This window comes from Cryptomeria japonica, chromosome 10, assembly GCF_030272615.1.
Source record: "Cryptomeria japonica chromosome 10, Sugi_1.0, whole genome shotgun sequence".
NCBI lineage: Eukaryota > Viridiplantae > Streptophyta > Pinopsida > Cupressales > Cupressaceae > Cryptomeria > Cryptomeria japonica.
Window position 1 is genome coordinate 78,818,557 of NC_081414.1, and position 72,089 is coordinate 78,890,645.

The following is a 72,089-nucleotide window of genomic DNA, read 5'->3' on the forward strand; positions in this document are numbered from 1 at the left end:
CACCATGTTATGAGGTTGATGATCATAGTTCACTTGTGCAATTGAATTATGATGACTATTTTTAGGTGAAAGTGTTGTAGGCATATCCACTTGTGAATCCATTGCAGACAACAATGCTTGTGCAACATCTTCCATTTGAACAACAACTCTTGATAGAATAAGTATGCTCCACACTACTGAAGCATCCTCACTTACGTTGAATTAAATTAGTTGATGAGCACATTGACATTGATGGGTCATATCACGATCCTTCTAAATCTTGTTATGATATTAGAAATCACCATTTATTTGATCAACAATTTGCTGCCTAGCTGTGCAACTTCTTCCTTCCTAATTTCTTTGTTGGGAAACCTTACTAGCTATGATGCATATTCAAATTTGAAGTAAGTTTTGAATGGAGAAAACACATTCATATATAGGGGATACAATTTATGTGAGGTGTGTGTTGACAAAGTTTGTAAATCAATACCTAGCATCCTTGCCTCTTAGATGGTTGTGAGTGTGACATGGCTACTATGGCAATAAAAAATTAGTAACTATCTATTGGTGGGTGATATGCCTCTTGAAATTGATCATGCAAAATGGTGCAACCAATTCATAAAGAGTTCCTCTATCATCGATGCATATGATTGGGATGACATGCAAGTGCTTGGTTTGTACTGGGTAATGTAATTGTTTTACTATTTCTTACCCTTAAACAAGTAGGAGCCTATAATTCTCTACCTAGAAGTATTAACACAACATAGAGTGGTAATCCATTCTCAAATCTTAGGAATGATGTAAGAGAAACTCCTACTTCCTCTTCTAGCCAACACCCTCATCACCCCATTTTTGCCTGCTTGGATACTAGTTTCATCAGAATTCTATATGCGATGAGTACTATGTAGATTTTTAGTATATGCTTTGAACAATGTCTCATAGAAAGAAAACATAATTGTTGGTCTAAGGTTAACTATATTGTCTTTGTCAAGGCCTTAACCTATTTGCAATGTGATTTTTACATGTTAGGCCTTAAAACCCATCCACCAAGACTTCGAGGAAACCTATTCTTGAAAGGGTTGGGTCTAATTTTACAAATTTGAGCAACCTTTGCCTTCAAGTTGACAATCTCAAGTCCATGATCAATCACTGCTATTTCACTGCACCATTGAACAATTAGAGCTTCTTTATCTTCATTGAGGATAGTTAAGGGACCTTTCTTAGAGGTGGTCATCAGTCCACCTAACAATTTGGATATTGTGACTATTGGGATGCTTTATTTTTTTGATGCAACCCTTATTGAAATTTCATTGTCCTCAACATATTAGAATACCTATTTCATGTCATTTATTGACCATTAATTTTGTTGCATTATTCTTTTTGGTAGTCCCTTAGGTGTACTAACCTCCAGTATTGGTGCTACAAGACATGGATTGTTGTCAAGCTGAGGTGGGGTTTCAAGTTCTTGGGGGAACATGACTCCTCTTTTACGTGCATGCAACCTTGTGGATGCCATTTTCTTTGAAATACAATTGTCATCTGATCTCCCTTACTCATCTTCAAACAATAAGTAGAATCAAAACTCTAACCAATGAACACAACAAAGTAAATTTTTTAATAGCTTCTTATGACAGTAAGTATTAACCATTTTCATATTCAATGACACTATATTTTGTGAAAGATGACAATGATGCTTGAACAAAAGAAGTATACCTTCCTTCACATAATAATTTTTTTATGGTGATGCTTGGACATGTTATTTTTTAACTTGATGGTTGACCATTTTATTTTTTACAGTGTTTCTTGAATATAAGCAAATGATGATTGTTAACCTATGAGTCTAACTGTGATTGTGAAGCAGTCACCGATGAGGATGGACCTCAAAGAGATCAATCGGGACTGGTCAACAAGAGTAAACACAACAAAAACACAAAGATATGATGGAGGCAATGCATAATAGATTGTTTTATTCCATGAAAATTGATTACAACCAACCGGTAACAACTGGGTTACAACATACCGGCTCACAGGCCTAGTAGAACATACACAATAGGTCACAATCGAGGCCTTGAATCTTAAGATCTATCTTCTACGCATAGTCTAGCTACCTGATTCTCTGATTGATTACCTTCTAATGCGCAATTACAATTGTATATTGATCCAAAGGATCCAGTCGGCCCAAAAGGGATCAAAACCCGAAGTTTAAGACCTAACGTGTAGAATAAACAAGGTCAGCCTCTGCCAAGAGATTCCTTTGGAAAATACAAAGGATGAAATGCAGATCAGGGAAAAGGTCAGCCACACACCAATGAACATTGGAATCAACACCCAAGGCTCCGCAAGCTTTAGAAGGGGTTCCGTTAGATCACCAAAATAGGTCTAGGCAATCGGTAACAAGAAACTATCAAGGAAACCGATAGCGATATCTTGCTGGAAAATGATCCAAATGCGACATGGTCTGGAAACAAGAAAGATGCTAAAGTCTTCAAGTAGAATCCAACTTCATAGGATCCAGTGAGCCAAAACTAGGACGCACAGAAAGGAAAACTGAAACTACAAACAAAAACAAAACATAAAGAAAATGTTTTTGGTTGATGCAAGATTGCTATGAACCGGGGATGCTCCTGCATCAGACATCTGGGATTATTGAAAAAGTGAGCCTCTCACTTTGTTGGGGTCAGAGGATAACCAAGGCAGTCTACCTCTTCCTGAGAAATCCAAGATGAATCTTCAACTGGTCTATCCTTCCACTTCACAAGATAGTCATTATACTGACTACTTCGGGTGCTACGCCCAATCCTATTGTCCAAAATATCTTCAATCTGATCCAGTTCCTTCCGGGGCAACTGTTCCTCCAAGTTTGTAATACTATCCTTACTGAATTTTGGTTCATGATACTCATGAAGATGTACAATGTTAAACACAGGTGAAATACTTAGACTATCCGGTAACTCCACTTCATATGCATTTTTAGAATCAAACTTCCTCAAAATCCTGCAAGGTCCAAACTTCTTCATCTGCAACTTGTTATAAGTTACAACCGGGAATCTCTCTTTTCTTAGATATACCATCACCTCATCGCCAACTTCAAATTCCTTATGTCTCCACTTCTCATCTTCCCTCTCCTTATACTTGTTCTTCATGTCTTCCAAATGCTGCTTAACCTAAATATGCAAGGCTGCCATGTGATCTAGAAAACATTCTGCTTCTGAACTTCTCAGGTCTTCACTGCTAATGTTTCTCAATTCTGATATACCTCTAGGATGTACTCTGGTAACAATCTCAAAAGGTGTTCTTTTGGTACTTCTATTCACTGAATTATTGTAGGCAAACTTTGCTTGTGCAAGGATCAAATCCCAACTTCCAGTTTTATCTCCTACTAAACATCTCAACAAATTTCCCAAACTCTGGTTAACTACTTCTGTCTGTCCATCAGTCTATGGATGAAAAGTAGAAATGAACTTCAAAACTGTCTTCATCTTCTTCCAAAGTGTTCTCCAAAAATAGCCAACAAACTTAGTGTCTCTGTCTAAAACTATGCTCTTAGGTAATCCATGCAATCTCACCACTTCCTTGAAAAATAGGTCTGCTACATAAAATGCATATGGTGTCTTCTTACAGGTATGAAATGAGACATCTTTGAGAATCTATCCACTATCACAAATATAGAATCTTTCTCTCTCGGTGTCTTATATCCTCCCAAGGTCTTACCGGTATTGTCAAAGGTTTGTACAATCCCACATTCTGACTACTACCCTTTGCAACTTGACAAACTCTACAACTCTGCACATATCTCTTAACATCCTTATGAATTTGGGGCCAAAAGTACTTCTCACTCATCAATGCTATTATTTTGCCAATACCAAAATGTCCATCTAAACCTCCACTATGTTTCTCCTTTATCAGAGTCTCCCTCATAGAACTCTTAGGTATGCACAACTAAACTCCTCTGAATAACATCCCATCCCGAATGAAGTAAACCAACCACTTGCTTCTATCAAGAACAACAGGTTCTCTACATGCTTTCCAAGGTTCTACAAAATCTAGGTCATCATCATACAAGGTCTTCAAATCTTCAAATCCTAATACCGTCATTTGCATCTCTGTCAGAAAATTCCTTCTCCTACTCAATGAATCAATAACTTTGTTAGATTTCCCACTTCTATGCTTCAACACAAAGGTGTAAATCAAAAAGAATTCTACCCATCTCATATGTCTTTGATTCAACTTACTCTGACTATTCAAATACTGCAAAGCTTGATGATCTGTATACAACATAAACTCCTTAGGCAACAAGTAATGTCTCCACTTCTTTGAGATTTGAACTATGGCATAAAACTCTTGATCATACACTGAATATATCCTTCAGGTATCATTCAATTTCTTATTGAAATAGGCTACTGCTCTCCCTTCCTGACTCAAGACTGCTCCTATTGCTATTCCACTTGCATCACACTCCACTTGAAATACTTTATTGAAATCCAGTAATTCCAACACAAGTTGCTTAGTCACTTTCGGCTTCAACAGTTCAAAATTTTTGTTTTCTTCGATGGTCCACTTGAATTCCTTCCGATCTCCTCTCATGGTCTAAGTCATAGGGTTACAAACTGAACTAAAATTTCTTATAAACTTCCGGTAAAAAATAGCCAATCCATGAAATGATGGTACCTCTCCAATGCTTTCTGGTGTAGGCCATTCAATAATTGCTTTCACTTTCTCAGGATCCATCTTCAAACCATCCTCAAATATCACAAATCCCAAATAGACTAACTCATCCTTCATGAAAGTATACTTCTTAATATTTATCAGCAACTTTTCTTCTCTCAATCTTTGCAAAACTTGTCTTAACTACAACAAATGCTCCTCTTTTGTCTTTGTTGGCATATGCACACTCCAGTGAGACATTGTAGGTGATTGAAGGTTTTGTCATTGATGGAAAACTTACAATCCTATGACACTGGCAAGACATTCCACTGGCACTAGCAAGATCAGACTCTACACCGACACTCAGACCACCGACACCGACAGTGAAAGGAAGCATATCGACACAAAAGCCAACAAGAATTTTATTGTTAATATATTTTGTTTATTATTGAAAAATCATTGTAAGCCGACTTGGCAATTTGTAAAATGACTCTTATATAAGAGAGATCATTGTAGAATACTTAGAAAAGGATAGAGAAATGTAATTAGGCAAAATAAGGCAGACCTATTATGCAAAATATAGGTTAAGGGTTTATGTAAGAAGCAAAGAAGAAATCGGTACTGGATCTAGCATTATAGATGCTATTTTGAAGCAATACAAGACATTGGATTTATATAATCCATTTTGTAAGTCAGTGAGACTTCCCATTTTGTAATAGAGCAGTGAGCTCTAGGCACTTGGCCTTCCTGCATGTGCAGGCCCCTCTTGTAGCAGTAATATTCTCTTATTGGCCAGTAAGCAAATATTGTGGGTCGCAAATCCCACCGAGGTTTTTCCCACACTGGGTTTCCTCGTTAAAACATTGTGTTATGGTGTGTTTTTCATGTGGTTGCTTTTGTCTCTGTTTATTGCATTACTTTTTGTTTACCGGTACACAATATTAATATGCTCTACATGTTTCAAGTTAAGAAAATCTTACAACCGGTTAGATACTGATTCACCCCCCCCTCTTAGTATCTGTGGGAATCCTAACAATTGGTATCAGAGCCCGGTCCTCTATTTTCAAAAGCCTAACAGCTTGAGGAAGATCTTGACACCAGTAGAGATGGAAAACTTGATGAAGCAACTTGAAGGAGCTCTCTCAGACTATGATGCAGAAAAATTGAAAATTATCAAACTTGAAGATGATCTAAAGGCTACTCAGGATATCATTCAAGCACTTCAAGAAAATCTTACTATTTCAAGAAACAAGAGAAGAGAACTTTGTGAAAAGATGCGAAATGAAAATGATGAAAAGAAACTCTTAATGATATGATAAACAAGCTGAAGCAAGAGAACATAACAACAAAGAATGAGATGCAGGATATGACTATGAGATTCTGTAAAGAAAATTGAAGATAGAAAGAAGAATGAAGAAGATTTGACTAGAAGACTAAGTGATGCTGCAAATGAGAACACAAGACTTAGCTATGAAAATGATTTGTTGAAGACAAATTTGATGCACACATAGAATGTCTCAAATGAACTGATGAGGCAGAAAGAATTCTTAGAAAGAGAACTAGATACTGCAAATCAACATAAAGAGAAATTCAAGAAAAGCTCAGAAGAACTTGGTAACTTGCTGAAGAATAAAAAACCTAAAGGTGACACTTGTGGAATTGGCTTTGAAGTTGGTGAAAGCTCCGGTACTGCAAACACACAGGATCATAGCAAACCAGTAAGACAACCTACTGCTTATAAATTCAATGGAAAATTCTTTAACTGTAACAAGTATGGTCATAGAGAAAATCAATGTAGATCTACAAATTATCAGAATACCAATGCACCCATTGATCAATGTTCAAAATGCAACAAAGCTGGTCATAACTCTGAGAATTGTAGAATGAATGTGAGATGTTATGTTTGTGGAAGATTTGGACACTTATCTAATCAATGTAGAACATAAACCAGCATAGGTTATGGAAAGGCTATTTAGAAAAATAATGTGACTTGTTATGCTTGTAACAAGATTGGACATATTGCAAAATTCTGCAGAAGCAAGGCACCACTGGTAGACAACAAAGGTTCTAGTTTGAAAGGAAAAGAAAAGGTTGAAGAAGTTAAGCGAGAATTATCAAAATAATGGATCAGGAAATCAGAATTGAATAATGTTGGGAATACTCCTCCACCGGTAGAACCAAGCAACACTCCACCAACAGAACAGAGTAGCACTCCACAGGCAGGAGTCTCTTCATCAAATTGAAGAAATTTATTTGAGGGTTTGGCAATCAATGAGACATATGCTATTATTCCCTCGGTTGATGGTAAGAAGTTGAAATTACTTCTATACCGACAGATATGTTAAGTGATTACTTAACCGGCATGCATTAAATGTGGTAGTTGGCAAATTGACATTATAAATGTGTTTTTTGCTCCATTTCACTTCACCGAGCATTCAAACATTCAAAGAACACAAAATTTGTAGAGCTAAGGCATTTCGAGCAAGAAATTTCAGCAAACAATCTTTCCAAAGGCAGAAAAAAGGTATTTATAATCATGGCATCCTCCTCTGTACCTGAATTCATAGCAAACCCTACTATAGTCGAGGTAATCAAATGCCCTAGGCCCGTATTTCAGCTAGTTCTCGAGATAGCTAAAAAGGATGATAATGTTGGTGCATTTTCCCAAATCCCAAAAGGAGTTGTTTTTGCAAAAGACCCTAGAATTTATATCCATTGCCATATAGAAGAATTAGGAGATGAAGAAATCAAAAACATGTACAAGACTGTCATATGTGATGACTCCAGAAATGTAAAACCTAAACACAAATTGTTGAAACCCTAGGATTCACTGAGATCCTCTGCATTCCAGACTTTCCTAAGGAAGTTATTAGGATAGTATTGAGCAGGGTACATGGTGCATTCTTTTGGCTAGATTCGGTTCATAAAATTACAAAGGAAGCTGTGAAAGCTATAACAAGGTTACCTTCCACCGGTAACAGACCAGACAAGACAAAGAAGGTCTCAAATGACCTAGTAACAAATCTAACAGGTGCAACATCCGACAAAAGGTCCTTGAGGGTTAATGATGTAACCGACATAAATGTAAGATTCATTAGCATGATTCTAGGTTACAAAGTAACTCATACAAACAGACTTAATTCAATCTCCAGTTTATGCATAAAAAGTGCACATGATATGGTAAATGAGAATGTGAAAATTGATGTATGTGAATGGTTAAAGGATGAATTGATTGATAATTTAGGGAAGATCAAGAATGATAAGAAAGGAACTTTTAGATTTGGCAACTTACTTGTATGCTTAATGCTACACATAACCAAACAGGTGTCCGGTATAGGTATCAAGAACCTTGGATTTGACATACCAGTAGGGAAATAGTTATCAGACTTGTTCAACAACATGGGTGAAAGCAAACAAAAGAATATTGATGAGTATTTTCAAGCACTAAAGGCCAGAATGAACAAAAGAGTCAGATTGTCATAGGAAATTGTTAACAAATACAAAGATGATATATGTTTTGTGATTAAAAAGGATGAGATCTGGATGGAAGCAGTTATCCCAAGAACAATTTGGGTTACTGAGATGGGTTATGAGACCGATGATCACATCATTGAAACATATGCAAAAGCCCTTTTGGAAGCACCCAAGGAGCCTAAGGAAGAGGTATTTGGTAGTGCTGAGACCATTGAAAGCCAAATTCAATCTAAGAAGAGAGTAAAGAAAGTTGAAGTAGCTGTGAGAAGAGGTTCAAGGAAGGCTAAGGCTATCAAAGAAGATGTACTAAAACAAACTGGTATCACTGAAGATGAGTTACAGGCACAACAACCAGAAACTCACCTTTCACCGATAGCAACTTCTTCAGAAAGTGAAATGCCAGCTGAATTTAAAAGAGTTGTGAGGAAAAGACAACCTTCACCGGTATCCACACCTTCACCTAGAAGAACCACGCAAAAAGAACAGGCAGTGAGGCCCCCGGTCAAGAAATCTACTCCTAAGAAGAAAAAGTTGACACCAAAGAAAAGGACTCAACAAAATATTTCTCCGATTGACAGACTGTTGGATGAAATCACAGAAGAAGGAAAAATTAAAAACATCAACAAACTATATGACTCACTATCAGTTGATGATAAAGAAAAGGTTGAAAACAGTGTTATTTTACACTTGGATATCTACAAAAAGTTCTTGATGCAAGTTGTAGATGAACTACCTGATGAACTATTCAAGAGACTGGAAGCAAGAAGGCAAGCTATTGTAGAGCTTGACAAGAAAATTAAATTTGAAAAATTACTTGTTGTTTACCCAGTTAACTCACCGAAGGAGATAGATGATCTAATTGCAGAAGCTATCGGTCAGTATTCTCTACTGCACACCGACATATTGCACTAATGGTTGGAAGAGTAAATGAGGTTGCAGAAGAAACTGAAAATGCATGGGATATATTCCTTGTTGAGAAGGAAAAACAGGAAGAATACAGAAACCCTAAACCAATAAAAGTATATCAGAAAGACAAGGACAAAGGTAAAGGAAAGGTTGGTGGACCTCCTAGTATCAAAATAAGAGATAACTTATCCCCACTGCCTTTGATTACTCCACCGGTAACAACAAATGAAGATCAACTAGCAGATGAGAGTATGGATATAGAGGATACAAATCCTAATCCTGAGGTCTTATACATAGTTGATGTTGATACTCAAAAGGTCAACATTATGATAGACAAGGACACAACCGATAACACAGATATGGCTAGAGAGCCACTGATAGCTGACAACATTGATAACACTGAAGGCAAACTGGGAGATGGGAAAACAGAGACTCCAACATATCAACAAACAGAGAGACAAGCAGAGGAACAGGCTCCGGAACAATAATAGGTTCATGTGGAAATAGTGCCATCGGCAACAGGAGAACAACAAAAACCTTTGCTTAAGGAAATGGAAACACAGACTGACCTACCAGAGGTCAGTGCAAGCAAGGATATTTCTCCCACCGATGAAATTTAGAATGTTAGCTCTTCAACTGAAGGATTTAAATCAACAAATGTAACTGAAGTTCTTTTGGACTCCATTAAGAAAATAACAGATTGCAGTTCACAGACATATAAAGCTATAGATGACACAATTCCAGTTTTGAAGATGATAGCTCCAAAATGCAATGTAGATAATAAGGATTCATTGAGCCAACTCGACACTTTGTCTAAGTACATTACTGACAACACAGTGACATTTGAACAAATAAAGGAGGAAGCATTCAAAGAGAGGTTAGAAAAGGAAAAACAAAAATTATTTGAGGAACAAATAAAGAAGTGTACAAGACAGTTTGACACACTTCTACTGGAATTGTGTAGCACACTCAAGGAGTTCAAAACTTTGTACAAAGACACTTGTAAGACAAACTTTTTGACAGTTGACATAGATAAGAAAATGAGCAAGGTACAAGAAGAAATAAATAAACTTGTTGATAATTTTATTAATTCATCTGATTCATTATCAATTTTTGAGCAAAAGATAACTAGTTTTGAGGAAGAATTACTGAAGCTAGAGAGAGAAAAGGAGAGAATAATAAACAAGGCTAAGAATCTGAGATTAAGACTAAGTCCAAGACTGGACTATCTAGCATCCCTGAAGAAGGAAATATCTGAGGCACTAGTACAAGGACAAAAAACACCGACAGAGCATATGCAGCACCTCACCGGTACAATTCAAAGAACAGAGGCAGCAATAAAAGACAGTAAGCAGTTTTTGGAAAGCATAAATTTGGTTTTGGCGAATCTTTTTCAAATTGTAACCACCCAGTTACAAGGTTGAGACAGAAAACTACAACTCTATTGACACTTTGACAACCTTTGTCATTGATGCCAAAGGGGGAGTAGTAGTATGAGAAAATAATCAGCAAAAGACTTATCTGCTTAGGGGGAGCTCACATATTTTTGGTACACAATTTTTGGATTACAAGTTTTGGATACACTTTTTGAATTTTCTCATGAGTGTTGCCATCAATGCCAAAGGGGGAGATTGTTGGCATATGCACACTCCAATGAGACATTGTAGGTGATTGAAGGTTTTGTCATTGATGGAAAACTTACAATCCTATGACACCGGCAAGGAATTCCACCGACACTAGCAAGATCAGACTCTACACCGACACTCAGACCACCGGCACCGACAGTGAAAGGAAGCATACCGACACAAAAGATGACAAGAATTTTATTGTTAATATATTTTGTTTATTATTGAAAAATAATTGTAAGCCGACTTGGCAGTTTGTAAAATGACTCTTATATAAGAGAGATCATTGTAGAATAATTAGAAAAGGATAGAGGAATATAATTAGGCGAAATAAGGAAGACCTATTATGCGAAATATAGGTTAAGGGTTTATGTAAGAAGCAGAGCAGAAACCGGTACTGGATCTGGCATTATAGATGCTATTTTGAAGCAGTACAAGACACTGGATTTATATAATCCATTTTGTAAGTTAGTGAGACTTCCCATTTTGTAATTGAGAAGTGAGCTCTAGGCACTTGGCCTTCTTGCATGTGCAGGCCCCTCTTGTAGTAGTAATATTCTCTTATTGGCCAGTAAGCAAATATTGTGGGTCACAAATCCCATTGAGGTTTTTCCCACACCAGGTTTCCTCGTTAAAATATTGTGTTATGGTGTGTTTTTCATGTGGTTGCTTTTGTCTCTGTTTATTGCATTACTTTCTGTTTACCAGTACACAGTATTAATATGCTCTACATGTTTTAAGTTAAGAAAATCTTACAACCGGTTAGATACTGATTCACCCCCCCCTCTCAGTATCTGTGGGAATCCTAACAGTCTTACTAAAAATCAAAATGTCATGCAAATACACAATAACAAACTTACCCAAGAATTTCTTCAATACCTCGTTCATCAGCCTCTTGAAAGCACTCAGAGCATTAGTCAATCCAAAAGGCATCACCAACCATTCATACAGTCCTTCATTTGTCTTAAATGTTGTCTTCTACTCATCTCCTTCTCTGATCCTGATTTGATGATATCCACTCTTCAAATCTATCTTTCTAAAGTATTTTGCTCCACTTAAAAAGTCCATTATTTCATCCATTGTAACGACGTAAAACATTCTAAATTCAATTATAAAACTAAATACTCTTTATTCTTAAATAAACTCATAATTCCTTTAATAAGTCTATTTTGATTCCACTATTCCATCCTTAGCTCTAAATGATCCTTCCATTGATATCATAATAAACATGAGATTTCGAAAAAGAGATAAAGATTCTTTATTCAATAAGAAATTGTAGTAGTATCTCAATCATATCTACATACAATACTTAGGCCTTTACAATGCCTTAAGTTCAAATAACAAGAAAGATATAAAGTAAAGGATGAGATGCATCCATTAATCTACAATCCAAGCTATCTTCAATGCAATCTTTAGAATGAAGACGAAAACAAGATTCAGGTGCTTTTTCCACCCAACCTCGAAGCTTACACTTCCCTAGAATTCTTGGTCAAACACGAATACCTGACCCTGCACAAATTGCTTAGCAAGAAGAATTCAATAGACAAGATGGAATCTGGTGCATGCCTAGAATGATACATGCATTTTCAATTTTTTAATTCCATAAAGAAACAAGCAAGATCAATCAAGGATATGGTAGAAAGCATAAAATATAACCATCTAATTCAATGGTCAATAAGTTATTGACCGAGTATAATGCCATGCATAGCAATAAAATATAGTTTGGAAAATCAAACTATTCTCTCTATAATTCCACATTCGGCACCCGTCCTGGAAGGTAACTTTCCCACAAACACAAACATATCTAACTTTCTTATTGTTTGTATGGTATTCAAAAAAAAAATGAATATACAAGAAGGCAATCTTTCGCTAAATAGATTTAGAAGAAACACTCTTTTGTTTACAACCAATACATCTATTAAGAATACAATCTTTCACTTCTATCTTTTCAAACAAATCAAGGATAAGAATTAAAAATAACAAGATGTAACACATGTATGCATATTTAGCATATAGACAAAAGTAAAATTCAAAAATAGAAATTATGAGTACACATTCTTTTATCTTTTCTCATAAAATCCAAATACTTAATCATACATCTTATGGTTTGAAATTTCTAAGTTTAAAATGCATAAGTTCTTTATCTTTCCACATGTTTTTGACTATCTACTTCTTTTCTCAAATTTGATACTAACAGATGTTTTCCATGATCTTAAATGATAATTCTAATTGCACATACCTATATGGATTTTTCAAATGAAATTTAAATAATCAAATCTCAAGATATTTCTATTCTTATTCTCTAATTATAAAACAAACTATTGCTCGTTTAAGAGCCTACCTCTGAAATTCAAACCAAGTCTGATATGATCAATGATAATCTTCTCCAATTTTGTCTACAATACATCTAGATTTCCAATGCTTTTCCTGTTCAATTCCTTGAATTCTCTCCTCTCTATTCACTATTCTTTATTCTTTTTGTTTTGCTCTCACCACTCTCTGCCTATTCTTACTATCTTTTCAAAATACCTTCTCCTGTGTGTGTGTGTGTTTTCTATTTTACTAATGATCCATATTTATGCTAAATGTATGCTATGTTTTATGCTATAATCCAGTCTTACTCCCACTATTATAATTGTTTTTCCATGCCACCCATGCATATCTAATGACACGTCAAGCAGTTCGCATGCTATGCAACGTTTATTTCAATGACTTTTACCACATCGATCAGTTCTTGTTCAGTTTGCAGTTTGTGTTCAAATTCAACACAAACACTAAGTGCTTGTTTCGTGGCATGGTCGATATTAATACCATTTTACTTTTGCAAACAATATCTAAGTCTCTATGCAAAGTCAACCTCACTAGTATTGACTTCCCTCATAAATATGCTTTGTTGATTATGACTTGGCATTAACAAATTTGCCAACCATATCGGTTATTATGCTTTTAAATAAATCACTTTTCATGTTTATATATATATATATATTTATATATACAATGAATTTTCATAAAACAAAATAATTTAATTTCATAAATATATTTACATATATAATAATTACGTACGTGTATATGTATGTATATGATCGAGTTATTATTCAAACTCATATATAATACGTATATATATATAGTAATAAATCAATTCAAATTTAATAATCTTTTTTTTTTCAAACCATTATATAAATAATATACATATATATATGCGTGCATATACTTCACGTGTGTGCGCGCACACACACATTCACACACATAGATATATATGTCATTATCTAGAAATCAAAAAGTGGAAATATAAGCACGATATTTCATCCATTTCATTATGAAATTTATACATTATCTGCACACAAAATGAACATATAATCAAAATGCATGTATAATCATTTAAAAAACATTAAAATCAATCTTTCTTCGAATTAAAGAAATGTCAATTAAAACTACTTATACTAAATTCATCATTCTAATTTAAACAAATTCTCAAATAAAGTCATTTAAATCATCTATCTTTGCAAGATACAAATTATGAATTCTAATGTGGTGTGTGAGATTCCATCTATTCTAGCAAAGTCGATGAGCTAAAACAACTCTATCTGAACCATATTCTCGCCTTCATTCGCGTTCACCTGTTCCTGTATTCACTTGCACTCAATTGCTCATTAGCAACGACAATCCCACTTTCATAAAAATAATACTGATCATTCAATTGCATGTAAATCATTTAATTGCATTTGAACTCCTATCTTATTTCACTAACAATTCCTTTTTCCTTTTTATTTCATAAATGAAAAATAAGCATTATTTTCCTAATAAAATAATTATAGATAAGTATGGTTCGTGACATCCATCTTAGGCAAAGGAAACTGGTATTTCACTATTATCTTGTTTATTGCTCTAGAATCAGTACACATTCTCCACTCTCCATTCTTCTCAGGTGCTAATACTGCTGGTACTGCACAAGGGCTCAGACTCTCCCTGATCAAACCTTTCTTGAACAACTCCCGCACTTGTCTATTTAGTTCTTCATTCTCTGTCGGTGTCAACCGGTGTGCAACTTTGTTAGGCAAACTAGCTCTGGGAACCAAGTCCATGCAATGACTAATACTTCTCACAGGTGGCAATCCATCAGGTACATTATCTGCAATGATATCTTCATATTTATTTAGCAAATCTTTTATCTCATCCGGGTGTTCTCCTTCCGGTTCCGGTTTCTTATTCTTCTTAGGAATTAAGACAAAACACACATTCTCATGTCTCAGTCCATCCGGGAATTTCCTTCCATCTACTAAACATATTCTAGCATTCATACATACTTCATTATTCAAAGGTTCCTCCAAGGGTAACAAGGTTTGCTTCATCCCATTGGCCACAATGGTGTATGTATTCTTCCTACCATCATGTACTGCATGTCTATCAAATTGCCAAGGTCTACCCAACAAAAGATGAAAAATATCCATAGGCATAATATCACACAGAACTTCATCATGATAATTCTCAAATTTTAATTTGACCACAAATTGCTCACTTACTAACAACTTATGTTCATCTCGAATCCATGCTATCTGATAAGGCTTAGTGTGTTTCAATCTCTCCAATTTTAACTTATTCACCATCTCTTTTGAAAAAAGATTATCTGAACTACCATTATCAATAACAACTTTACAACACTTACCAGATACCTTACATCTGGTCTTGAACATATTCTTCCTCTGCAAGGGCTCTTCATCTCCTTTGGTATGACACAAAGCTCCCCTCATCACCAACAATTCTCCATCTTCTAGTTTATTGTCTGATCTAGTGATGGTTTCTTCCACCACCACTACTCTTCTGGTATTTTCTGTCTTCTTACACTCGAATGCACGATGTCCTTCTCCTCCACACTTAAAGCAGGTTCCTCTATGTGTTCTGTTGTCTTGTCTCCAAAAATTCTCATTCCGGTAACATCTGGTAGAAATTTCTATATCCTTTCGATATGAATTACCTTCTTTGTTCACTTCCTTGTCCTTGTTTTGATATGTATTGGTTCCTCTACCTCCGGTATATCCTCTTCCTCCTTGAAATCTTCCTTCGGTAAACCTTCCACCTCTGCCTCTTTGCCTCTGCTCATGTCTTTTATTTAACTTCTCTTTTGCCTTTAGGGCATACTGGTAAGCCTCTTCAACACACTCCAATTTGATCAAACTCAGTTCATCTTGTATAGACATCCGCAACCCATTCAAATATCTTGCAACTTGTTCAACTTCATCATCAACATGTCCAGATCTGATGTTCAACTTGTAAAATGCTTCGGTGTACTCCTTCACACTAGATTCCTTTGGTCTCAAATTTTGCAACTTTTGGAACAGATTCACTTGATAATCATTTGGCATAAACTTTGACTTCAACTTAACAATAATCTTATCCCATGTCTTAATCTTCTCTTTACCTCTTCTTTGTCTATCAACTTGCAAATGCCCCCACCAAAGAGATGCATGACCCTTCAACCGGGTACATGCATATTTCACCTTCCTCTCTTCTGCAGTTCTTTCAAAATCAAAACACTTCTCCATCTCTGAGATCCAATCCATCAATTCACTTGAATCCAACTTCCCATCATATTTCGGTGGGGTAAAATGAGGTTTAGTATTCGCCCTACTCAAAACCCTAAAAAACCTTTCCTCTCCGGATCAACCGCCGGTAGGTTTGCTTGTTCTGCTGTGGCTTCTTCTCCTTCATCTTCACTCACATCTTCAATATATCGACCTATTCTCTGGGATGTCTCCACGATTTCCAACTGGGCTGCTATACCTCGCAACATCTCCATCACAATAGGGTCTGCATTTCCACGCGCTCCACCATTCCTAACTCCTCTTCGCACCATCATTCACGCTAGTCCTCTGTAGCTACAGGTTAGATCCGCAATCCGCCACCCTATAACAAAAATTTTAGGACACACAACCTCCAGAACGAAACTTCACTCTGATACCACTTGAAGCAGTCATCGGTGAGGAGGGACCTCAAAGAGATCAATTTGGACTGGTCAGCAAGAGTAAACACAATAGAAACACAAAGATATGATGGAGGCAATGCAGAACAAATTGTTTTATTCGATGAATATTGATTACAACCATCTAGTAACAACTGGATTAGAACATACCGACTCACAGGCCTGGTAGAACATACAGAATAGGTCACAACCGAGGCCTTGAATCTTAAGATCTATCTTCTACGCACAGTCTAGCTACCTGATTCTTTGATTGATTACCTTCTAATGCATAATTATAATTATATATATTGATCCAAAGGATCCAATTGGCCCAAAAGGGATTAAAACCCAAATAATAAGACTTACCATGTAAAATAAACAAGGTCGGCCTCCGCCAAGAGATTCCTCCAAAAAATTCAAAGGATGAAACATAGATTGCGGGAAAAGGTCGGCCACATGCCAATGAACATTAGAATCAATGCCCAAGGCTCCACAAGCTTCGGAAGGGGTTCCAGTAGATCACCATAATAGGTCCAGGCAACCGGTAACAAGAACTATCAAGGAAACCGATAGCGATAACTTGCTAAAAAATCATCCAAATGTGATACAGTTTGGAAACAAGAAAGATGATCAAGTATTCAAGTAGAATCCAACTCCACAGGATCCGATGAGCCAAAACTAGGACACACAGAAAGAAAAACTGAAACTGTAAACAGAAAGCAAAACATAAAGAAAATGTTTTTGGTTGATGCAAGATTGCTATGAACCGGGGATGCTCCTGCATCAGATTGTAATAAAGAGCACATTATAACAAAGGGATGCAAAACAATAAATAAGAGATTAAAAAATCTTATATCTTACCTGAAAATTGTAGCATGGTAGATTATGAGTAAGTATGATATAGAAAAACAAATATTATTAACTTATGAAACAAAATAAGGACAAGAAGAAGGCTACAGACATTTAAATATGTTTGTATATGTATACATATATAAAGGGTATGACTATTAGCCTATGAATATAATGAAGAATAGATTAAAGTGAAGGAATGAGTTTAGAAAACTAAGATTGTCACTATGACTGAACAAACTAAGACTACCAACCTATGACTGAAAATCAGAACAAGAGGAAGGTTGTAGACATATATAGATATGTCTATATATGTAATCATATATATAGAGCATGACTATTACCGTATCATTGTAAGGCATAAAAAAGTAAAGCAAATGGATGAAATAGAGTAAAAAGTGTTTAAAAATATTGGACTGTTAACTTATGAGTCAAAGGAAGAACTTGAAGCAATACCTGATAAGGAAATTGAACTAAGTAGATCTCTGAAATGTGTTTCAAAGGGAGTAGGTTTGTGTGAAATTCCAAATGATTTTTTGGGGAAATGTTTAAATAAAAGGGAGACAATGGAGAAAATATTAAGGAAGAAAGGAGATGAGGAATTGTAATTTATATTAGGTTCTTCATCAAAAGTTTTAAAAGCATGAAATGGCGGCCTAGCCACGGGGATGGATAATATAGCTTGTAAATCATTATGTAAAAGCCTAAGGGAGAAGGAGACTTCAGTAGTGGCAAAGGTGAATATGATGATTGGATAAAATCCAAGAGGCATAACCCTCAAAATAAAAATAAAAATAAAAAAATTCCCGTTGCTATTTAGTTTTAGTTTTTGATTGTCTCCTCTCTAATCAACTATGTAGGGTTTCTCTCCATATTTACAATGACTAAACCTCTGATGATCAAATTAGATATAAAACTCCATGAGGAAACGCGGACAAAGCTCATGCTTGGGGAAATTGTGGCTTCATGGAATTCCTTGATTACAAACAAAATGTTGAAGTGCCTCATAGAAATGTCTGAAATACTTAAGCAAATGCAAACAAATGATGTAAAGCCCAATTTTGTGAAGCTTTGTAGTTGTGACTATCTAGTCAGACATGTATGCAGAATATGGAAGCATTGATAGGACCTATGAATTGTTGTCAAAATGCTTCATGGACTGAAATTATTGTTGTCTTGATAAAATTTTAAAATCTTCCAACAAATCCAATTGGTGGGTGTACAACCACGCCTATCAATAACACCCTTGCCCCTTTCCCAAATTTGAAGCTTTGGAACATAGTATGCTTGTCCATCAAGGCACTTTATTTTTGGTTGAAATGATAAAGTCAAATGTAATTGAATGGGGAAGAATCAATAATTCCTCACAAGTGCCCACTCATAGAATACCACTAGTGTAGGGTTGCACAAGAAAATATTTATAAATAAATTTAAAGGCAAATCAGAACCAATCAAATATTTTTGAAAGGGAATCCAAAGTGGAAAATGAAATGATGAGGTTGAAATTGTTGAGGGAGTAAGGGAAAGTGGAAGGGAAAGCATCAACCAATTTGAGAAGATGAAAATATAATGTGCTCTGCTTAAACTTGAACCTTGAACTTTGAAGAGGTTCAACCGACAGGTTTGAGTTCAAGAAAAACTTTAACAAGACAAAAACCAAGACTTACACAAGCCCAGACTAAATAAAACACTCCTTATTTTGATGACGTGAGACCAAAATGCCACAGGAAAATGAGGAGGGTAACACTAGGCATGAAGTATTTTATTATAGAAGTAGTGTCATATTACAAACAATTTCATTAGATGAAGCAAACATTAAAAGATGGTAAGTTATCAAAGCAACATACCAAAGTTGGAGTATCTCAAGCAAAAAATATGAGTTCTTAAGGAGATGCACAAATTCAAGGGGAGATAATGCTTGTAGTAGCTTTCAACACTATATATTTCTTGGCAATATGCTTTCAAGAGACAACTCAAAGAAAGATTAGCTGGTGGATTTCAGAAAAAGGAGAGGTATACGAAAAGGAATGTTGGTGTCATTGATGCAAGAGGAAGAATTACGAAAATGGGGAGATTCTTTGTGAGAGTACCAAAAATTCCTTTGTCGTTGATGTCAAAGGGGGAGATATATAGAAAGGGAGATCATTGATGTTCTTGTTGTGTTCTTGTTGTGTTCACAAATGATTAATTCTTTGCAAGATTGCCATCAATGACAAAGGGGGAGATTTTTGGAAATATTGTCATTGATGTCAAAGTATGTTGTGTTCAAAAAAGGAGATTGTTGGAGATATGGTCATTGATGTTCAAGTAAGATTCTTGGAAATATTATCATTGATGGCATGAACATGTTAGGAAAAACACTAAAATACAACCAACATAATTTTTAAAAAATAAAAACTATTAAATAATTGTTACATAAATTATCTTAAATTAACTAGCTCTTAAAATAAAATTCCAAACAATGTAAACAAACTAAAATGATTTTTAAATGAATCTAAAATATAAAATAATCCTAAGTATATAAAATAACTCTTTTAATAGGTAAATGAAAATAAGTGTAAAATAAAATAACTTAATTTTTAAATAGTTCTAAAATAAATTTAAATATTTTTGAATAATTCTAAATAAACTCTCTTAAATAAATATAATAACTCAAAATTAATATCTTTTAACATGTTTTAGATGGATTTATTTAAGATGTTTATACTAATATATTGGTGCAATCATGGTTAGGAGAGACCTCAATGAGATCTATCTGGACCATGCAACAAGAATAAAACACAACGAAAGCAAGACAAGATGATGGAGGCAATGCAAAACTGATTGATTATATCATGAAAAATTGTTTACAATCTGCCAACAACATGCGGGCTACAAGATTCGACTCACTGGTTTGATACAAACATGCTCAATTACAGTCTCGGTCAATACTTGACCTCTTAACCTCAAGATAGATCTTTTCGGTTCTAACTACTTGCTACTGCAAGCTAGATTACATTGATTTATATGGTCCAGAGGGATCCGGTCAGCACAAGAAAAATCAAACAACGAAGAACATGATGAAACGTGTAAAACCACCAGGTCAGCCTCGACCAATCAAAATCCTCTAGAAAATCCAAAGGAAGAAGTGCGGATTAGAGGGAAGGTCGGCCACACACCAAGGAACATTGAAATCAATGAACTGAAGCTCTGCAAGCTACAAAAAGGATCGACAAGATTCGCCAATAGCAAATAGGTTCAAGCGGTTCCGATGTTCTAAACTAGAAAACTGTCTCAGAATCCGGAAGCGATAACTTGCCGGAAAATGATCCAAACGTCCCACGGATTTGGGAATAAGGAAGATAATCATGTTAACAAGAAAAATCCAGCTCTGCAAAATCCAGTGAGAAAATGCAAGAAAATGCAGGAAGAAATGCTAAAACTGCAAAACAGAAAACAAATTGAAAAGAAATGTTTTTGGTTGATGCAAGATTGCCAAGAACCGGGGATGCTCATGCATCATATATCTACACTTATATATGGACAAATAGAATCAAACCATAATATTAATTTATATATAAATGTGAAAAAATTTAAACCACCTTGATTTTGGGTTGGTTGGTTGATTTTTGTAAGATTTTGCAATGCTTTGTCATTTGTAGTCTCTTAGTTGTTCTTTCGTGTTGGTTGTACCTCAAGTTCTACCCTTCTTTTTTTTGGTAAAAAAAGAGCTCGGATAATCAAAATCATATAAAAATCATATAATTATATGGTATTGAATAATATATTATAGATTTTAAAAAAATGCATTTAATTTATTAAACATTTGAAAACCAAACATTAATTGCTTTCGTTATGACTCATATTTACAATTCAATAATTTAAAAACATTATAAAATTCTTCTTCTCACACTGCTCAAAACTTTCTACACATATTTATATCTATATCATTATTGAAAGGTCCAAAGTACAAATAGATCATTTTTTGACATTTTATAGATAGATTTATTTAAGATGTTTATATTAATATATCTACACTTATATATGGACAAATAATATGAGTACAAATAGAGTCAAACCACAATATTAAAATATAATAATGTGAAAAAAATTTAAACCTCCTTGATTTTGGGTTGGTTGGTTGAATTTTGTATGATTTTGTAATGCTTTGAGTTTTAATGGACAGATAGTATGAGTACAAATAGAGTCAACCCACAATATTAACATATAATAATGTGAAAATTTTGAAACCTCCTCGATTTTGGGTTGGTTGGCTAGTTTTTGTGTGGTTTTGCAGTGCTTATCTTTTATAGTCTCTTAGTTGTCCCTCTTAATTGTTCTTTGGTGTTTGATTGTGCCTAATCACATACATATAATTATATGAAATTGAATAATGTATTAGGCATTTTTGTAAAAACAAATATATTTTAATATACTTTTCCTTTTTTTTTAAGGAGGTTTGTCCATAAATTCTTTTTGTCTATTTGGCCAAATTCCCTCAAGGTGGTCTTACCCCTTTTTGATATCAGAGCCTTGCACTAAACAACTCTTGATCCTTGGTAGGTTCATTAAGAACCTCTCAACTTCACCGAGACCAAAGAACCATTGACATTCAATACACATTTGAAAACCAAACATTGATTATTTTCATTATGATTCATATTTAGACTTCAAATATTAATTAAATAATTCAGAAACGTTATAAAATTCATGTTCCCACAATGTCCTAAAATTCCTACATATATATTATTAGGGAAAGGTCCAAACTTATCCATCTCAATGACAGCTATGCACAATAAAAAATGCGTTTCATACATAAAATACACAAAACCTATGGTCAAAGGGCAAAGCGCGTCGAAACACGTTCTAGACCTGTAAACACGGAAAATCATGTGACATCTATTTATTTATTTTCTCCTTCCAAACTTTTTAAGTAATAGATTGTTGCACAGCTTTGCCCCACCTCAAATTATATATATAATTGTGTCTCTTCATGAATATAGTTATTAAAATTAGAAAATCAAGATGGTTGTGGAAAGAGCGTGTATGGAGAGGGTATGTGTAACGGCAGGGGGAGGATTCATTGGGTCTTGCCTTGTCAAGAATCTCTTGGAAAGAGGCTATATTGTTCATGCCACCTCCACAGATCCTGGTCTTTTCCTCCTCTATTATCTCCAATTTCTACTCTTATTTCATTCTTCAATTCTTTTAACAAATCTATTTGTATTGGATGCAGAAAATCCAGCTAAAACTAGTCATCTGCTATCCTTAGAGGGAGCGAAGGAGAGGCTCCATCTCTTCAAAGCCAACTTATATGAAAAGGGTAGCTTTGATTCTGCCATTAATGGCTGTGACTTTGTCATTAACCTGGCCACATCTCTTGACTATACCAAAGACCCAGAGGTAATCCACTTTATTTCTATTGGGAAGAATTTAAGTAGTATGTATGTTGTGGTCAATGGTTTGAATGAATCCTTTAATTATACAAATGATAACCCAAAAAGTCCAAGATCTTTTCTAACAAATTTGGGATGTTCTCAGCACTTACTACCTTTCTTTGTTTATTTATCAGCTAGGTTTTATCCAGCCCACCATTGAGGGGAGTCTTGACATCCTGAGAGCCTGCAAGGAAGCCAAAACAGTGAGGCGGGTAATCCATACTTCATCCATTACAGCAGCTATCCCACTCACTGAGAATGGAGAATTCAAAGGCAAGCTTGATGAATCATGCTGGACTCCTATTCAATATATGACAAGCAAGAAGCCTCCATACTGGGTAAGCCAGCAGATGTTCTTTAAAAATATTGGCATCTATAGATTACAACACAGGTTCATAGCTATGAGACTTTATGTGATGTATCTAATGATTTGTTTTCATAAAAAAAATATGGAGATATGATTAGATTAGATTAGATTAGATTGCATATTAATATTTGTTTTATAAAATATATTATATAGTAATGTTGAGGATGTATTTATAGATATGATAGGATATGTGAAGTATGGAAGAATTTTGATGATAAGAACAACAATATCATATATTTAATCATCATATTATGTCAATATGAACAAGAACAACAATATCATATATTTAATCATCATATTATGTCAATATGAACAAGAACAATCTATAATTTAATTTTAATAGTATTTGTTTTTCAAATGTTAAGAATGTGGGGTGTTAGAATATGATTGATTTAATCAGTAGGTGTATTTTAATTTTGACTAAATTGAAATGAAAATTGTTAAAGAGATATTTATATTTAGGTGTGCATGTCCTAATGAGTTGGTAAAGTTGTTTTCATCAAAAATGGAAGTTGTGGACTGGAAAAAAAAGGTTGAGCATTTACAATGACAATCCTTAGCTGTTTTTTTTTTTTAGTTTATAACATTTTTCTTTAAAAATGTTGTTTTTTTTATTTTTATGCATTTAATGAATCTGGTTGCACAATTTTTATATTAGAAAATATCTTTTTGTCTTCAAATCTTTTGGATAATCAAAAATTTGAAAAATATAATTAATTATAGAAAACTTTGCTGAACCTATGCTGAATTTGCAATAACAATTTTCAATTTTTAACTTTCTTAGATTTTCATCTTTCTTCCTTTAAAATTATTTTGATATATTTTCATATACTAATTGGAACAAGCTATCAAGTCTTTGAAAAAGAGAATTTTTTCTCCAGTTCTTAACTCTCTTGAATGTCCAAAAGTTCGCAAAAATTATAATGATAATCTTCATTGTAACTTTTTGGAGTTTTCATCTTTCTTAAAAAATTGCTTTTTCCATTTTTACGCATCAATTAGAACAAGCTTACTCAATGTATGTCCAAGAGTTTCATATAATTTGTCAAGATGTTTCGATTATAAAAAGCTTTGCTAAGCCGTTGAATCTATGTTGCATTTATAATGACAATCTTCAACTTTTGATCTTTTTTCAACTTTTGTTCATAAAAGTTAATTTGTTTGTTTTCATGCACCAAATGGAGCAGACTATCAATTTTTTGAAAAAGAGCATCTTTTCAAGTCTACAACTTCACGAAATGTCAAAAATTTTGTTATGATTCTCAATTTTTAACTTTTTAAAGATTTTCAACTTTCTTCCTTAAAAAGTTATTTTTTCTATTTCTATGCATCAAATAAAACAAGTTGTTTAGTCTAAAAAGCAAAAATTTGTAAGTCTTCAAATTTCGTAGATTTCGAAAGTATGGGAAGAGAAGATTGTAAAGATGTTATCAATTATAGAAATCTTTGCTAAGCCTATAGGAAATTTGCAATGGCGATGGTCACTTTTTAACTCTTTTAAAATTTTCCATTTTCTTCTGAGAAAGTTATTTCATCATATTTTTACACACAAAATGAAACAACTGTTGGAAGTGGAAAACACTCTGAGAGGGGGGGGTGAATCAGAGTGTGACAAAATTTTAACGAGTTATACTTTTATGGACCTTGACAATTTTAATTCACAGTGTGAACAGATGGCTGAGACTTAACACTTTGAAGGAGTACATTAATGCAGCATAAAGTATACCATTGAACCAACTAAAACATCTGATTCAGACCTTGTTTAACAAAATGGTATTAAAATATTACACAAACTTGAAACATTAAAAATACTTTCAATATTGCATTACATACATCCAACTAAACAGAGTATGAGATAAAGAGGACTAAAATATGATGTATCAGAGCATACACTAGTAAACAGAATGAAACACGACAATGCAACATAACACAATATTTTGCATGAGTGGAAAACCCTCTTGGGGTAGAAAAACCACTCGGAAGATCCCTTATATTAATTCAAAAAGAGCACCAACTCAGTTCACATGTTTTAGAAACCACAAGGCCTCAAGGAGCACCAACCCCTCTTCTTATCAATGTATATTTCAACTCGAGCTACAACCACTGGTGATTTTATGCATGCACTTTATTCTTGCAGTCACAAAACCATCAGGGATTGGAGCGAGAATATTTTTATCAGTCTGTACATATGAAAATTTTGCAATAATATCCTTTAACACTATCCAATCTCTGAAAATATAGTTTCAAATCAATAATATCTCATATACTCTGAACAGTATGATTTCAAATCAACAAACCCTGAACAATACGATTTCAAATCAAATAAAACCTCAAATACTCTGTATTGTATGATTTCAAATCAATAAACACTGAATAATATGGTTTCAATTCAATGAAGCCTCATATACTCTGTAACAAAAACAGAGTATTGATTCTCAAGAAACCCTCGGCTGGTTCTGTTAAACTACGACACTGTTTAACGCTTCCACTTTGTTCACACTCAAAACACGGCACTGTATTTCTCTATTTTAATGTTAGAACTTTGTTCACACTCAAACTATGGCACTGTGTTTCTCCGTTTTTCTTCTCACAGACTGATTTGTCAAACTATTTTTATGCACACGCAGAAAGAATCCCGTTTTCATCTTAAATAAGCCGTTAACTTACAAGATTTGTAAACTGAAAAACAAATAACTGATTCTAACTGTGCAACAGAAGACATTTTAATTTCCCAGTCATGAAAAACAAAAATAAAGCACAACCACTTCCTTATTTTTATTTTGCATAACTGAAAAATTCGAACCAAGGTAAACAGAATCTCTTAAATCATGTGTTTCAAGAACCATACCTGTTAAATGCAAACTGAACAAATAAACTAACCAGTCAACCGTTAATCTCTTGAATGAAACCATTGTTCGCACCATTCTCTGTAACTGACTCGAGCTCTGTAGCTCCAGCGGCACTGTGACTCACACGGCGTTAGGGTTTGACGGACTCCAAAACAAAACAAATGAAACACCAAATGCAACTTCCAAGAAAAACATTAACTTGTTCGATACAATAAGTATCATGAGGAATATGCCCTTTAAACCGTAGCAATTTTAAACCAAAGATGTCATTAACATTAATGCAAAGTTAGAGCTATCGTGTCACCAACATGGCTCCAAAGAACATGTTTTAAACACTTAACACGTCAGCCAAGTCAGTATGTCCGTGTATGCCAACACATCATCTTTTTTCTTTCTTGTCATCGAGGAAAAAAATACCAAAGAGCAACAACAACATCTATCCAGCTCTCAGAATGCACATTTGACTCTATTTATTAATTAATTAAAATTTAAAATCATGTTTATTTAGAATTTCAATTAATTAATAAATATTATCAAATGTGCATTGTGCATTCTGAGTGACACTATGTTTACATTCCCTAATCCTTCATTTTGTTCAGATGTATTATGTAGCGAAAACTTTAGCAGAACAAGCAGCTCTTGAGTATGGAGCAAATCATCAGCTAGCAGTGATAACAGTGTTAGCGGCATTAGTGGCTGGACCATCCTTCACTCCAACATTTTCTCTAAGCTCTTTTATGACACTAGCCCCTATCACAGGTACCAACATTGCATTTATTGCATATCACACAAAATCTTAGATTTTTTTATCAAAATTTCTAATAGAAAAATTGAAACTAAAAGAAATTTAAAAATATATTACAATAAGTCATAAACATCATTAAAATTCATCTCTGCCCACTCTTATTCATTTCTATATGCTGAACAACCCATCTCAGGAAACAGAGAATGCTAGGAAGTATTACAAACATTTCAATCTTTGATGGGCTCTGTCCCATTTGTCCACGTGGAAGACGTCTGCAACACCTCCATCTTCTTGATGAAGAATCCAAATGCCCACGGTAGGTATGTGTGCTGTTCAGACAATGTCTCACTTGCTGACATGGCAGAAATTTTTCGTCAACGCTGTCCGAGCATACCTGTAGCCCTTGAGTAAGCAAATTGCATCCATATCTTTTTTTCGTTGTTTCTGACTCAATCTGCTCTCTCTTGATCAACTATGACTTGTGTTGCTTTGTCTGTGAAGTGATAAGGAGCAAATTGAGAAGGCTCCAATACCTTCAAGGAAACTAATTGAGCTTGGATTCTCGTACAAGTATGGCATTGAAGAAATCGTGGATGACAGCGTTGAATGTGCAAGGCACATGCAGGTCTTGTGATGGAATCAAGAAATCCATTTCTAAATTCTGAATTATAGACCTTAAAACTATTATCCTCTATCTATCTATCTATCTATCTATATATATATATATATGTCGGTATAGGATCTAGCTTTTAATAAGCCTTTGGAAGGGTGGAGACCCAGATTCCAGCCCCAAGGATTTTATGGGTCCGTGTATAGGCACAAGATGTGGATTATTATTGGGTGGATAGAAATAGTTTCATAATATAAATAAAAAATTTGTATGCTGATTGGTTTTATATGAGAGTGTTTTTATAATGTCTTTTAAAAAGTGTTTCATGAATGTTTGTGAAAATCCATCCTTTCACTTTATTTTAGAATTGAAGATTACTTTGTTCTTGAAAAAGTGTTCCATGAATGTTCATGGAAGTCCTTTCATTTTGTTTTAGAAGTGAAGGCTATCTTTCTTTAAATTTATAGACATAAAGGATTTCGATTTGGCATTTTAATCATTTTTTCAATTAATATATATTGAATTGAGTCATTAATGTGATAAAAAATAAATATTTAATTAAAATGACAAGTTAGAGATTGCTCATCTTCTTTAAGATGAGAGTATATAGATATGAGAAAATTAGTTATTACTATATTTTTAAAATATTTTTCAATAATAAAATTAAATATGAAGTGCTAACTTTGAAGCAATTATGTATCTCATGTCTATGCAATAATTTGACATGATTGCTGGTAGCATTCCTTGATATGATTTTCTCCTCCTAATAGCAATCCTATCTCTAAAGTCACATGTTCCAAAAATTCTTCACCTCTAACATGACAACTAATAAATACCCAAAACAAGAGATGACGTGTGTAGGTTTATCAAGGATTATAATAAATAGGTTATTATAATCAAATATGACATAAGGAGAGATGACATGTGTATAGGGTTTTCAGATTTTCTAATTAGTTTCATGCTTAAATTTATTGTAAGAGGTTGTTATAATTAAACACGAGACTGATTAGAAATTTTGAGAAAATGATTTAAATGTTTTGTTTTTTTTAAGATTTAAATTACAGGAAGAATCCTCTCTAAAAAGGTATAATTGTTGAATTATAAACAATTTAGATAAAATTTTACATTCCATCAAAATTATAATATTTGACCAAATTTAACTTTAGAAAACTATTTTAAAATTATTCAACAAAAAAAAAACTCCATACACTTGATTTTCAAATTTTCTAAGTGAAAAAAAACAAAGAAAAAAAAATTAAAATAATTCTTTTAAATTTATAAAAAACCATACCCAACCTTTTTTTTTTATTTAAAAAAAGTATAAGGACAAACTGAATTAAGAATTCTACATTTCATTGGTTTATATAGTTCTAAAATTCAAAACATAAATGTCACTTTTAGGTGGTCCAAGTTGAAATATAATATTTTTGTTGCTCTTTTCATTTGTAAAATTGTGATCTATTCTAAAATTTTAACCACTATATAAAAATATGATCATCAAATTATGATGGTATATTATTGTGTAGCTCTCCAAAGAAGAGGAAGGCATTGTAAAGAAAATGTCCCCCAAGAGGGGAATAAGTTTGAAAGTGTCAAAAATATGAAATAGGAAAGTGGAAAATTGTAAAATGTTTAATGGTGAAAGTGTTGATCAACTTTGTCTCCCGGATAATGAAAATATTTGCTTCTACTATTTCCAGATGATGCTTGAGCAAATGATGTTTATTATGGGCATTTAAGCCCATAAAATTTTACGATAAGAACTTCAAAGTCCCTTGGGAAGGGGGATCATTCCCTAATCTCAGCATCCTCTCTATCTTGACCTTCTACATCACCACCTAAGCTCCATTTTTTTGGTTTGTCCTTCTTCCTATCCTCTTTTTTTCTCCAAAGTTTGGAGATACTTTTGTTAACTTCTTTTGGCTAGTCCCCAGGATCTTTACAGGATCCACTGTATCTCCATCCTTCCCCATTCCATCTTGTAGCCTCACTTCACCAACATCCCATAATTCTTCCATATTATCAAGATTTTCCTCATCAAAATAGTTTAGGGTTATTGATGCAAGAAGCCCCTCTTGCTTCCAAATTTCACATTGGTAGATACAATAAACTCAAATAATAAAAAAACATAGAATGCAATTTGATCACTCAAATTTTATTCATTCCCCATTCATTTACAAAAAAATTAATTACATAATTAGACCCTTTCTTTGGCCCCTCCCTTCTCTTATTTGCACCTACAACAATTAAAACTACCTCTGCAATTTTATGCTCAATCTTGTCTGCAACCACAGTCCTTATTGGGCCAATTCATCTCTCCATTCTCCGCAAACTTATATCATTATATGTAGTATTGCGACTTAGCTTTCAAAGAGTCAAGGTATTTGTAATAACTGTCATTGAACTTGAACTATTGAACCTTTTCAAAGTTCAAAGTTCAAGGTTCAAAGTTTTGAAAGTCGAGTCCTGTTTGCGTCTTGTTCTTGTAATATGTGAGCTATGGCATTTTGTTGTCTTTGTCATGGTTTGTACTTTTCTATTATTTTGAGCTCGAACTCGTGAGCAACTTCTCAGGGACTTCAAAGTTCGAGGTTCAAGGTTCGATAAATCAATGGCTTTGGAGATGAAGAAACGTCACATCAACAACAATTATCAAAATAATATTCCATATTTAAAAGGTGAGCCTCGAGGGAATGAGTCGTGATGAAGAGCCATACTTGAGAATAATCATTTAAAAGAAAGACATGGAGGGAAAAGACTTGTAATTAATAAATTGTACGAATTAAGTCTTTTCGGAGTAATTTGGCATAGATAAGTATGGAATTACAAATCATAGAAAATAGTGTGACCGATTTTTAAGCCTATACTCAAGATTTGTTTTGTTTCAAAAAATAATTTCTTGCCTTCTTCATTTGCCCAATTTGGTAAGTAAATGATTTGCGTAGGTGATATTTTCTATCCATGACCCTTTGAATTCAAAGCTCTACATGAAAGGTGAGTTAAAATTCTTCCTTCCATTCTTGTGATTTCATATTTGAAAGCTTTATTTGGTAGTTCTATTGGTTTAGTTCGTCTAGACCCTGTTGCAGTTTTCCTATATGTAAATCCAAAATGAGGTCAAAATTGCCTAAGATGGACCAGAAGTCATGGTTAGTCTATTCCCTGCCTGAGTTAGGGGATACTTTCCTACTATCAGTAGATTTAGATGAATTTCATGTAAGGGCACAAAATCCTTCCAGTTCTCCCTTAATGCAGAAGATTATAGATAGTGGATTAGTAGAAGCAGCGACTTTCCCTCCAACAGTGTCATGTCCTGAGCTGGTTTTGGAGTGCATGAATAGATATGACCCTATCGAGAGATGTATAAAAGGTGTGGATGGTGAGGTTTTACTCAAGGTTAGTGGGGAGGTCATTGCTGTTGTGATAAAAATTATTGAGAAAGAGCAGTATGAGGATTGGACATTTTGTAAGTCTCAAGGGCTCTTCTATGAGATGATATCATTCTATAGAAGTGTCATTGCAAGAAACTGGCTGTTCAAATTTCAAAGGGGAGGTTCTCGCCTGCCAAGTCCATTAACCCAAGAACACTTGATTAGAGAGATAAAGGATATAGTCATCATGTTAAATAGAGTAAGGGGGAACCAAATTGCTTTCTATTGGGAAGATTGGATGTACTTCTTCATTCAGGTCGTCCTTGGTGATAACAAATATATTGATTGGGTAGAATTATTTTCAGACAAGCTTCATGAGGGTTTGAGTTTCTTTGGTAATAAGAACTTCTATATGTCATCATACCTCCTATATTTCTTGGCGTGTGTTAGGCCGTGGTCTGGTTTACATCATGAAACATGGATTGATGGTATGAAAAATATGAATATCACCCACATTTGTAGCAACATAGGTCTTGTGAAAATTATTGTAAGTTGCATGATATATTTCTAGGCAGGATGGTGTTTGAACTGAGGGGGAATATTCATAAAAGGTTGTTAGATGAAGCCATGCAGTTGATAAGCACTTATGACAGCTACTTCATACAATTTCCAAGGTTCACTTACCTAAGGGTAGGAGGTTTTGAAGGAGAACCTTATAAATTGCCTAGGTATGCCTTCGATAGGCAGGTTCTGATAGAAATATGCAGGCAACTAGCTTACATTGATATGAAGTATAGAGCTAAACATCATTCATGTGTCTCCTTTCCTATTGAATTGACATATTTCATCTGTAATAGTGTCTCTGATGCTTTAAATTTAGAATTAGAGTTTAAGAAGTTGAATTTTCAGTTGTATGGACCTCGAGTTAATTTTGATGCCAAGGGATTTGTTGTTGCACACCTAACATTGAGAAAAGACTTCACTCATGTGCCAAATATTGAGGACTTTTGGGCTGATTATTGTGATGATTTTAAAATTAGGAAGGGGGCACATCAAAGGTTCAATTTACAACAGGTTAGGTTTTATGATCTAAAAATGAATGTTGCTAATGTTGAAGATGATGACAATGAATTGATTGATCCCCAGTTTATAGACAGTAGACAGAAAGGAGTGATTCCAGAGGTGGACTGGGATAAGGATGAAGAGGATCATATCCAAGAAAGGACATTTCCAATCATTAGAAGGACTAAAAAATGGTTAAGAGGACAAAGAATGGGGATAATTTTAAGAAAAATCCCAGCTTCACCCTCTGAGGTTCTAGTATCTAACTCTCTTGTCACACCTTGTGTTGCAGGTTCCTCAAAAATACAGGTTAATACTGAACAAACAACAAGGCCAGCGAGGGTCAATAAGGAATTGACTCCTACCAGGAACACTCGATCTAAAACCAAGAACAAGGTAAAGAAATCACCTATGGATTCAGTAATAGTTGATTTGGATGCCCCTCCTGACATAGACAACACTCTAGCCCATCCAGATTCGGAGGCACAAAACATTGATAATGTAAGTGATAATTAGCAGGTGGATGATGTGATAAACACTGATACCACAGTGGTGGTACAAAAAGGAAAGGAAGACGAATCTAGTTCTAATAAAGCTCCTGTGCACACTGGACTTCTATGGTTAGAAAACACTCTAAGTAATAAGAAAAGGAACATAGTCTCTACTTTAATTCCATTGGAGGATATGGTAAGTAAATGTCTGGGAAAGACTCCCAAGGCCAAGAAGCTTAAAACAATCTCCAAAATTGATTTTGATGACATCACAGGTAATTGGACTGTAGAAATTGCCTGCCCAAATACAGATGAAGTTGTTGCCTTCCCTACTACAAAGGATTTCACATTTGAAAAACTAAATCTTGGTGTCGGAACTCGAGCAGCTGATGCCTATCATCTTGAAACGTCGATCAAGAAAATACTCAATAGAACGTGGAAGGATGAAAGGGATAAGCATGAGATGAAGGAAATTCTAAGGAGAATGGCAGAGTATATCGAAGCCATTAATAATCCAAATCCTCAACCTCTATTGTAGCTTCCAACATCCTTTGGCCCTAAATAACCTACTAATCAAAAGACTCTGAAATAAATACAGAAATGTAGGCTCATTACAGAAACTGTGATGGAGTGGTTAGAAGGAATTCAGAAATTAGGCGTAGAATATTTTATCAACTTGAACAGAGTTTATGATGGGTTGTTAATGGTAATGAAGGAATTGGAAGCTGAAATCATGAATTGGAAAAAAGAAGAAGCTAAATGGGCAGCAAAAGAAACACAGATGCAAGAAGTGCAAATCTATGGAGTAATGAAGTTTATCACTGAAAAACCTGTAGTTGGCTTAGATGAAAGTATTCTGTATGTTTTCCAGAGGAACATTGAATGGAGGAATTCCCTAATAAAGTAAGCTTATGAGGAATCAACAAAACTAGTGAATCAGATCACAAAATTAGTTGCATCAATGCAAAATGAACTTGTGGGCATCGAAATCAAGTGCCTAAAAGATGATGGTAAGACCCTCGAAGCTATGAAGGTTATAACAGAATCATTTGAAGGTAAAATTAATTATGTCAAAGAGGTAAAGGATTTAGTTCTGGATGATTTGTCCACCATTGCAAAGATTGAATCTTTTCTATTTTATGCATTGAACACCTGGACAGTCATTTTGACAAAGTCGCATAGGTTCGTAGGGAGAAAGAGGTCTGGAAGCAAAGGATAATACACGTGGGACTCCCTCACGGTGCCTCAATTCAATATTTCTCTGTTGCTTACGTTGGATGGAAGAATGCAACAACTGTCACAATTGCTGAGCCCAATCAGAAAGATTTATAACTATTTTCTTATCATTAGTTATGGTAGATTCAATTTTTAATTTGAAGTAAATTTCTCAAAAACTTTGGGGCGGAAATCTTGAGTTTCCGTTTTTCCCTCTTTAAACCATTATTCAGGTTGTGGCTATAAAAACTATTTTCTGATACTCTAAAAAGGTTTGAGAATTTTTATTAGTGTGTGGAAATAAACTCTTGATACTTTATCTATTTTTGAAGATATGAGGAAAGATATTCATCTATGAATGAAATATATGAAATCGATTTTGACAGTTTGAATCTGTGTGTTAAAATCTGAGGAATTTATTTCTGTTTGAATGAATTCTTGTTCAAATTGATCTCATTCCTCATATTGAAAATAGGTACAAAGTTAGGAGTTAAAAATTCTTCTTTCTTTTTTGTGCATTGAGTTGGACCAGTTAAGATAGTCCGTGACCTACTTTCTTAAATTGATATATGAGTATTACACATCTTCATAACATGTTGATGTATGGAGATGAATTCCTTTAATGATTTCGGTTGAAAAGTGTACATGAACTCATAGATTTAATTAATTCGTTGAAGATATTTGAAGGGGATTGTACCTTAATTCAGAGGAGAAGAATTATTTTTCGTTTATCCAACTGTGTGGTTGCAAATTTATCTTTTAAGGGTAACATAGGTTAAGTGAAGAATTGAGATCTTGACAAAAGACAAATCTATTAACCAACACATAGTATGCATATGTATATTCTACTAAAGTGAAATATTCACTTTTGAGATACCAAAAACCAAATTCCAAATTGCCCTTTAGGTATTTGAATTTTCTTTTGACTTCTTATACATGGGTCTCTCTTGCATTATGTCTAGACTTCATGTTTTCACATATAATAGGTTGTCAAACATTGACTATATAGCATTTTATTATCAAAAGTTTGTATAACCCTATTCTTCTATGCCATAACCAACTTTCACATGTTTGTGTTATTTAACATCTTTTTCCCTTGATCTCATGGAGGATGTATAAATTATTTTCTATTCTATTTTCCTCTGCAACTAATTTTCATGTACTTGCCTTCTTAATCTCACAGCCTTCAGCATGAAATGTAAGGTTATGTCCTTGATAGCATATTTGAATAACACTAAGACCAATATGCTTCAAACTTTCAATATACAAGACATTTTCTATTTTTTTCTTTCCATTCTCAAGAATGAGAGTACCTTTTCTAGTTATTCTTGATCTACAATTCTTTTATTTACTTACTTCAACTTGAGATACTTTCTCTTTCCCCTGTTATGTGACTTGAGCATCCATTGTCAATGTACCATCAAGGTTTCCTTCATTTTGGGCATGGAAAATAGTTTGCACAAGCATAGATTTCTCATTCTTTTGATCTTCTTTCTTCTACATCCCTTTTTAAACATTTGTAGGTTCTTCAATTTTATTACCAAGGGTATCCACTTTCTTGTTCCTTTTGGGAAGTTCCATAAACCACTTATACAAAAAGTAATGTATGACCATAGTTGTTGTACTTATAAATATGAAATTTTAATCCAACAAAGGAGAAAATGAATTGTAGTTTCTATCTAAGATCCCATAAGAACTTTTTTTTTTTAAGACACAAAATCATTTCTTGCATTTTCTCTGTAATATACTACTTTATAACCAAAATGATATAAGAAAAACAAACCCAAGTTACTCTTTGAATCCTTGTTGAATTTCAACTTGTACCACCCTAGGTGAGGCACATTTCACTTAGCCTGTTCTCTTAACTTCTATGATTCTATAGCCCTAGGTTCCACTACTAGGGAAATATTCAGGCCATGTTTTTTTTTATTTAGATCAAAATATGGTGGTCATACACATACATGGTATGATCCTAAAACAAAGACTTTTGAAGAGTGGTTTTTAGACACACCTATTAAAAATGAACTTGTATCATTTGGGTATTAAAATAAATTACATATTTGAAAATTAGACTTGAAGTAATACATTTCATATTACTAAACTTTTCTAAAATCCAATCGTTAAGTGTTTCAAATATTTAGATCAATTGTGACAAAATTTAAAAAGAGAAAAACACTTTCACTTTAGGCACTTTTTAGGGACTCAACTTCTTGTAGGAACCCATAAGCATTTCTTTATAAGAAATTATTTCATTTGAATAAGTAGATAATTATTTATGATAAATTTTAGGGAAAATCCAATTTGTAATGTTACCATGCCCAATTTTCTTTTAAATGGGTAAATTGATGTTTTTCATGTTAGAAAAGGGGTGTTGGGTAGCCAAGATCCAAAAGACTATCGTTAGATTTATTATTTGTGATTTTGAAATTTTATGAAATTTCTAGCTTTGTTAATGGAAGATTGAACCATTTGCTAGTTTCTAGTCGAATTTGGAAAAGTGAAAAAGTAGAATTAGTGTTAAATATTGATACATTATAATGTGGAGCTAGATGGATTCATTATATGAAACTTTATGCCTATGTTGTGGATAGTAGTGTAAATTGAGAATTTTGCATTGTGATTTGAATTTGATTTTGAGTTTAATTCCATGTTTGTCGAGAACAAGATGAGCCTAGATTTAGCTATTAGGGTTGGTTATGTGAGTGGCTCCCAATGAGGGCCACGACACATGTGGCCACCTAGATAACTCATTGGAAGTTATGATTAAACAAGTGAAAATAAGTCAAGATGCGAGAAATGAATTAAGTAATACTTGATACCCTCCTATGCCATGTAATGATATAATATGTATATTGGACCTTCGTTGAGAAGGGGTTGAAACCAAATGTAAATGACAATGATTAAAATAGTTTATGTCTCATGTTGGTGCCAAGTATGAAGATTGTACATGTTTCCTTCTATCTTGTATGTAGCATAATGGATAAAATAAATGTAGGAATCCTATTTTAGGTTTTAAAATGAATCTAGTTGTGTTTGAATAAACTTGGAGGGTGTTTTAGACCCCTCGTGTCATGGTTGTACCTTCTAGTGCCATTCTTGTCCCATTGTGAGATTTTTTGGTTTGTTTGAGGCCATTCATAATGCATTATGTAATCTTGTAAATATATTTTAGCACCATTATGATATATTTGCACATGTCCTTTCTTAGGGTAGGAGTTAAGAGGTAGGTGAGGTTATTTTGCTTCTTCCTATAGCATCATAAATTGTTCACCTTTACAAGCTTGTGTGTCCAATTTTACACTTTCCTAGCACTCAAATTAGTATTTTCCATTCCTCTATGCATTATAGGACAAATTATTTGTAATTATTTGATATTTCATTCAATATTATGAGTCTTTCCACTTTATTACATCATCACATTATTATTTGGGCCCTTAAATCTAGGTGTGCTCTTTATCTTTTGTTATCTTTTGTTATCTTTAATCCTACCCCAATTTCAACTTCCAAAACATATTATGCATATCTATACATTATGTTTTGAGATACCAAGCTGGAATTAGCATTAGAACCCCATTATCTTGCACTCCTAAAATTTGAGAAAAAGTTGTCAAGACTAGGATGACCCACCCCTCTCAGTCCCAAACTTTTTGCTTCGAATTTTGGGAGGATAATAAGGCGAATCTATCCGATTCAAATATAGATCCGTGTGAAATTACACCAAATCTAAGTTGGCCTAAAGGTGATTTAAATTGTGAAATCCCTATATAAGGCATCCCTCTCAATTCATTTTGACAATCTAGAACATCTCATCTCATGCTAGTATTATCATCCAATTCAAGAGTAATTCTTCTTCTTCAAGAGAAAATCTGATTCAAGGAGCAACAAATTACATCAAGAGATCTTCATGTTATGTTTTAATTATGATTTAATGATGGATTTCATGTGATTTATCATGTTATTGCATCAACGCATGGATGACTTATCCTAAGATCATTGGATCACCTATTGAAGGTATAATTATTTACATTCAAGCATTTCAATTTCAGATCTAGCCTTGCCCTCAAAAGGAAAGCTTTCCAATTCATTTCCAATTCAATTTATATTTCAATTATGGTTAATTCCAAATGTAGGGTTTGACCTAGGCAAACCTCTATCCACAACACCCTTTTTGTTCTCTTATGTGTAGGTAAAGGTCATTGCCAGAGACATGGAGTTCAAGAGACCTTCAACAGACTGATACAAACCCATTCTCAGAAATTAGACTTTGTTTTCTAGGACCAGGGTGCTTGGGGTACCCCTATCCAGATTAGAGCACTTGGGATGATCCTATCTGGACCAAGGCACATGGGACCTATCTGGATCAGAGTGCTTGGGGTGCCCTTGTATTTAGGTCTTCCTTCCAAATTTGGTAGTTCAACATGGTCTTAGTTTAAGGAAGAAATTTATTAAATCCCATCCAGAAATTAGAAGACTAGGGTGTTGTGGATGACCTGGTCCCACAGATTCAACTCCAGATTGTAGATACAGGAACACAATCAGATCCCCTGTCCATTTTTGTACCTATTGTGAAGTTTCTGTTTCAATACCAGTTAGTACAATTAGTCTAAGTTGCTAGTTCATGCATACACTTCCTAGCCTAATTTTTTACACTTAATTCAAGCATCCTTTCAATTGATCATTTTCCACTCAAACAAAAGGGAGCCAAATCCAACTAGCAGTCTGTAGACACCTACAAATGTCTCTTGATTAACACACTAATTATTTCTCTTTATTAATTAAATAATTATTTAATTAATCTAATTTTATTCTTCTAAACTAATTTAATCATCACATTTCATCATTTCTAATTATTCAATTTCTTCTAATTTCCCTCCAATTATCTAATCATGCAACATCTTTTCTTTAAATTAATTAAATGATTTTATTATTTAATTAATTTTAAATTTTAAATTTTAATTAAATAATCTTTATTATTTAATTATTTAATTAAATTTCTATTTTCCCCTTAATTAAATAATTTCTTTAAATTATTTGATTAGCTAACTATGTCTTCTAAATTAAATAAATTTCTCAAATTTGTTTAATCTAATTTTTTTCCTCTTACTTTTAAATTCTAAATTTTCAAATTCTAATTTTGCTTCATGCGCACGATTTTGGATATTTTCGAAAATTAATTTAAAATCAATTTTAAATCCAAATTTAGATTAAAAGCAATTTCATGTTAAATCCTATTGCACATGCTAATTTCTAACTAACACTCACCCCTGAGTTTCACCTTTTTTGATTAATTTATTAATTCAATTAATTCAGTTAACTTCCTCAATCACCTCTCTAATTATTGATGAACTTTTTTGCTCACTTTAGTTCCACCTCTCTATCAATTATCTCAAATTTCTATAAATTCATCATCAATCTCCCTTTTTCAATCACCACCATCTTCAAATTCTTGTGCTCTCATATTACAGGTTACTAAGCGTGACTCTGAGAGCTAACATTACACAAGGAATATAAGAGCAATATGAGCTTTTGTGCAAACAAAAATTGATTGAGTTTATTATTCAATTGTTGATCTTTGCATATTTCTTATTGTTGTTTATGAATTTCTTAATTTTATTCGGGTTCTAGTGGTTGACTCATTAAATTTGATTAACTGATGGTAGATTTCCCCGTGAATTATTATGGTGAATTCGACATGAAGCTAGAGACTTACTGATTTATATTTCTATTTCTTGAATTTTGCAGATTTCGTACAACTTTTTGCATTAGCTTCCAGATTTTTGCATGCGTGTCTACAAAATTTTGCATTGGTATCATCAGTGTTTCACATTCATTCTGTGGATTTTTCACATTTGTTTGGATATTTTTGTTGGCATTTGGCATAACTGATATAGATGAGGTGATGGGGTTGAAGATGGATGACTACACGAATAAAGGATATAAGTCTATTTGTGATGAAGAGATTGAGATTTTGTGATTAGATGACTTGATCAATTATTTGTGTTGTCAATGATGGCAACTGATGTCAAATGATGTTCCTAATGTTCCTCATGTTTTGTTTTGTCATCTAAGTGATTTGGTTTACCGGAAGACAGGGTTTACAGGCAGACAACTGAAGTCTATGAAATAGGACTTTAACCGATAAAGAAAAGATGTTTTAATTGAATTGGGTGATCGGCAATGATTGGTGATTTGCAGTTTGGAACGTGAGCTTGTATCATGGAAATGAGTATATGACCAAAACCAGAACTTCTGATGACTATTGGAAGGTGTGATTCAAATTTCTGATGAAGTTTTGCTAACGTTTTAGTAGGGTTTAAGACCGGTGAAGAAATAATCAAACCGGTAATGATTTTTTTTATGACGGTGATCGACGACGAGTCTAAATGAAGGTGGTAACACGACACAACCTACGTGAATGATTTAATTTCTATTTTGGCATGATTTAAGGAAGAATTTCTTGGGAATCAATGAAACGCTTAGTATAGTGTTTTGAGGTTTTGACTTTGGTACAGATAGAATTTTCGTGATGGGTTATGATCAACCAACGATTGATATTGCATTATAATTTTATGTAATGATCTGTATATCGATATGAGATGATCTCTTATGATTTATATTATAAATTCATGATGTAATTAGGGTTTAGTGACCAACCTAGTTGAGATGGCTATTTAGGATGGCATAGTTGATGTTTATGATGTCGGTGGTCTTAAGAGAATGTGTTGAGCCATCCAAGTGAAATGTGAGATCTTCCTAAGAGTTGTAGAGTGTTGTGCATAACTAGATTTGATTTTGCAAGCTGAGAAGTGCAAGTAACAAATCATTTTTCACTGTTGTTCCCTAACAGCTGCAATAGGTTAAATCCCTTAACCGGGTAGGTCCTAACAGGCCTTAAACATTTAAGTCCCCTAATAGGGAAGCTCTCAAAAGAGTGTTAAATCCTTTCACGAGGTTGATCCTAACAGATCATCAAGCTCCTAATCGGGCTACTAGGCAAATCCCTTAACTGGGTGACTCCTAACAGGGTCTGCTCCTAATAGGGCTAAGCTCCTAATAGAGTGTACTTCAAAAGAGTACAAATATTTGTGGGTTCCAACTCCCATGGTGGTTTTTCCCATTTGGGTTTCCATGTCAAAAGTTATGGTGTTCATGTGTGGAATGCTTTTCATGTGATGTTCTTATTTATGTTACATTTCATGCACTATTTCTGAGTACACCGGTTATGATATTTTATCAGAAGTTTATCAAAGGTTACCAGTACTGATAATAGTTGTTACAGAAAAGTGTTTGATCTGATAGATGAGGTTAATGAGTTGGCAAATGATCAAATCTATATGATTGCTTAAGTGGTGACATAATTGATTGATTTGGTAAATGATTTGATTAATGTGTTAAGCAAATCTGATAAAGAGGTTGTTAGATCTAATAAAATAAGTTGATATATTCTGATAAATGATTTCAGATCTGATATAAGTTTGTTTTGGGATTTAAAGTTTCAATTGGTATTAATACTAATTCACCCCCCTCTCAATATTAACCGGATCCTCATAGGATTAACAAGTTTGTTGCATTCATTGAAATTTAGTATTTCACATTGGTTGATTTATTGTTTTGTATTTGTTCATTTTATGGTTTGCATTAGTTCGTTGTCTGTTTCGCCTCCATGCAATTAGAGTTTTTATTTTGTTGCATATTTTTAATTATTTATGTTTTGTTGTTATTTTGTGTTACTAATCTTCTATTTGCAGCGTGTGGCTATTGGAGTTAAGAAAAGGTGATTGCAAGTAGTCGAAGATTATATCATAAAAATACTAATTATTTCTTTGCAGAGGTAGCTTAGGTGACTATTTGTGATTTCTAGAATAGATAAAACTTCCATTGGTACACTAAAATTAACAACTGTTCGTTGTGTTTTGAGCAATAGGTTCTTTTGTGTTTACCTTTTAGAGGGCCTTCTTCCCAAGTAGCCTATAAGGCCAAGTGAGAGGTAATGACCAAAGTGGTAATGAGGCTAAGGCTAAGCTCTTCGAAGCCACTATAAATAAATGTGTCTATGAGGAAACTCTTAGGTAACAGGTGCTGATGTGTCATACCAATGTCTGTCTCCCCCAATACCCATAGTGGTGCGTAAAACCCACAAGGGTTGGGAGGCCTCTTTTATAAGAGTAAAACACTGCATGTATGGCCACCTACATGGATGCCCAAACTAAGAACTTATTATTTTAGTTGCCAAAAGGCTTCTATTTGTTGGTGTAAGAGGTCGCACCTCTGAAGCGGTCCCATAATCTCATGGTTCAAAGTAGAGACAACAGTTCCTCTAGGTCTTTAGATCTTTGGGAATTTGGAGTTTGGTATGTCCGAGAAGTGAGTGTTGTGGTGGGAGAGCTAGTGCTACCAACTCCTAGGTTCTCTCCTTTGAATAAGCGCGGCTCAGATTTATTTGCAATGGGAACCTAGTACTTATTGTCTTGGCCAACTGTAGGAATAATGCTTGTTTGTTTATTTTTTTCCAACCATACTATATTCTAATTGTCTGTAATTTTGTACCTCACTAAAAAATACAAAACTTAGGTTGTCACAAATAAGTGAGATTGTCCAAAAAACTGAAACTGTTCAAAGATTGGAATCAGAATAGAAAACTCAGATTTTTGCATTCACTTAGTTAGGGTTTCACATTTGTCTAGACATTATTTCACATTTTTCCTATTACCGTGTCGCATTTTTCCTATCAAAATTTTGTATTGGTTAGTTCACCCTATTGCATTAGTCTAGAACCACATTCAATCTTCAATTACAAAATTCTGCTGGGCTAACTATCAAAATCTACATTATCTCTCATCTTTCTGCATTCAAAGAGTCTGTTCAGAGTCCTTATGACCCCATAAGGTTGTATGTCCTTAATTGTCCCTAGGTTCCTATAGGTTGCATATCTTTAATTATCCATAGGGTCATATAGATTGCATACCCTCGATTGTCCTTAGAGTCTTTAGGTTCCTATAGGTTGCATATCCTTAATAGTTTGCATTTTACATTTGAATTGTCTCACAAACCAACATGACAAGTCAACTTCGACCAATAAACACAAACTTCAACTAAGTCCCAAGTCCAAACCCATACAATCAAGACCATAACCAAAACCAAAACCAAATCCATTATAACCAAACCCAAAATCACAACCCAACCATGTCTATCCCTCAAAACAATTCACATGTTCCTTCAAAGAATAATCGTATATTAAACATTCTCACAAAGGCTTTCCAAGACATGCTTTCCAAGCAAGATCAAAATCATATACCAGCGTCTAGGAATGGCTCATCCTCTCATAAAATCGACTCTAAAGTAGCCCTCATATCTCCCACTATTTTTCCATCCCATTGTCAATCCTTACCATCTCTATCAAACAGAGCATCCAATGATGAAACCTTTCAATTTCAAGGGCTATCCAAAATAGAAATCCAAGCTGATCCATTTCTTCATACAAATCCCTTTACATAATTCAAAAATCCTAGATCCAATTCCACCATATGCTTCATTCCCAGTCAAACCTACTCCAAAGAGTCTCATTCAAAATCCATCCTTATTATGCCAAAGTATTGAATCCTTCCAAGAATCCCCCATGCATATCCAAACTCATACCCCATGCCAAGAGGATAATCCAAAGTCAGAAGAAATGAGTCCTAGCATAAATCAAGATCAAGATACCATGACTCTCCCATCCAATCCAATTTTTTATCAAGATCCCACCTATCAAGATTATTATGAAGATCCCCTCATCCTTTTGTATTCCACCCACAATGACCCCCTTTCACCTCAAGAGAATAGTGTCCTTCCAAGTCCCATTTAGCACCCACCTCCTAAGCAAGATAATCATATCCCTTCCATCCCCTTCAATGATCCAATCTAGAATCAAGAGAAAAGCACAAACTCCAACGATCCAATTCAAAATCAAGAGCAAACTGTAAATACCAATGATCCTATTCTAGGTCTAGATAACAATTTCCCTTCACCTCCATGTCATAATCCTCCAGATCCACCTAAAGATCACACCATCCCTTCTTATTCCCCTCATGATCATAATCCACCTCAAGATCCCATCACTCCTATCAAGGACATTCATGAACCAATTATCTATCAAATGGGTTCCTCCACTTTCATCCGATCTGACCTACTTCATGATCTTGTAATTCTTGTAGAACACAAGATGCCATTGAGAAGGGGGGGGCGTGAATTAGTGGTTTTCAAAATCCTTAACTTTTTAATCCTAAATGGGTGTACCGGTTAGGAGTTCAAACACTAGATAAATATACTGGTGAGATAAGGGGGGAGATCAAATGCAAGCACACACAAAAGGTACATCACATAACACGGGATATACGAGGAAAACCCAATGTGGGAAAAACCTCGGTGAGAAATGTTGTTGGAGTCTACTTCTCCAATCCAGCCTCACAATGAAAACAACCATTACAACATTTAGGGAACCAAACCAAGGAGAACCAACCCCTAATGATTTAGGGCACCAACCTAAGGAGAACCAACCCCTACACCGAGCACCAACTTAGTGATCACAATGATTACAAACAATATAATAGTTATTACCCAGTTACAAATGAATTTTGTAACCTCTCATAATCAAATCACTCTACCAGTTCAACTCTTCTCAACCAGTCTTCCTTTTCTCACACTGATCTTGCTCTCCTTCACTCTCTGCTGCAACCTTATCGGTTGAGTCCTCTTTCTGTTACTCTACCTCTTCTCCGCCGGTTCACTTTTCTTTGATCTCTATGAGTTCTCTGCTTACCAGTCAAGCCTTGCTCTGTTTCTGCCTTGTTGGATCTTCACTGACACTCCCACTGCACTACAACACCCTTTGCTGCCTTCTTGCTGGTTCTAGCACCACCGGTTCACTTGACTGCTACACTCTTTGCAGCTTACCGGTCACTCTAACCTTACCGGTTAAACCCCTCTTAAGCCCTCTTTCTAGTTGCACCTCCACACACTCTTTGTCATTTATGATCTTCTACAGATTACACTTTGACTGAACCACTGATACGAATTTCTTCTCCTCTATTTGACCTGCAACATCATCTTCTATGATCTGGTCTGCATATTTATATGTAAGCTTTCCCGCCAAATCATCAATTCAATCTTGGCGTGCTAGGGTTCCTTCCAACGGTCGTGGACAGTATCAAATCATATCTGATCTGCATGAGGATAGACAACCTGCAAGCAATCATACATCACCGCCAACCTCACTGCTTCCAATACATGTTTGCTATATTTAGCAAACACGATCTGTTTGTCGGCCATTTGGTCAATCACCATGAATGTTTCAGCAGTTTTCTTCTCCAATTCAACAAGGTGATTAGATCTCTTGCTTCGATCAACTCTACAAGAGACATCCTTCGATCTTCCTAGAGCCACACACCTCTGCAACCGACCTATGATTTACGCAGTCAACATTAATGTCCACCTACTCACCAACTACCTCACCGATGCACCGTTTATCCTCCACTGCACATACGCCACATGTATTTTATGTGTCATCATCATCAGCATCCACCTCTTCTCATGCCACTGTGTCAGTTTAAGCTTAGTCACCGACCAACATAAAACTGATGTTCATCTACTGGTTCAACTTCCTTGTTGATTATACATTAACCGGTCAACCTTCACGCCATCTCTTCTCTATTTTGCCGGTTGGATCACATTTGCCTGTTCACCAAACTCAGACACATGTCCAACTGATAGGTTCTCTTCACTTTGTCTCTTTTGCTTGTTACTGGTTGACATACTTATCGGTTGACTACACTCGTGTCTGCATACCAGTATCATCCATAGGTCACTATGTCAACAATCTTTAGCTGTGTCTAACCATGGCAACATCAATCTCCATCTGATCTTCTAGCATACCGCTAGATATGTTTACCATTTGATAGTTCATCTGCCTACACACCGATGACACTAATCTCTATCTACATTCCAGTTGACATCAACATCCCAGAGTAGATCCATGTTTGTAGATGCACAATCTTTCCTTCTCCTTCATCAACTCATACCTCATCTCAACCGGTTTGCCAAAGTGGAAAACTCATCACAACCGATTCTTCCTCTTCTGTCCCAGTAGCTCATCATGCTTTCACTTGTTGAATTGGTGCATATCTCTAATTTCATGCACCCAAGGTATCCTCATGTTCCACTATGGTCATCCGGTATAAGCCTTCAATCAACTGCCTTCATCTTCTCTGATTGTCTTACCTCAGAGGGTTATGATGCATTCCATGCATGTTGTGAGATAAGATCAGTATGACCACTTACTGGTGGGAGTAGATGGACCAATGCACTAAACTTGACTTTACTAATATTGAGCAGACATATTTTCAATCAAGTATATAACCCTGTAGACATCCCCTTTGTCCACCTTACTAACTTGCAACAACCCAAAATCTCTCAGTCATATCATCTTCATCCGGTGGGAGTCCTGATGTATGACATCAAACAAACTGTATACCAGTTGCCTGTAGTTCAATCTTGCTTTCTTTACCGGTCACATGCTTACTGGTTGGCAACAACACACTGCCAAACCATAGTGATCATACCATACCGGTCTCTAATGCCTATTCACTGGTCAACATCCCAACAATCCATACTTAATGGTGACATGCTATACTGGTTGAAATCAATGACAACACAATCCAGCTGACATCAATGACAACATAATACCAACAATTCTTACCATACCACATCCTCCTCAAAATGGACTCGCGTCTTGTTTTAAAAGCAACAAGTATCCCATTGCAAAAAATATTTGTTATAACATGCATTATCAAGGCAAAGGGTTAGGCCTACATTAACAAGGTATATTATAACCCCTTCATATCAAAGTAAATCTCAATTATTATGGCCTTGGCTAAACAACTCACTCTCAGAATGTTGGTATCCCTGCTAAATCCTACATTTCTAAATCCAAGCATACACAATCCCTATCCTTCAAATCCATTTTGGGTCCTTTTATTCCAAAATCAAAGCCTTCCTCCCTTCCATCCATCTTATTACCCTACATTCCTCCATCGCCTATCCATATGACCCCTAGCTCACAATCTAATTACCTTGTCATAAATAGAGACTAGCAAAGGCACACATCTTTAAGCACCTTCCAACCATCTACCTACATCAACTCATCCAAAATACCTCCATATCATTCCTATTCATCCATGAATCCTATTCCCTTTGGAAGCAATTCAGATGCCCGACATAAAATCCATAAGTCTAAAAATCCACATACATCCAAACATCAACATGTCCAATATAAAAGACATGTAAAATCAAAGAAACATTTCATCCAAAAGAAAAACACAATACCCAAAATTCCACAAAGTCCTATTAAGAAAAAAGAAAAATAAAAAAAATATGCGGATTCCTAAATTGCTCATAGAAGTAATGCGTTCCAAAGAACCAAAAAGAAAAGAAAAATCGAAATCAATGTGGATTCCCATAAAAGCATTACATCCCAAATAAACATCAAAATTGACATCTAGACTTGTTGTTCCAAAAGCTTCCCTCAATCGTTCATCTACACATCTCCCACTTTCTAAATCTACTCTTCCATCATTTCCTTCGTCCATTTTGGGTCCTTATGTCCCAAATTCCACATCCACTCCTTCATCAAAATCTTAAAATCCAAAATCCACTTGTCCTCCATCACTCCACCAGCCCTCAAGGTGTGTGCCAACATTCATCCTGATGACATTTATGTCCACCAAACCAAAAATATTCCAACATCCTATCTATCATCCAACACCTATTTTCCATCATTCCATTCTTCCCATTCAATACTTTGCATAAATCCTTCATTTGTCGAATAGGCATTTACATGTTATTTTGTCACATGATCACCCCAACTAAATCTTATGTTCAGTCCATTTCATAGACATATATTCATGAAATGCTTCAGAATATGAGGTTGTTCCTCTTTGTCATTATCTTTTGTTGGGGTGCATACTCTATTTGGAAAGAGAATCACTTGTTGTATCTTGATACCTAATTTTGATTACTATATCTCACACACTTAATCAATTGCCCTAGGTCATTGTGGTTTCTTAGGTGAAGATGTGGCTAGTGAAAAATCTAAAATCTTGCTTCAACACCATTGTAATTCTATAACCCATGTGAGCTTCATTGCTTATGAGCCAACACACAAAATAATAAATCACAAGAGAAAAAGAAATATCAAAAGATCAAAAGAAAAGAATGAGCGAGAAAAGACCAATATAGCTGATAGCACCAAACATAGAACATCATAACTTCACTTGTCGATTAAATCAACACTAGAAATTTGAACTTGAATATTGAGCAAACCATATGAACATGCCCACCAAAACACAATGCTTGAATCAACATAGCGGAACAATGTAGAGCATTCTTTAGGACAATCCTGATAAACAACCTCACTGTCAACAAGCTGCCACAACCAATTTCATCAACTGAGCAACTGAGGACCTGAAAACATGATAGTGCAACATCAAAATAAGGTAGACATTATATCCAAAATCACAAGCCATAATCATCAAGAACCAAAAGAATGCAAATCATTCTTTCATAAAGACATTAAATACTCTTCTGACATATTGTAATTGTTGTTATTATGGATATGTTGCATTAGTTTTGTTATTGATGTCAACACTTATCCATCTGGAGATCTTTAGTTATGTTGAACCAACACATTATGTTCACTGGCAAGTTTAGTGACTTATGCACAATCATCGGTATATCGCTCATCGACAGTTATATTGTTCACTGGCACTAAGGATGACTTGTTATCATCTGGAGATCACTTGGTTATGTCGAGGATATGGTTTGGACACTTGGTTTTGGTTATTGGTCTAATCGGGTTGACATATTTGCGGTTACCGGTAAATTGGTCTAGGTTATGGACCAACATGCATTATCTATTCCAGATCAACACGACACGTTATGGAGATGATTTGATTAATTGTATATTGTTGTAAATGTATTGAGTTGACATGATGCATCACGTCTTGACTTATTTATAATTGGTTTAATTGTAATATTCTTAGTAAGCCGACCTACACATTTGGTCTTAGGTTTTGGTATATATGTAAGATCTCATTTGTGAGATGAAGTAATAGATAGAAGGAGGATAACGATATATGGTATAAGGTTTTGTAACATGGTATGTGCGAATATTGCAGATCATATGAGAAGACCAAAGAGAAGGTTCAAGGAAGGTTTTAAGGTGATTATCAGAGCTTAATCGATACTGAATCCAGCATTGGAGATGCTACTTTAAGAAGTATATTATCATTGGATTTAACCATCCAATTGTAATCAATGTGACTCCTATTTTGTGATGAGCACTGAGCTCTAGGCGGTTGGCCTTTCTGCATGTGCAAACCCCATTTGTATACACATACTATCTGCAGTAGTATCATCTGATTATGGGTAAGGTTTCCCACCATGGTTTTTCCCCCTACAGGGTTTCCACGTACAAATCTCCATGTTATGTGTTGTGGATGTTGTTTCTCTTCCTGTTCTATGCATTGAGTTTTACCAGTATTAATATTAACTGCTAATCTGTCAACCAACATTAAGTTTAGTTTATCAGTATTATGCATCAAGTTTGATTAAGTTATATTTGGGTTTAAATTAATTGACAACTGATTCACCCCCTCCTCTCAGTTGCCTCCAGGTCCTAACAGTAATTGTAGCCTTCAGGAAACACCCCATACTTACTCAATATCATCACCATACATCATCACAACATCTAAACACTCATTTTAAACCATATACAACATCTGTTCAACTGAACAAGTTTGACATCAATGAAAACACAAATCAAGGTTCTAACAGTCCCCCCCTTTGTCATTTATGGCTACACTTGCACCACTAAGCAACAAAAGATTCTTTCCAACTGTATCTCTCCCCTCTTATGTATATCTCTCCCCCTTTGACATCAAGGAAAAAGGTCATAATACTACAAGTAATAACTCTTTCCCAATGATAAAAATTTCATAGCTACAACACTCCCTTTGATAGGGATATCTCTCTTTTATAATCATTTTCTAGAAACCAAGAAACCACAACCTTCACTGCTCCCCCTGAGAGAATTAATTTTCATGCAAACAGGAAACCACAACCTTCAAATGTTTCTCCCCCTAAGAGTAGACAACACATCAGTCTAGGAGACAAAGGATAAAATTTGAATCTCCCCTTGGAAAGATGCACCACTTCTCTACATCTAGTTTGAAGAAGTGGGGGAATAACCCCTAGCTTCTATTGGATATACTCAAAAGTATCCTTCACCAGTGCCTTGGTAAAGATATATGTAATCTATCCCTTTGTAGGCACATATTCCAATATGACTTCCTTCTCTACACCCTTTTCTCTTAAGAAATGATACTAGATAGAAATGTGTTCAGTCCTTGAATGCATTACTATCTGATTCTTTGAAATATTATTTTCACTTGTATTGTCATAGATAATAGGAGTTGACTCATCATACATCACATTGATATCTATAAGAGTCTACTTCATCCACATGACTTGAGTGCAAAAAGATGTTGCTACATGGTATTTTTCCTATGTAGTAGATAATGACATTGAATCTTGATTTTAACTCAACCAATAGACCAAACTGTCTCCCAAGAAGAATGCACCACCACTTATACTTCTTCTATCATAAACACATCTGTTAAGAAAATGGTGTCTCAACCTTGCATATACATAAAGTTACTATTTTTAGGAAGTTTTTATTTGAGCATAGATTGATCTAAAATTTCCCTCATAGATTTGAATTGGCTTGATAATAATGCCAGCAAATTTTTGTTGCAAGATCATTTCTAGATTTGAAGTTATTAAAGTTCTTTTTTTTGAAAGTTGAAAATTAAAATTTTGGAGTCAATTTTAAGGGCTTTAGAGGCTTTGAAATGTTCAAAAGTGTCTATAACTAGTGTAGAGGGTTAAATATTGATAGAAAACATCATGTTATTTTCAGTGCTTCAAATGGTTCAATCAGAAACACAACTCAAAAGTTATGACCTCTGGAAGTTGGGTCTCCTAAAATAGGAAATATAAAAACATGTTAGACACATAAATGAGCTATAAAAGGTCCGAGGTACATGTGTTGATATGTGTTTTGACACATCATAGGGCATATAGGATTAGAGATAAGATGGGTGCCACTTCATTGGGTGGTTTTAGCCCATGGTTTTGTAATACCTTTTGATGGTTTCATGTATTGTATCTCCTATATATAAGGTGCGTGAGATGGAGGTTGTGTGAAAGAGTCTTATAGAGCTATTGAACTACCTTTGAATCTTTGGTTGGTGATACTCCTATGAAAATATTACTCTACAAGTATATTATAATCTATTATTGATTTTTGAATAATATATTGGGCGACTTTTGGAGTGCAAGGTTTTTCTCCCGAAAAGGTTTTCCCCATGTAAATCACTGTCCTAGTATGCATGTGATTTATGTTTATTTATGTTAACTTTCTATAAATATTGTAATGATTAGTATAATTTTTTTCATTACCCTCCTCTCAAGGTTAGTGTAGCAAGTTTCTCCACTACTTAACTTCCTTAAAAGTGGTATCAGAGCCTGATCACCTTTGGTTTCAGTTGTGGATTGTTGGGTTTCTTGAACTAATCTGGATTTGAGTGGGAGATTATGCAGAAGATTTTTTTTCTTTTTGTAGGATTTTTCAAATGACAAGTTCGTTAGGAATAATAGAGGTGGCGAAATATTTTGGAAGTAATTTTGAGATGTGGAAACTAAAGATGGAGGATTTGCTAATAGATCCAGATATGTGGCATGTTGTTGATGCAAATGTCTCAAGACCTTCAAATCCTACTATGGTTGCTTAGTATGATATTATGGATTGTAAAGCTAAGGGTCTAATCAGATTACGCTTGACATACTCTATTCTAATCAATGTCCATAAAGAAACCTCTATAAAGAAGCTATGAAATAAGCTTGGTGAGATGTATCAAGGCAAATCTTTATTGAATCGAATTTTCTTGAGGAAAAAATTGTATTCTTTGAGAATGGAAGAAGGTGGACATATTACAAACCACCTAGAAGAATTCAATATGTTGATGGCTCAATTAGCATCTGTTGGTGTCAAGATGGACGAGGAGGATAAATGTGAGATCTTGCTTTGTTCTTTTCCTAATTTATGAGATTATCTTGTTATGGCTATTAATAGTAATTTTATTATTTTGAAACCTACAGATGTGGTGGGTGCCTTTCTTGGTGAATAGATGTGGAGGAAGGTATGATCCATCAATTTGAAGGAAGCCCTAATTGTTCATGGAATACGTAGGGAAAAAGACAAGAAGAATGAGAAGCATGGAAAATCCAAGTCTAGAGGGAGATCCAAATCTCCTAGAAAGTCCAAAGTCATTTGCTAAAATTGCGGTAAATCAAGACACTTCCATAAGGATTGCAACAAAGAAAAGAAGAAGAAAAAGGAGAAGTTTGATTCTAATTCTAAGTTGGAGAAGGAATATGGTGATGCATTCATTGTAGCTTTGGCCAATCATGAAAGTAATGATGCATGGTTAATTGACTTAGGTGCATCTTTTCATACGACTTCCAATAGAGATTGGTATTCTGAATATGAAGAATTTAATGGAGGTAAGGTGGACTTGGGTGATGATTCTCATTTAGATATTGTTGGTCATGGTAAAGTTAGAACTAGGTTTCTTGATGATAGAATAAAAAGGATTAGTGGTGTGTTGCATATCCCTTGACTAGCTTGAAATCTATTGTCTGTGAGAAAACCAATAGTGTAGGCATATGAGTAGTCTTGTCTAATGCCAAATGCAAAATGGTTAGTGGTGCTATGGTGATTGCTAGAGGTGTCAAATTTGGTGCACTGTATAAGATGGATGCATACACTGTTGAGTGTAATAGTAATTATGTGAAAACCAAATCTATGAATACTTCATTGGAAGAGGTGAAGGTTTCACCTTTAGCAGATGGTCATGGATTTTGGGATCCCTAAGGGTTCTTTTTCTTCTAAATTAGGCACTAGAGACTTGGCCACAACAGAGAAAAGGGTCTAAGAACATTAAAATTTTTATTGAAGGTTTGAATGATTGTAATCTTGATTTTGAATTCTGAGCATTGCATTTATGGAAAACAAAACTGTATTCAATTTTACATGAGTTCTCATAAATTTTGTAGTGTTTTGGATCTTATTCATTCTAATGTGTTTGGTCTTGTAGATGTTCCTTCCATTGTGAAATCCATATATTATGTTTCATTTATTGATGATCATAGCAGAAGGACATGCGTATATTTTCTAAAGAGTAAATCTAAAGTTTTTAGTTGATTTAAAGAATTTAAAGCAATGGTTGAATTGTAGTCTGAGAAGAAAAAAATGTTTGAGGACTCATAATGGTGGTGAATTTTTCTCTAATGATTTTTGATGGATTTTGTAAAGATTGTGGTATTCCCAGAAAGAAGATAACTCCATTATTTTCACAATACAATGGGGTTGTAGAAAAAATGAATAAGACGTCGATGGACAAGGCTAGGAATATGTTGATAGTTTGAGCTAGTGATAGTTTTATTATGTCTTAAGTGTTTGGGCTTGAGTTCATTATCCTAGTTGATGTGGATTGGAGGTTGATGATTTCCTCATCCCATCTTGGTGTCACCTTTTTTGTGGAATGGTGATATTTTGTGTAGTCATTCTCATGTGTGTCGTGGTGTCTCTTGCGACACTTGTCTACATGTTGTCATACAAGTATGACATATCATGTCGTACCTTTGGTGTGGTAATTGTTGTCATTTACAATAGTTTTAAAAAAATATTCCATATATCTTGGGATTGTTTTCTCAGGGGTTACCTGGTGTAGCATTACAAATCCTTCATGTTAAACACATCAAATGCTGAAAGGGGGGTGAGTGAGTATTTGTCAAAACTTAAACCTTTTAGCATACTCCAAATTCAAAAACTCTTAATAGATCAACAACAAAGAAAGATAAAGCAACAAACTCAAATGCACAAGATAACACTAGATTTACATGGAAAACCCAATGAGAAAAAAAACATGGTAAGAGTTATCTCATAATATATATGAACACTTAAGGTTCACTGTCTAATAAAGCACACTGCTCCCTAATGGAATTTATGAAGAACTTTAATACTTCAAAGCAAGATACAAGGACCTATAGAAGAGATCCACTATCTCAGAGCAGGATACATGAAAATATGAATTGCATTGAATAAGATTTTAGCTTCACAACCTCCAACAATCTCCTAAGAATAAAGCTAATCTTGACTCATTGCCTCAAGCAACCATTAAGAAATTTAGCTCCAAAAATTTCACCACCAATTTTTACTATATTAATTTTTGCATCTTACTCAATCCACTTGCAAGGAAAAATCAAATTAGGTGTGCTAGAATAGGAGACAAGCAATTGCCCCAACAAGTCAGCTTCAAAAATATATTGTGATGAAAGTGGTCTAAGACAAGAGATAGAATGGACCTAAAACAACATATTACATCTTTCTGGATGCATCGTCAAACATCAAACATACTGGCACACACCATCCTAAGTCACCAACAAGGTAATGTGTCGATGAAACATGTAGCACTTAACTACTTGGCCCAAAAACAAAACAATTAAATGAATTTACATAATGTGGCTCAAAATGACATAGCAGGGCCCTAAGACAACTCATCACAACCTCCAATGTTGGTGCAAACAACCACATGCATAGAACAAGCAAGAGAATAAGCTCTGTCTGTTAAACAACCACAAATACTTTGAAAAACCAACTCTAGACAAAATGTGACGTCAAAAAGATCAACCATAGTCATGTAGACCACACAAAGACATTCCACGAATGTTCAACAACATTCCCATATAGTTCTTTCATACTGTCATGCCAAAACAAGCTAGTGCAATCATATAGATACAAAGTTCTTAATACCTAGAAGGATAGAAAAAATAGTCATGAGATAAAACATTATCAACTACACTTGTGCTACACTTCAATGCCTAAAATTTAAATTGAGAAATTGCACAAATAATATAAGCACGCCCACCATGTTGTGCAGGATTAGAAACAACAATGTGGAGAAATGTGGAGCATTTTCTAGACCTGCCTTGACAAACAATCAAATTGTTAACATTTTGCATTTACCATAACACATCTATGGGATCACCAATGACTTGAAAAGGTAGTAGTGTAATTTTCACATTACATACAAGATATACTCCAAACCACAAGAGCATATCTTCAAGTGTGGAGGAATGCGGGGCAATCTCCCAAACAATCTTTATTCAACACCTTCTTTCATTTTCATACTTCATCAATTTACAAAGACCAAAACATCCTTGTAGCATCATTTTCTCACTTAGGAGCAACAAGAGAGATATAACAATAGCTTGTAGTATGCACAAGACCATTAACATCACAATGCTTCTAATACTCATCTTAATATGATATCATCTCTGCTGACAACAAACAATGGCATCCAATCATGAACTATGTCACCATAACACATCGTCATTATCATCATCAACATAACAACATATCTACACACAACTATGCACATGACAACACAACACTAAGGGTTAATATAAAGGACAAAACCGCAACTGCACATGAGACATCAATGACAACACATTAGTCTCCAACACTCCCGCCCATGTAGCTTTCATTAAACCTAACCCAATGGTAGTGGATTACTCCAACAAGTAGCTGTGGGTCTCATTGTACTTTAAATATTATTTATGTAGAAATAATATTTAAATCCACATTCCTTATGTCAATATAAATTTTAAATCCAGGTAGTCTCCACTTATAGAACAAAAATGAAAGGATTTCCATGGACACTCATGAAGGACTTTCAAGGGCATTGATATACTTTATAAACAACCACAAAACAACCTCATATAAAAACAGTCAACAAATAATTTTTATTTGTCTTTTGAAACTTTTTCTATCTACCCAATAAAACCCCACACCTTGTAGAAGACATGAACCCCAAAAAATCTTGGTGAGGCTGGAATCTGGCTCTCCAACCTCCCAGAGGCTTATTGAAAGCTTGATCTCATAATAGGACTTCTTGGCTACATCACAACACTATATATACAATAATAGTCAAAGCCTATAACTTAGAATTTAGATATGGATTTCTTTATTCCATCATAAGACTTTCATGTTCTTTGCACATTCAAAGATATCATCCACGATTTGTTCCACACCATACTTGTATGAGAACCCAAGCTCAATTAGTTTCCCGGAAGATATTGGGACCTTCTTAATTTGCTTCCTATCACTTCACATCTAACTTTGGGAAAAGTATCGTAACTTTTGTTTTAACTATTGGATTTGGCTATAACTTGGAGGAAATGTTTGTATTTAGGATTTCTTAAATCTCACTAAAGAGATTGGCTTAATATGTTTCTAGTGAAATTTATTAAGGACCGTTCTCAAGTGGCAGATTCTGTCCTAGTACGTTGATATGGTTAAAGGGTTACAAAAATCAATCAATTGTGTTGATGTGAAACTTCCCTCTTGTATCAAAATGTGCAATCCAATATCTGAATAGATGCTATGATTTCATTTGATGCATAAAAATAAAATAACATAATTTTTAGGGAAGAAAGTTGAGAATTCTAAAAAAGTTGAAAGATGACTGCTATTGCAGATTCATCATACCTTCAACAACGCTTTCTATAATTAATGACAGCTTCACAATCTTATTCTCCCATTATTTGAAGATTTGAAAAAATCTCTTTTCTAAGATTAGACAACCTTTTTCATTTGGTGCATGAACATAATCAAATTAACTTTTAGATATAAAATTTGATAAATAAATGATTAAAAGTTGACCATTGTCATTGTAAATGCAACACATGATCATCAAATCTTTCTATAATTGATGACATCTTTACAATCTATTACCAACCTTTTGAATAGACATTGAGTCAACTTGTTCTAATTGATGCATAAAAATAGAAAAAGTAATTTTATAAGAAAGATGAAAACTTTAAAAAAGTTGAAAGTTTGAAGATTGTCATTATAGATTTAGCTAAGTTTTGAACATCAAAGAAAATTGGAAACTTGAAGAGGTACTCTATTTTTTAATAATTTAAAAAAAATTTAAAAATCTAAAAATGTTTAAAACTAAAATATATCATTACAAATATAGTATAGATTCAACAGAACTTTAATAATTAATAATATTTTCTCAATTTTTAAACATTCATTAAGATTTAAAAAAAAAGAGATATTCTCTATTTTGAGAACTGCACACTCTGATTAGTTTACAAAATATTAATAAAATTAAATAATAGATCTCCATACACGCTCTTTCCACAACCATCTTCATATTCTAATTTTAATAACTATATTCATGAAGAGACACAGTTATATATATAATTTGAGGTGGGGCAAAGCTGTGCAACAATCTATTACTTAAAAAAATGAGTTTCACGTGATTTTCTGCGTGTTTGGACCGATGCGCTTTAACCTTAGATCATAGATTTACTGTTTTAATCGTCTCAAACGAATTTTTTTATCTTGTAAATTCATTAGGAGAGTTTGGAGCTTTCAGTAATGCCATATATGCCGAAAGTTTTGGGATGGTGAGAAGAAGAATTTTGTAATCCTTAAAATGCAGGAATTTTATTTCGTGTTTTCAAATGTATCTAGTTGTGTTTGAATCAACGTGGAGGGTGTTTTAGACCCCTCATGTCATTGTTATGTTGTGACATTTTTGGGTTTGATTGAAGTCATTTCGAGTGCTTTAGGGGAGATGACCCACACCTAATATATGTTCTATTAGGACTTTGTTTTCAAATGAATCTAGTTGTGTTTGAATCAACGTGGAGGGTGTTTTAGACCCCTCATGTCATTGTCATGTTGTGACATTTTTGGGTTTGATTGAAGTCATTTCGAGTGCTTTAGGGGAGATGACCCACACCTAATATATGTTCTATTAGGACTTTTTTTTCAAGACTTGATGCTTTTTTTAAAGAAGATATATTTTTTTATGGACTTTGGTTCATCATCTATATAAAGATAAAATAAAATCTGGTAGATTATTTTTATTGGGATATTTTTGTCCATATAATTATTGAGAATAAGACTTGGAATTTTATTCATCTTCTTAATCAAAATTTGAATCTAATATTTGTTTCATATATTAGTCATCTCCATCTTGACATCCTACTCTTATCCATGATCCTATTCATTTGTTGACTTATCTTCTTTCAATTGTTTATTCTCAAGATACATCTTATTGCTCTGTGATTCGCTTGACTATTCTTTCCTAGAGCAAATTTTAAGTTCTTGTAAAAATAATTTGAATATATAATTTGAAATTTAAAGGATTTTGAAGATCTTGTAAAATTTTACCTCTTCACATTTTATATGAAAATGTATTTCTCAAATTTAAAATTTATCTTAGCTTGATTTTCTTTAGGCACTTGAATAATCAAATGCCTTACAACCAAATATCATAGGATGTGAAATAATAGGCTTTTTGTGTTTTTTCTTCAACAATACAACAACTTCAGTCCCAAACTTTTATTTTAAATATACATTTTTAAAACATATTTCTAGTTCAATGCATTAAAGTTTTGTTCATTCTTTTGTCTATCCCATTTAATTTTGGTGTATAAGGTGCAACTTTTGTTCTACAATTCTAGTATACTTACATAGTTCTTCTAATTCATCAAAGCAATATTCTACTCTATTACTTGAACTTAAAATATAATTTTGTTATATATCTATTTTTCTACAAGTGTATTCAATTCCTTAAATTTATACAAAACCATAAACTTGTACTTAAGAAAACAAATCCATGTTTGTCTATAAATGGAAAAACCACAAGACTAATCACATCAATATGAAATAACTAGAAAAAAATATCACCTAAACATAAAAATTAGAATGCATACAAAAATCTTAAATACCACTAATCATATATTTATTAATCCAGATTTTAAAACCCTTTTCATCAATATGATCCAATCTATGGTGCCATATCATCCATAATTTAGTATACTTAATTACATTTACTAAATTACAGAGTAGATTCTTGTAAGAGAGACCTCCAAGGTATGTGTAGGATCATGGTGGGCTAAACAGGGCCTTAAGTGGTAATGAAAATAAAAAAAATAGAGTTAGGCAACTTGACATAAAAATTTGAATAAGTTACCAACATTATTTCAAAAATATGTAAGAACAAAACCTAGAATCTGTAGCAAATCAAATTCAGTTTCTAAGCTAATAGTTGTTTTCTGAAAAAAAAAAAATCTATTTGACAAAAATTTGAAATTTCAATGCAGTAGTACTAAAATTTCAGGAAAAATATAAGAAGCAGGTGTCTGTCTGACCACCCTAACCACAATCAAATCATAATAATTTTTTATAAGATTTAAGATATAAGTATAAGACTCATATCAAGACGTGACACATATTTTTTTTGTATTTTTTTTAAATAAATAATTAATTATGATTTTTTACTACAACTTTTAAAAAATATAAAAACTCGCATGTCTGACCACCATAGCTTGATCAAAATTTTATGAAATTCATTTGTTTAATCCTACAATATACAAAGCATAGAATATGATGCATGTTTCAGATTCAAAAAATGTGATTTCATTTGAAAGTTATAGACATTTTTCAATCAGCCTATCAATCAGGACTTTAGTCAGAATATTGCCACTTTTTGACCCCTTGTGATCCTGCACATACCCTCCATGTAAAATTAATTTTTAGAACAGCTAAGTTACCTCTTACTAGCCTATCAATCTTCTCACCAACAGTGACATGCATACTAGAGTCATTTATCTAAGAGATACTTCATTCTTCCTTTAGTAAATATAAAATTTACCTTTCCCTAACCAACTATTTTGAGTGAGTTGTTATTATAGAGGAAACCCTAGCACTCATCACACTTCTTGTACTCTAAATACAATGCTTTTTGAGGACTCATATGAAATAAGACACCTAATTTAATTACCTAAAAATCATGTCCAGTAATGTTGACACAAATAAAAGGCACTAATAACTTCAACATTGTTTGAGACATTGTTTGAGGAATCAATAAGTCTTTCCCTTAATATTTGTACTTCATAGTTCTAGAATTATGCATGGATTTTCTAATACTTTTGGACCTTTCCTTTGACATGGAGTTGCCTTTGTCTCTTACCTTAATTCTACCTCCGTTGTCTATTGACTAAACCCTTATATACGCAAGGCATCTTTATAGAAATCATCCATGAATTTTCTCCTAATTGCTTCACTATGAAATTTTTTTGTAATATCTTCAAGCCTAGAAGAAAAATAATCTCCTCCGATTATCATAATTGAACTTTCTCACAAATTAGGTCAAAGTAAAATAATTTACTTATCCTATTATTTTTAATACCAATTAAATTAATTGACTTAAAGGATTAGATCAAATAGATTTAGCTGAGCATTTGTAGAGCTCTCTTTTTTATTTATAATTAATGCAATTTTTTGTATAAATAGTTTATTCACTAGAAATTTGGACTAATATAATATTCTTATCTTTTGAGCTACAATATATATCTAATATAATGGGGATTTTAAAGGGTTGTAATACTATTGTAGATGATATTATGGAAGTAAGAATAATAGAGAAAAAGAAGGTTGATGGTAAACTACTTATCTCTTTTATAGGCATATTTTAGATCCAATAAAATCCCTCATACTTCATTCTTCTGCTTACTTTCCAAACAATGGGGATATCCTTTGAAATTATACACTAGAGATACATTTAAAATTTAGTTTGTCTATGTTAAAATATTTTTTATACATGTCTAGCAAAGGGTTTATAATTATTGTATTTGACAAAAAAATCCCTTTGTTATGCTTTGATGGGTATCCATACCTTGCTCCAAAGTGCTAGTTTTGCCATAAGTAAGAAGGATGATGATAAAGGATATGAAAGTTATTTTCTTTATATGTGTGTGGTACATAACTTTTAGGTGATTTTGAATTATCGTGAAAATTCACTTAGGTGATATGAGACGAGCCAATTGTTGACTAATACTATCACATAAGAGCGAAATGGTGGAATGATGCATTGGTGATTACAGCCATATTCACTATGTTTACTCATGTATGGTGATAAACAATTTTATTTCTCTACAACCATACTTACACCCAATGGTGAAATGTTGACTAATATGAAATAAGATTCTTTATGGCTTGAATGAATTTCTTGGTTCCAAGCAATGATGTGACATTTAAACAAGCTAACAACTACACAAACAAAATCAATCTATTAGATTGTACATATTATACTTTCATGCATGTCAAAAAGTAAATCACTATACTAAAATAATATAATTTTTTTTGGAATCTCATAAAAACTAAACCATTGTAATTCTATCCTAACCCATGGTTGAAAAGGTATGCATGTACAACCTATTTTATTTTAATTTCCTAAAATATTAGGACACATGAAATAAATATTTCTTAAAAATAAATAAATGATTTTCACAAATTTGATGCTTCCTTAGCATTGAGATTCATAATGAGATTGTAAATCACTACAATTAGTTAATCCTAAGGTTGAAATCCAACATAAAAAAATGTTTTTGTAATGGTGTAATTTAGAATTAGGGTCAATTACAATAATAAAACCACTAATAATCTAAATTGACTAAAACAATGAAAAGAGGGGTGAACCTAATAGGTCTAGCCTCAATCCAAATAAGGAAAGGGTTGAATGTTTGATTAGATTCAGTTGGGATTAGGGTTTCCTCTTTCCTAAGTTAAATTTGATTGATAATTGTAGATTAGGGAAAAACAATGAATTATTTAAGTAAATTATTGCAAAAAATCTATTAGAAATATCCCACTAAGCCACAAACTTGGATCTGGGCAAAAGAAGATGTCTAGAACTTGTTCTCAGAAGTTCAACCCGATTTTTCAAGACTAGGTAGTACAAATTCACCTTGGTCCTCTAAAATTTCTACCGTCATAAGATGAACCAATTCGTCACTATTGACTTTGCCTAAATTCTCAAGTATAGTTCCACACCTATTTCCTACACATAGAAAGAAAGGGAAATATGTTGGGAATAGGTTTTTCCTTAGGTCAAACCCCAATTTTGGAATTAACAATGAAATTGAATTGATGAATGTGTTGGCTTGATGATGATTTTTGTATTTGATGACTTCATGTATTGTCATTGATGACACATCTCTTTTGATTGTCATAGTCATCTTAGTTAGGATAAACCGATATATATTTGAGTCATTGTATTGTTAACCGGTATTATATGCATAGTGAAAGTCTAACCGATATATGTAGATAAGTCAATTGATTTTGATTAGTTCTGGAGTTACCAGTTTTGAGATGCAGCAGATAAGGAGGAGCATGAAGACAATCACCCAGTATGAATTCAAAGTGAATCAGTCTGTGAGTTAATATTTTATTTGAAGTGGTCAACAATGAATTGGTATCGGTGGTCTAACCGGTTTTCCTAGTTTGTGTAATGATTTATCACCGACTGTGATGTGCTACCACCAACCGAAACCATGACGGTGATTTGTGTCGTGTTAAGAAAGATTGTCTTCATTCATTGAACCTAGGAAATTGTGTCAAGCTTTAGGAGCCGACATGAAATCTAATATCTATAAAAAGACATTTTGATGAGCTATTTGATATAGAAGATACAAGTTATGATATGAGTTGAAGTTGATACGATTTGTTGAAGGAATTGTAGAGTATGTCGGTGATACAGTAAAGTATGTGCATAAAAGGATTTAAACCAGCAAAAAGTGCTATTCTTAGATCAATCCAGTTGTTGTTCTCTAACCACTATAGCAGTAAAATCCCTTAATCGGGTAAGCTCAAACAAGCTTCTTTGTATAAATCCTCTAACAAGGTGATTCATTAATTTGGATCTAAATCCTCCACTGAGGTTACCTTTAATCAGGTATAGCTCCTAATAGGGCTTGAGATCTCTGACAGTATCTACTCCTAACAGAGCATTTGACCTTAACCAGTCAGTTATCTATACTACAGATAGTTAACTTGTGAGTTACATCTCACCGTGGTTTTTCCCAGTTGGGTTTTCCACGTATAAATATTTGTGTTATGGTGAATGTTTTTCTTATGGTGAATATTTTTTTAACTCTCTGGATTATATGAAAAGTTATTGGTAAATTGGTTAAATGTTTTTACTAGTCTGCAATTAAAGTGTTACTATTTTTATTTTCACTGATTCACCCCCCCTCTCAGTGCTTTATAAGTTTATCAGAATGTAATAAAATATTTTCCTTTTGAGAGAAAGGTTGAATCTGAAATGTAATGCTTGAAACCATAATATTTACCTTGATTGAGTTTTATTTGCCTTCACATAGAGGTTTTAGGGTTTCATGTAGAATGTCATCATAAGACATTGATCATGGATGCCATCTTCAATATTTGAACTTGACTTCACTTCTGATCCAATGCTTGATTGTTTGCTCACTTGAATTCGTTAGCTTTTAATTGAGATCTTTATTAAGGTTTCATTTCAAATGAGAGGGGTAGACCTCCTTTTATATTTTACTGCCCAAAAATCAAATTAAACTTTTGGAGTAGGCTGACACTAAATCCAAAATCCTGCTCACTTGCGATGATTGTTGTTAGGATAGAATAGGGGGGAGATAGAGAAGACAATGAGAATGTAGGGTAGATAGGTGGTGTGAGTAGAATAAACATTACAATCATGCCTTGGAAGATGAAGTGCCAAAGTGAGGTCTAGGTGAGGAAAAAATTGTAAACGAGTATAATTTAGGATGCTACATTTATCCCCCACTTTAGCAGGAGTATGCGACTAAGCATACTCCTGGTAAAGTAAAAATTTGCATTGAAAAAATTTCACCAAGATGTCAAAGAGACAAGACATATCAAGCCCCAAGACTATAAGATCTCACTACTCTAATATCTAGATAAAAGGGGCATCATATGAAAGAAGAAAGCGAGAGCATGATTTCTAGACTAGTAAGATTCACTCACTATGAATCATGAAAAATAAGAATACCAACTCACAAAGAAAAAAAGCTCAATTTGAAAAGTAACTTGAGTATGGAAAACATGTCATGGTGTGTACATAAAGCGTAATATTGAATGGAGTGCATGCTCTTACATTAAAGTGATTGCATTGGCATCATCAAGAGAAATTTCTTTAAGGTAGTGTACATTAAAAAAACAAGCATGTGGCCACAATGAGATTCCCCTAAGAAGGGAAAAATGAAAGGATAATGGCCACAAAAACATATAAGAAAGAGCACATAAGGGATCCACTAGCCTTGGGGTTAGTATGCTCTTATGATAAATAATGTATATCAAGAATATTTGTATTGCATTGACCTCAAAGATATTGGAATTATGAACACAATAGAAGAAGAGCACAAAAAGTCTTTTTGGGTCAACATGGAAGAGATAAAAAGAGATCTCAATGCTTTGCATCACCCCCAAGTAGACAACACAAGACACATTTGCAAATTATGTCACATGTACGACATAACATAGAGACGACATATAGAAGAATTGAGATACAAATAGAAGAATGTTACGATGAATTAAACCTCTTTATTTCCTTGCACCAATAGAGTAACAAGGGTCATCCAAAGAGAACCTAACATAACACAAAAACATGTCAAGAAACACATCACGGGGGAAGCACATTACAAACAAGAAAACACACAAGAGAAGATCTATAGCATGAAGGAAGCTAGTCAAGTAAATCATACGTATCCCATTCTTGTTGAACATCATCTAGGGATGGTGGACAAAATGCAAGAGGAGCCACTTCAAGCATGGTAGATGGAGATACTACAAGTTCCAAATAAGGACCATGCTCTAATGATGTGTCACTTTGTTTTTCACTAGGAGCCAGGGTTAATTAATGCTTTTGAAAAATGTGAACATAGATTATGATTAACATCAACAAGCACATACATATCATCAGGATCATTCAAATCAACATTGTTAGCATGAACAAAATCATCATCCATATCATCATCTAAATTAATAAAAATAGAATCTCTAATATGAAAAGAACTTGAACCATCATATTTCTTAAGCATTTTTAATTTTGGTGATTTGAGTTGAACATCCTCCCTAGGGTTAGGCGAAGGTTGGAAAAATAGGATCAAGTCAAAATTTGGTGTCTTCAGGGAGAAAATGGTTTGGGAAGCAAGTTCACGAGCCTTGGCATGATGTCTTCATCAATGTTCTCTCACACAATGATTCCTTTTAGTTTTAGTAGGGGGTTGTGAAGGTTGAGGATCAATGGACATAGGTTTCTTTTCTTCCCTTAAAGGAAGAGAAACAAAAGAAACCCTATTGGGTTGAGATAAAGAAGATGCCAAGCACTTTCCTTTGTAAGATGTAGGAGGAATAATTGAGGCATATATAGGAGGAATAGAAGGTGTAGGAAGAATACTAGGTCCATCATGAGGAGGAGGAATATCCATAAGTATAGGGTCTTTAGGCTTACTCAAGGACACAATCATCTCATTTTTATGATTTTGATAAGATAAGAAAAGGATGTCACTTTGAGGCTTAAGAGGCTTAGGTTGTTTAGGCCAAAAGTAACCAAGGGTAAAATTTCCAAGCTTCATCATGGGATGGTATTTAGGCTATGATTAATTGTTATGATAGTGCCATTATGAGGGAATTTTAAACATTTATGAATTATAGAAATGATCGCTTTCATGGAAGAGAGCCAAGGATGTCCCAACTTCACATGAAATTAATTGATGTAGGAATAATAGTGAAGTCACATCTAAGAACTTACTACCAACCTCAATGGGGAGAGTAATAGAACCAATAGTAGTGCATGAGAAACCATCATAAACCTTGACCATAAAATCAAATATATCATATGATACTTGATGCAATTATAAATGTAAAGATATTCTTTGATAATCACATTCACCATACACACTGGATCAATGAGCACCCCTCATGAGAATTTGTCTTTAATATTCGTAGTGATATATAATGGGCCATCTACTGAAATAGTCTCACTAGGATCAAAAGTAATGTGCAAGTCCTTAGGAGGTGTAGATTTGTCAACAAGATTTACAACATTGTTTGATTATACACCACGGTCATCGAGAGAAAAGGAAAAAGACTTAGACTCATCCACATTAGTAGAGTGAGAAGACAAAGGATTGGTGAAAATTTGGAGATTTTGGCTAGGGGGAACTATGAATTTGTTTGTTTTGTCATCCACACTAGCTATGGATATGATATTGTTATCATTCCAGTCTTGAATTTTGTTCCTTAGTGTATAACACTTCTCAGTATCGTGGCTAGGTTGATGGTGATATTAACAAAAGGATTTGGGATCATGATAAGGTAGATATGGTTTAGAGGAGTCAATTGGATTCATGGGAGGAAGTTCCAACACATTAGCATTTATCAACCTTGACATTATACTATGCAAAGACTTAGAAAGAGGAGTTAATTCTTATCTAAAGTATTTGGATAAAGGGGCCACACCTGATGTTGTGGCTGCCACTTGAGTGTTGATGTTGTCATCTATCTTGATGTAACCTTTTTTTGGTTTAAAATTAACAAATTATTGTTGAGAACTCTCATTCTTATCAACTAGAGCAATTAAAGAGGATGATTCAAATTAACTCACTTGAAGTTGATAGTAATGAAGCACTACACACAATTGTGTAGAGGAAGTAAACTCAAAAAAATAGAAGCTTATCTCTAATGTATTTTTATAAATTATCAATAAAAATTCTTTGAAAATCATGATCAGGCACAGGATAAGCAATTTGAAAATGCAAATGTTTATATCTACTAATAAAATCAGTCACTTTTTCTTTAACTCCTTTCTTACAATAAATCTAATCAGTCAAAGTAAATTTAGGACCAATATTATGTTGAAATTGTTGAATGAAAACATTAGCCAATTGTTGAAAATAAGTAATAGAATAAGGAGACAAATAACAATACCATTGCAAATCTTTATCCTTAAAGGTTCTAGCAAATAGTTTAGCCATAAGTCTTTGGTCATGAGAAAAATCACTACACAAAGTTTGAAATGTCTTCACGTGAGTCAAGGGGTCACCTTTTCCATTTTACAACTCCAATTGAGGGACTTCGATATGTTTAGGAGGAATTGCATGAATAATATCAGATTATTTAATGGGCTTGCTACATCGAATGTAGGGACATTGAACTTGGATTGAGATATGGACGCCACTTGATGTTGTAAGGATGTAACAATTTGGGCTAAGTTATTGATGGTTGCTTCGATGGATGGATTGAAATAAAAAATATTGGATTGTGATGAAGGAGTAACATTGTTGTATGTAGGTGGAGGTTGAGAATAAGGAGGGGGAACATTATAGTATGTTGGTATGGGAGATGACTGAGATACAAATGGAAGACTCATGAAAGGAGGTATGTAAGAATATTTATGAATAGGATTTCCCCCATGAATAACATGTGTAGGATTAACATTTTGTGTGGAAGTAGTCATGATGGAAAACGTAAATGTAGGCACTAGGAAAGGATGTAGGCATAGGAATGAAATTATTGACTTGACTAGTGGGTTGAGAGTAACCAAGGGCTTCTACACAACTTTCAAGTGGTATAATATTAGTGTCAACAATATGAACAAGGCCACAGAACAAATCTACACCAATCTTATCACTTTGCACCATTCTTTTTAACCCTTCAGTCAAGGGAATTGCCTCACTTTATGGGTATTGTTGACTCATCTATTGTTGAGTATTTTCAAATTCATTGTCAATATTCTCCAATTAGTCAATAGTAACCTTAGCTAGTGATTCATCCACATCATGAGAAGTATGAGGAGAATGGGAATAAATGATTTCATTTATTGGGTTGAAGGAAGAACCAACATTCTCATGGAATAAGCTATCCAATGGAGGGTCCATAGCCTTGGTTTTTAAACCTTGGGAAGCTTTAAGTCTATAATTTCTTCTCACAGGAATATTGTATGTAGGACTAAGGGTAACAAAACTCATGCACAAAGGAGAGAAATTTGAATGCAAAAGTTGAAAATTATGATTAACAATGCAATTTTTTGTAAAAATAATTGATTAAACAAGAATTTAAACAATGTAAATTATTAATTTGAATAATAAATGCCTCTATAATAATATAACATGTCATAAAGATCAGATTTGAAAATACACTTGAAAAATTATGCAACCCACAAATTAGTTTTAAAATTGGACGTGTGCACAAAGATGGTGGTCAGAAAAGTGGACACCACCCAAAAGAAACTTGGAAAAATAGGCAGCGCGTACGCGGTTTTAAAATTTAAAATTCCCACATACACGCTTAGGTTTGTTCTTCCCGAGCCTAGAAAAGGTAGCGTGTACGCGCTGAGTTTAGAAAACTGAGCGCGTACGCGCTACGACTAGGAAAATTAGCGCGTACGCACTGCTTATAGGAAAATGAGCACGTACGCACTAATAATCTTAGTAAAACTGCGTACGCGGTGCCTGATAAAAAAAGTCTAAAAAAAAATTGGGTCCTCATTTACCCGAAAAGCGCATTTTTTAGTTTGTTTTTTTCCCATTTTCTAACCTAAACCACGAACGGGGTGCTAAATTTGTCCTCCAGGCTATGGATCAAGGTTAGTTTTTGTTTATTTTTCTCTTTCTTTCTGGTTTATGCAATTTGTTTTACATTTTGAATTTAATTTCATTAATTTTGATTAGGTTTTTTCATTTTTTGTTTCAAAAACCAGATTCTTCTAATCTAGAACAAGAACAACCAAATGCACCTCCTGAAAACCCACAAGAACAACCAAATGCACCTCCTAAAAACACACAAGAACAACCCCCAATTCCTCCTTTTGACTACACAGCCGAAACATAGGAAGAATTAATTAATCAGTTAGGGCAAAATACATCCAAAATCAATAGACTAATTGTAAAATTGAAAACTTCTGAGCTTGACCATCATCAATCCCTCGCCACTAGCCTAGAAACATTAGCTAGTGGTGCCATAGTTGTTTCCACAGAAATTACCAAATGGGGAAGCTTTAGGGATAGGTGTCGTCAATTCTATGCCAATGGGCTATCATACGATGGAGTTAAAAACAAAAATATTTCTAAACAACAAATATGTGCCCTTTTTGTTGACCCCAAAATTGGTCAATCATTACCTCCTAATGCAAAGAGGTTTCCCATACATTGGTGTACCAATGTGCAGATGATGAATCTTATTTGGCAGAGGTGGTGGATGGTCTTTGACGATCCACCTTGTAATAATTATGAGGTGCCATTATATTTTTTGAGAAAAATATATTGTGAGTTTGTGTTCAATGTGCACCCAAATTATTTTGACATGAGAGTTTCATGGTAGAGGTGGTGGCTCTGCCCAAGATAGACCTAGAGCCCGTAGGTGATTAGCCGCCCCCTAGCACCCAAACCCAAGGTGCATCAGGCTGTCCCGTTAGAGCTGAAAGAGTCTATGGAGCTACAGACTCTTTAGGCGGCCACAACATTGACTGGTGCCATCATCCAGCATGGGACATCATTAGCACACCCTATTGTATTGGATGATGAGCCGTTAGAGGGCGACAGAGAGCCCATCGAGCATATGTGTGTCAGTTGCTTAGGGATATGCTCAGGGATAGATGATGCAGTCAGTGCAGATGGATACTCATATCATCTATGCACAATTTGCGGTTGTAGATGTCAGGCTCACATGGTTGAGGATGTCGCGCTGACAGATGAGTTGATAGACATGGTGTTTGCCCATGAGCCACAGACACAGGTGTGTTGATTTGAATTCATTACATTTTATTTATCAGTCACTTTAATTTTGTAATTACATAAATGAATTTTCATTTATACATTGATTTAAATTGAGACAAATAATATGTATTTCAGGATGCAGTAGCGGTATCCCATACAAAATTTATACCTACAAGGCTATACGGTATCATATTTTGTACAACTCTTTTTATGTATTGTTTTGATGGAATATGAAAGTCATTTCATTTTAGATTTTTAACATTATTTTTAATTTATTTTTTGTACTAATATCTCATGTTAATTTTTTGCTTTTAGGGCACTCCCTCTGCGTCTAGGGCTCGTTCGAAGAAAAAGAATATCTCGAAGACGCCAAAACATGTGAAGAAGGTAATTGAACACATTTTTAGTTGTACAATTGTTTGAAAATGTTGAAATCAAGTATTAGTTGGGGTTTGTAGATTGATTAGTGTTTTTTGTCTCTTTTACATGTACAACGACCATTGAGCTTTGTGGATATGTTGAATGCACCTGATTCGCCTGCGAATCAAGAGAGGGCGGAGGTATGTATCTCTACTTTATTTTCTTGATTTCATGATTATATGCACGCATACATGTGAAGTTGTGATATATTATAATCTTATATTTTTTTCATACAGGAAATATCCATACCTATTTTGTCAATGGTGAACCCTCCTCCTTGCACTGGAGAAGCATATCAGGATCTGGTACACTTTTGTTTGACATGTAAAATTAATTGTTTTCAACCTTCAATACTTATCATTATATTAATTGTATTTAATCTTTGTACATTTTTTGTATAGGTAATAGCGACCGTTTCTACATCGATGGTGAGCCATCCTCAGTCCATTGGAGAAGCATCTGAGGCACAGGTACGTCATTGTTCTCTATATTATAGCTTTTAAGTGTTTTTCATAAATTGAGCTACACATATATCATTTTTCACTAGCTCACATCTCTTCAAATATTTTCCATCTTTAACTCCATATGTGACTATCTTGTATTTTCCAAAAGAAACTAGTTTCGTACCAATTTCATGTGTGCTCTCCAAATGTATGCATCTTGGTAAACGTTGCAAACCACCACATATAGCACAAGAACCTTCCAAACAAGGCATCTTATAATAAATGCAACCATCATGTCTATTACATAACACACTTAAAAATAAATTCTCTTGCTGACTTAGGAGGTTCTTGTATATTACATTCCTGCAAAACATCGTTAGTGTGCAAAGTAGAACAAATATGACAAAAAATATCATAATGCATGGAAAATTCAATATGCATCCTACAACAACACGTGGTGCATACATGATTAATCTTAATATAAAAAGGTTTTGCCATTTCAAAAAATCTTTGAGAAATTTTTATTTGAGGAAACTTTTGAAGGAATCTTTCATAAAATTTAGTTTGAGTCATATCCAAATAGTGTTTCACATGTGGCTCACAATTTTTAGACCCAATTCGCCTTCTAACAACATCTCTTTGGTTGGGTGATACTCTTGTGTTGCCATGCCAAAAATTTTCAATTAATGTTTTTAGTGCATCTACAACAACCTTGTCTTTGCGTGGTAGTCTACCCAAGAATGCCCAAAGAGAATTATTGTTAGGTTCCTCTATTTGTTCTCGCCTCTTTAATGCTTTACTTAATGTTGTTCTACTAACGTTCAATGACTTACTTGTTTTGCTTATCAAATGATCTTTTTTTAATTTTCTTGCTCATTATGGTTGATGTAATGACACGTCGAGTAGCATTAGAATCTTTACTACATGATTTTGAACCAATAGATTGATATGCATCAAATAGATTTCTGACAATAGTTCTTTCACTATTACTTTCAGATGATCTTAGGCCTAGAATTTTCATTGTCTCTCTAAAATTCAAATTTTTAATCATTTGAACAATTAATTGACATCTTGCGGTTTGATTTAAGTTTTTAAAATAGTTTTGCCATATTCTTTTAACCATTCTCCTACAAGTTCGTTCATTCATTTTATTGGGCATTGACTTCAATATATTCTCATCAATGTCAATTAGATACTTTGGTTTCCTACGAATGATTCTAGGAGGTGTTAACATTGGTGCATTATGTACATTCAATTCATCAAGTAGAGAAGGTGTAATATGTTCATCATTTAATTGATTATTCAATGTGGTATCTTCTTCAATTGCATTAGGTTCAAACGGTAAATTATCAAATGTTTCTTCTTCAATTGCATTAGGTTCAAATGGTAAATTATCAAATGTTTCTTCTTCAATTGCATTAGGTGCATTATATTTGTTTGGTAAATCGAATTGAGATGTTGAGGTTGACATAGCTTCTTCTCCCATTATTCTTATGTCACGCAATTTCTTCATACGCTGCCTTTGTCTTTCCTTTTGAGCCTCTCATTGTTCCATCGTTCCTCACTTGTTCTTTCCCATGGTTGAGATAGGTTGACCTAAATATAATCATATTACATATATATGTAAAGAAAAGTTCAAAAATACATAAATAACCATAAGTATGCATTTTATCACTATTTTTTGGAGTCAAACTATTAAACAATCACAATTTAATCATTTGAAACCATGTAAAAACAAAAAACTAATAAAAACAACAATTCAATCATTTGAAATCATGCAAAAAACAAAAAATTCACTTACTTTTATGTATACAACAGTGATAGAAGTGTAGACACAGTTCAAGTGGGGCCTTCAACGACCTCAAAAACTTCTTTT

General features: G+C 34.1%; 1 protein-coding gene across 1 annotated transcript; it reads left to right on the plus strand.

The window, feature by feature from the left end:
- The first annotated feature begins 22,415 nt into the window (after positions 1–22,415).
- On the plus strand, positions 22,416–27,698 carry LOC131033341 (putative anthocyanidin reductase). Its single transcript, XM_059213297.1, has 6 exons — positions 22,416–22,564; positions 22,649–22,815; positions 22,985–23,188; positions 26,666–26,825; positions 27,005–27,218; positions 27,313–27,698. Exons 1-5 carry the CDS (start codon positions 22,438–22,440, stop codon positions 27,019–27,021), a joined length of 675 nt encoding a protein of 224 aa, XP_059069280.1. The 5' UTR covers positions 22,416–22,437; the 3' UTR covers positions 27,022–27,218; positions 27,313–27,698.
- Positions 27,699–72,089: the final 44,391 nt, after the last annotated feature.

Excerpts from the sequence above, each read along its gene's own strand:
- LOC131033341 (XM_059213297.1), top strand. The coding sequence starts at position 22,438 with ATGGTTGTGGAAAGAGCGTGTATGGAGAGGGTATGTGTAACGGCAGGG. Across the intron at positions 22,565-22,648 it reads TGCCACCTCCACAGATCCTG|AAAATCCAGCTAAAACTAGT; the intron begins GTCTTTTCCTCC and ends TATTGGATGCAG. Across the intron at positions 23,189-26,665 it reads GCAAGAAGCCTCCATACTGG|ATGTATTATGTAGCGAAAAC; the intron begins GTAAGCCAGCAG and ends CATTTTGTTCAG.